The 72,089-nt window shown below is 41.2% G+C and overlaps 2 protein-coding genes across 2 annotated transcripts; one reads left to right on the forward strand and one right to left on the reverse strand.

Moving 5' to 3' along the window:
- Nucleotides 1-9,215: 9,215 nt before the first annotated feature.
- ETFBKMT (electron transfer flavoprotein subunit beta lysine methyltransferase) lies at nucleotides 9,216-17,485 on the forward strand. The gene is made up of 4 exons (XM_082070396.1): nucleotides 9,216-9,360; nucleotides 12,241-12,703; nucleotides 15,724-15,854; nucleotides 16,560-17,485. Exons 2-4 carry the CDS (start codon nucleotides 12,384-12,386, stop codon nucleotides 16,922-16,924), a joined length of 816 nt encoding a protein of 271 aa, XP_081926522.1. The 5' UTR covers nucleotides 9,216-9,360; nucleotides 12,241-12,383; the 3' UTR covers nucleotides 16,925-17,485.
- Nucleotides 17,486-18,332: 847 nt separating this feature from the next.
- Nucleotides 18,333-42,703, reverse strand: AMN1 (antagonist of mitotic exit network 1 homolog). The gene is made up of 7 exons (XM_082070289.1): nucleotides 42,461-42,703; nucleotides 34,195-34,327; nucleotides 30,434-30,578; nucleotides 27,692-27,909; nucleotides 25,309-25,365; nucleotides 21,932-22,043; nucleotides 18,333-21,391 (listed from the first exon to the last, which is right to left on the reverse strand). The coding sequence occupies exons 1-7, from the start codon at nucleotides 42,628-42,630 to the stop codon at nucleotides 21,318-21,320; spliced, it is 909 nt and encodes a 302-aa protein (XP_081926415.1). The 5' UTR covers nucleotides 42,631-42,703; the 3' UTR covers nucleotides 18,333-21,317.
- Between the last annotated feature and the right edge of the window lie 29,386 nt (nucleotides 42,704-72,089).

The following is a 72,089-nucleotide window of genomic DNA, read 5'->3' on the forward strand; positions in this document are numbered from 1 at the left end:
TCCCTTTAAACTCTGATTTCTCTGTTTTCAGTGCTCCAAGATCCCGGTACCTTACAATCTATCTGCTTTGGGAAAGACCTGAGGAGGTAAAGGTCTTGCAACATAATATACCTGTCCATGTAAAGCATGACAAAAGGGCTGTGGCCTTAAAAAAACAAAAACACAAAAAACAAAAAACAAAAAATACCCCCCCCCAAATCAAACCAAACCAATTAAAAAAAAGTAAATTAAAAAAAAAACCACAAAAAACCCACCAACCAACCAACCAAACAAAATCAACAAAAAGCGAATTGACAACAACAACAAAACAAACAAACAAAAAAACAATTAAAAAACCCCAAGAGCTTCACAGATATATATTGTGGCAAGGAGAAAGGCAGGAGGAAATCCTGGTGAGCTGCTTGGACTACATGCCCCCAGCAATATTGTCTGCAGTGGCAGGGGTTCGGGCACAGCTGTGCCAGTGGCCTGTGCTCCCAGTTAGCTGATTTCTGGCACTGGGAAAGCATCCAAAGGAGATGCACTCAGACTGTCACATCTACCCAAGCAAGAGCATTTTGTTCAAAGCCTAGTCACAAATACTGTTTTCCATTATCTTCATTTCCAAAAATCAGGCAGTCCCCTGTCTGCTGATAGCAGTGGGAACATGAACCAACCGTACGCTTTCATGCACTCTGGACAAAACCTGTGCATGAACAGCAGGTAAGCTTTGTGAGAAGGCCTTTGGCCTCTGTACAAATGTAATTAGAGTGTGATTTCGACTTCCCCGATTTCAATTTCCTACTTCCCTTTGAAGCCTTGTTCAGTAAGAAGTGCCAGACGCCCTGCATCTACATTACAATGCATCCTAGCACACTTGAAAGCCCAAGGGCGTGCTAAAGAAATCCAAATCCAACAAATCCATAGCCAATATACAACATGAGATCAAGGACAGATGAAAAGTATTTCCTGCAATGAATATGCATGGTGAATTGTTTTGTCATTTAGCAAAGACTGCTGCTTTCCTGCCTGCTGTTACAGTACATGTCCACACCATTGCAGTGATGTTACGTTATGAATCTAAAAGCAGTTCTTGCTAATCAAAGCACTAAAGGATCTGTTTTGATTTCCCTGTTAGTTTTTTTAGCAGATGTCTAAATGTTTATGTCCATAGGTTCAGCCATATCTCTCTGCCACTTATTATTCATGCCTGAGAACAGCACATGGCCTTGAAGTACCTGCTGAGACTTGCTACTGATGACATCTGGATTGTAGCTTTTCTGCGTTGGCGTAACGCCCTTGTGCTTTAGCTCAGAAATACTGGAAATCAGCTCTGAGCTCACATGGAACAGAAGGACAGAGATCAAAGGAATTCACTTCTCCTTGAGGATCGTGTTTCTTGGTGACTTCCTTGCAAACCAATAGCCACAAATTATTGAAGACCGGATCCATGCTGAGCAATTCCAGCAGTTCACATCAAGCACATCCTTTGGAGGTGGGAACATTTGACACTCTCTGATATGTCAAAGGGCTAGCTCCGCACCTCCTTCGAGGCCAGAATTCTTGGACTATTACTGAGCAATCCCGGTAAACAGTGTTTCCCAGGCTAAATCAGAGACATTGACTTCCTGGCTCTCAAGCAGGGGTAAAGGCAGGAGAGCAGCAGCAGTTTTTTGGTGCCAGGTACTGTCAGTGTGTCTGGCTGCTGTGACTCTGCTGTCAGCCCATGGGTGGAGGCCAAGATCAGGCCCAGCGAGGGGAACCAGCCTGGGAACATGGTGCTAGGATGGCTATGGAATGGGGGGTGGCTTGGTGGGGCCCATGGACAAGCAGGGCTGCAGTGAGCTGGAGACCAGCCTTGCTGTGATGTCCCTAGTGCAGGGACTGGCAGTTCCAGGGGCTGAAATGAGCCATGGGCAGGTTGGGAGGAGCCCTGGAGAGGCAGAGGACAAGGCCATCGGGGCCCATTAGTGCTGAACTGAGAAGTGCTGATTTCAGTCACAGAAGTGCTCACTTTCTTGTTTAGAAGATGACAGAGCCCATGTGCTCTGTTATCCTTGGGCTTTTTATTCAGACAGAGGATTAGCCTGCCTGCAGATGTGCCTGCCCTGGCTGCCCCAGAGCTGGTTCATGCAGCCACAGCTGTGGCAGCTGTGCTGCACGGTCACAGCAATGCTGTTGCTTCCACTCAAGCTGGATGCAGCTGTTTGCATGAAGCCTGATGCCTCATGCAAACCTGAGATGCCAGATCACAGAGTGCAGGGTTGGGGGTCTCTAGCACTGCCTTCACTATTAGGAGCCATGGGCCTGCGACAAGGAGGCATCCAAGCAACCCCACATCCAACCTGCCCAGCCCTGAAGGTAGCAGGTCCAGCTGGAAGCAAGAGCCCTCCCACCGAAGCCATGTGGGTGTCACTGTCCCACGTCCTCTGCCACAGTGAAGGAAATTGCAGTGCACTGCCAATGCACTGAGCTTGGAGAAGCTTGAAACGCACAAAGACATTACATACGGGCTAATGTCAGTTTAAGTTGTTCTGTAGGAAAGCCCCATGGATCTGGTCACATGTGTATTTGGAATTTGTTGATACAAAAGTAACAAAAGTTGCCTGTACCTAAAGAAGAGGTGTGCCAAGTGCTCCTTCAGAGGGTATGCTGCGTAAGTATGGGTGGGAAAGCCAGTGAAACTAACACTTTGTAGGGTACCACTGAAAACTGATAAGAGGTCCAAGGACTGAGTCATTTTTTTCCCAGTCCCTTCCGACCTTCCCATGCCTCCATGTGCATAAACAGTAAGTATTCTGTCCTTGGTCACATTGAACTTAAGCTTCAGCCTGTTCATCACATGAGGGAGCTGGCTGGTGTTTCCATTCCTCTGAGCACCCTTGCAGTGGTATCACTTGTTTTCTATGTCCTCTGGATACTAGTGCAAAATAGTGAAGAGCAGAGGTCTTGACACAGTGTGACCCTGACTCAGAGCTAACTTGCTTGAGGACCTCGGAACCCTTCCAAGATGTAAGAGCGCACATTAGCCAAAAGAAGAGGCTTGTTGTATCAGGTTCTTGGCAAACAGTTTCCTCTAGGAGCTCTAGAGAGTAAGCACCACCTGCCTGTCTTGTCTCTGTCTCAGATCTCCATAGTTTCCTTTGTCCCCAGGTCCCTGGAAGAGTCCAAGTGTTTGGCAAGCTATCATGTGGAAGGTGAAAGGAAGATTAGAGCTGCTGTCAGACTCTGAGCACCAGTAGGAAAATAAGAAATTTGAATTGGAAAGTCAACTGGCTGCTGTGAACTGAATCCTTGTAAACTTGATTTCATTACCTTATCCCCATCATTGATGGCCATTAGTATGATCCTTAAAAATCAGATGACCAGACAAACTACAGCTTCAAGCTTTATTTCCAGAGTAAGCTGGAGCAATTGCACTGCCTGGAGAAAACAAGGAATTAGAGGTTTAAACACGGCAGTGAATCCAGCCTACCTGGCAACAAAGAGAGCTAAGCTTGGGAAGCATCGCTTGCGCTAGGGCCCCAGCCCATGGTCGTATTCTCATGCTCCAAAATAAATGTTGGCATAGCTCTGTTGTTTGAGAGTATTTCTACCTGTCTGGGAAAAGCTAAGGTCTAACAAATATACTGAAGAAATGAGACTTGTGAATGACCCTTGATACAACACATGTGGAGGGGACATGGGACAAAGTCATGTGGGAAAGGCTTCCAGGATGGATTTTCTTGTAATTGCAAGTCAACACAGATGAGGGCATGGAGAACACCTTCATTTAAGTCAGGAAAACTTAGGCAGCTACCGGTTGTATGGAGACCAGACTGGAGAGGCTCCATAGTGCCTAAGCAGCCCCTTTCCTTGGCTGCATATTTTCTCTCAGCTTCCATTGTCTTTCTGTCTCAGGGCTTTTCAGGAAAGCACAGAAAAAAACCCTCAGACAAGAACAAAAATACCCCAAATAAATGCTGTGACACCAGGCACGGCCATTGATCAGCTCTACAGTCCTTTCTTCTTCCTCTTGTGCCTCCATCCCACCTTGGGCTGGCTCCAGAGCTCGCCCAGGCCTTGGGGACACCCAAAAGCTTCCTGCAAACAAGACAGGACAGTGGCAGCCAGAAAGCTATTACAGATGACTGCAGTAGCATCACAACAGTACAAAAAGTATGACAGGGATGGCTCAGTTTGTGGAAGACTGGAGGGAGCTACAAACTGTGTGTCCCTCTCCCCCTTTCTCTTTCAGTGCACTAATGCAGGTAGTTGTATCACAAGTGGCTGGGCCAACATGGTGGCTGGTGCCTGTGCTGCAAAATTCTTGCTGTGCAGCTAACACCAGCAGGGCATCTGATTTTTCAGGGTGTATCTCTAGATGTGTTCATTAGGTACAAATACGTTCATCGGGCTGGACTGCTTTCCATTTAGTTTTCCTTCACAGTGAGGTTTCACTCATGCTAGCTGATCATCACAAAATATTGCTGAGACCCAAAACTCAGGAGCCCAAGTATCATTACTGTGAGAGATATGTGGGAGTTAAAATCCCACTAGTTCAAGTAGAGTTTAGCTGTTCAAATACAAGGCTTGAAAATATGTACCCTCTAATTTTAACATCAAAACAAGCATCCAAACAGTACACCAAAGGGAAGCACAAACCATCTGACTCTGTGTGTCTTTCTAGTCCTCATCTCTGCTACAAAAATGCTCCCATGTCTGACTGTATATGAACACAAGCAGCCAGCTAAGGCCAAATGTGCTTTAATTACACACATGAACAAAAGACAAAAATAAAAAATGAGCACAGAGATTATAGCTTTCATTTGGGGGACTGCAGTGAGTCCATGAATTCCCTGATGGAGGGTATGGGAACAAAGATTAGCCTTGAAGATATTAAGGATTACCCATGAGAAAGATGGGAGTAGAAGAGTATCCGAAGATATTAAGGTGTACCCATGAGAAAGAAGGGACTTAAAGAATAACATTGACCATAGCAAAATTAGCCAATGATATGTTACTATTGCAGTCTGTAACCAATAGCAAAAAGACACATGAACTAGTAAAGACTATATAAAAAAGTGTTTGTGGCAATAAATGGAGACTGCTGTTTGTACCTAAGAACTTGGTCTACGTCATTTGTCCATCTCAACCGCGACACTTTCAACTTCTCAGTCTTACTATGAAGGCTCTTGCAGGGACTCCTCATATCAGGAAGACCAAATGTGCAGTGGCACAAAGGTCAGATTAATACAGCTTCTCCTCATTTTGTCATTCCACCTCCACCCCCTAAAAAGATGCATCTTGCAGATTCCCCTCCTTACATCCACTGCCAGAAGTTACTTGATACCCTCATCTCTGCCAGCTGCCACTTCTAACCTAATGCAGCTGGTAAGGCAGCAGGGAAAGGTAATCCTAGGAAAAACATATCTAATGCTTTTGGGACATATTACAGGTAATGTGTGGTTTGTTTTGTTAGGACTTCTTCAACTGCCAGGGATGTACAGTGATTCTGAAATGAGTAGGTGTGGATTGTAGCTGGGGGCACAGCAGAACAATTGAATTGCCTCTCCCTTACCTGGCCAGAGCTCTCATCTTTAATTTTACCTTAGCTACTAGCTGATGTGCCAGCTACATTTTGGTATTGACTTTCTTCTGCAGCCTCTGGGTGACCACAAATTGATCTTGATGTGCAAAAACCCCTGACTGTTGATATGGAGTTGTCAGGATGCTCTGAAGCCGTCCCTCTTCCCTTCTGTGAATTTTGCTGCAGCAAATTGCAGCAGCTGGCCTTGCAAAAAAAAAAAAAAAAGAGGTCTGGAAATTGGGGCTGGAGCTTCAGCTGTGACAGCTAGAAGAGAAGGCGTGAACTGATGACCTGGCTGCTGAGCCACAGACCTGCTTTCTTTTGAGTTTAAACCTTTCCATTTAGGAAGACTCATGAGTTGTGGGCTTGTTAATGTGAAGGTAGCTCCTCTCTGCCTTCCCCTTCTCTCTGTCCTTGTGCATTTCTGTTTCTTTGTTGTTAATTGGCTCAAACAAGATTTCCCCTGAGACTTGGGCAGTGGTATCATCAGCTAGTAATCCACTAATTCCCTTGGATACATGGAAGTCCCTTGTGTGCTACTCTACAATGGCATTTTGCAAGTGTTGCACTCCTCCGTTATACACCAAATCGATATTATGTTGTGATCAAAGATGTCCTTGTCCTCAGAGCAAATTCCAGCACAGTTATGGTAGCTGGTTGCACGGTATACCATACATTTAAGCAGCAGAAATTCTCAAGATCTCACCATCTAAAGCACAAAGTCTTTGGAAATTAAACATTTTTTTTTTCTCACAGAGAATAGGCTTTGATACTTTGCTGAAGTAATCAGCACAAAGCATGTCCTGGAAGTCTGAGTGGTTTACTCAGGCTTTCACAAGAGGGCTGACAGCTATCATTGGTATCAAAGCTTTCTTATGTCATGCTAGGAATCTATACAATAATAATTGAATCTTGTTAGTCAAATAAGAATGATCAGATTTATGGCTTTAACATCCCAGCCAATGTTACCGGGAAGTGAGGACTTCACCCCTCCTTTTTTAGCTAAGCCATCCCTGGGCTGGAAGCAGCCAGGGAAGGTTGTGGTGGTTTGTGGTTTTTTGTTTTGTTTTGTTTTTGTTTTGTTTTTAACTGCTCCAGTGTGGTGTCAGTCTGTATTAGACAGAAGTGGCTTCACTGACGTTCCCATAGCTACTGGGGAATATCACACATCAGGAGTTCAGAAAAAAAAAAAAAAAACCAACACAAAACAAGACCTGAGAAGTTATGTGTTAAAATACCCAATCAAAGAGGCTGAAGATCCATGTGAAAAAGCTTTCCTGCCAGATTTCTCTGGGAACCTTCTCAGGCATAAAATAAAATGTGCAAAGTAGAGGTGTATCATCACCTGTCAGTGTGCCTAAAGCTGCTACCATGTCCCACATGGCATCCTGAGCTAATGCTGATAAAGATTCTCCTGTTATATATATTACTGAGTTCTTTTTTCCTAGCATAATGATGAGTGCCTAGAGGACACAAGGGCCTCTGTACTGAATTGCACATCTTGTGCACAGTTTTGGGTATTTAAAGTGCTTTCAATGTCTCGCTCCTTGGAGAGGACCAGCAAGAACTGCAGAAAGACTCAAGACCTGAAACTGAATGGTTCCTCTAAGCGCTCCAAGAAATAAAGCCCTTCCTGAGCCTAAACCACAAAGTTCCACACTTCTATAGAAATTTTGAGGATCACGTCTGAGAAGACTGAGCGTGAGTCCTCCTTTACGAGAGTAAAATGCGTATAAGTATCCCTGTAGCTTAACCTGTCTGTGAACTTCAGGCTCCTTCATGTGGCAAGTGGACACCAGCTTCTGTCTGGATCCTGGCCTCCTCCCAGTGCATCGCCTCCATCCCGGCCTCTCTGCAGCCCAGCACGGAGGAATTACCTTCCCTCAGGACACTGGGGATCACCCACGTTTAGAGAAAAAGACCGGTTTTGTAAGCAGCTTTCACACCCCAGAGAGCACATTTTATTTGTACTAAGCCAGCAGATCGCTAGATGGCCTCGTAACCTCAGCGATTTGGGCAGATCCAGGCTTAGGCTGTGTAATCGCCAGATTTATTCTTGAAAACCTCTCACCCCAAGTGCTGTAGGACTTAAATCGTCACCCCAGGCGATGCACAAGAGCCTTTTCAAACCGCAGCGTATGAAATATGGGACACTTAGTCCCAAAGGGAAGCTAGAGAAAACCATGTTTGTCACTCTCGTTGTCAGCAGCTGCTTGTATTCCAGAAATCCCGGCAGGTAGGACTGGAGATAGGGTAGAGACCCGGTGGGACCTACTGGAGAGCCACTAATCAACACAGCAAAACCAGTTCCTGCGGGAAGAGCGGCCATGGGATCGCACCAGCAGACCCACAAGGTGGGAATCCAGGAACCCCCTCGGCCCCCACCTGGGAGGCAGGCGATCCCCCGTTCGGGGGATCCCTCTGCGGAGGACAGAGGCCGGGGGAGGGGGGAGATGTGGGAGGGTTTGGTTCCTTGCCCAGCCACCGCAGTCGCTGCCTGGTGAAAATGCACTTCGTGGCCTCAGTGGAAACACGGCTGTCTGTCGGCAGGTTGTCAGGTGCTCACAGCAGAGCTGTGCCCTCGGGAGTCACAACGAAACAGCACTTTAAGGGGAGACCCCTCCCGCATGTACGTACTGGAGAGGGTTTGGGGAAGAGAGGAGCAACGGCATCTTTAAAGCAGCAGAAATGGAGAGTGTTTCATAGAATCATAGAATCATTTCAGTTGGAAGAGATCCTAAGGATCATTGAATCCAACTCTAGCACTAAACCATGTCCCTAAGAACCTTGTCTAAATGCCTTTTAAACACCTCTAGGGATGGTGACTCCACCACTTCCCTGAGCAGCCTTTTCCAATGCCTGATAACCCTTTCCATGAAGAATATTTCCTAATATTCAATCTAAACCTCCCCGGTGCAATTTGAGGCCATTTCCTCTTGTCCTATCACTTGCCACTTGGGAGAAGAGACCAACCCCCTCCATGCTACAACCTCCTTTCAGGTAGTTGCAGACAGTGATAAGGTCTCCCCTCAGCCTCCTTTTCTCCAGGCTAAACAGCCCCAGTTCCCTCAGCTGCTCCTCATCAGACTTGTTTAGAAAAGATGGACCCAATTCCAAAGCAATGTGATTTCAGATTGGGTCCATCTTTATGAAACACCTTCTGTTAACGGGATAGATGGGGCACAGGGAAGACACACACATGGAGGGAAGACAGAGGTTCAGCTTGGCCAAGGAACAGACCCAGCACTGGCTGGCTGGTCTTTTGTGGCCAGCACCTTCAACAGCTGTTGCTGTAACAAAGAGGTTGGGAAACCTTGGTTAGGCCATAGAACATTTTACGGTGCCCTTGATCTGATGTGCTATAGAAAAAAAAAATAATAAAAAAATCGAATTTTCACTGCTGTCAAATTCGGATGTGTGTTATCACTCCTTTTCCCACGTGGATTTTTATTACAATTTTAAAATACAAAGCTAATTTACATTGTCGCAAGTCTTCTAAAAAGTATTCTAAATGAAGCGGGACCAGAGCCAGCACATGACAGTGATCAGTGACCTGCACTTAGAGAGGGACAGGCCCGGGCCGCTGCGCCCAAGCGCTGCGGTATTGGTAAAAAACAACTCCCAGCACCAGCGAACACTTCAGCGGGAGAGGCTGCCGGGACCGGAGCCGGGACCAGGACCTCATGCTCCGCGGCGCTGCCGCTTTAAGGGCGGGCGGGGATCCCGACCCTGATCGGCCCGGCTCGGCCCGGCCCCCGCGCAGCGCAGCGCAGCGGGGCGGGACGAAGCGGCGGCGGCGGCCGGGAGCAGCGGTAAGTAAGGGCCGGGCGCTTCTCGGCCCCGGTCCCGCCCCGGCGGGGGCGGTGCGGCCTGGCCCCGGCCTTCTCTTCCCCCTGTCCCCCGCCCGGAGGCCCAGCCCGGGGTGACAAACTGGGGACGCCGGGCTGGGGGCGGTGTGACCCGGCGGGCCGCTCCGGGTTGCGGGCGGGTCGCTGGTGATCGCGGGGCTGGGTGACCGGGAGCTGAAGCGGCAGCCTATGGCCTTGGTCGGGTCTGGCTTCCCCCGATAGGAAGCGTGGGGTCTATGTGGTTATGCCTTGAACGGCACCTGCTCCTTTTTTTAATTAAAAAAAAAAAAAAAGCTTAAATCACACTTTTTTTTTCTTGTTTTTTTTTTTGTCCCCTTTTCCAAGTTCTGCTCACCCACTGATTGTATTCCCAATAAGCTGGCAAGGCCAGGAGTGTTAAAACACAAGGGTATCCCTCCTGACGCCTTCCCGCACCGAGCGCTTAAGCTCGGTTTGGCGTTTCGAGCAAAATGCTCTTGGCAGATGTTTCTCTACAGACCATCAATTTTAAAAGAGTAACCACCATGACAGGCCATGCAAAATACACGCTGCCGAATCGCAGCCCTGCTAATTTGCAGCAATTCATGGGGAAAAAACAGCATAAGGTATTAGCTGACAAGATTTATGTCTCTGATTGATTTCAGTTAACTTCATGCTTCCCCTAGGCAGATGGGGATTATATAGCTCTCTGCCTTCAAGAAGGAAGGCAATCGTTAATTATATTCATTAATTGCATGGACTCTGCTGGATGGCATTCTCAAATGTGGAAAAATGCAAAAGGTGACATGTATTTATTTGTAATAGAAATTCAAATTGAAAGCCTTTAGCCAGTGGTTTAAACAAAGACTTAACTGGACTGTTTGCTTAAATAGCAAAACGTTACTGGAGTCACAGCTTAACATTGTAGTAAGTGATGGAGCTAAACCCAGCCCCTAAAGCAGAGCCCAGCACACAACAAAAATGCCACTAAAAGCGTATGAACTTTTACTAAAGATACAGACAGATAAAGGAAAAATGAAGTAATGATAAATGAAGTTTTAAGGCTTTGTTTGGTCCTGTTGTCCCTTTGCCTATTTTTTTAAGGGCAACCTGCACAGGTGAAACTGGGCACAACTCTTCTGTTGTGAAAAGTCAGCAGGGGTGGGCTGAAGCTGACTTTCTTCATGCATCATTCTGCTTTTTCATGAAAACCACTGCAGAGGAGAGAAAACAATTGAAAAATAGAGAGTGCAGTTTCCCTTGTGTCTGTTGGTACTTGGAGTCTTGCTGTAGTGGAAGCACAGGCCTTAAATGCTTCTTTGGTCATCAGTGTGGGGGAGGTTTGAAAGCTGTGCCCTGAAGCAAGTAACTGCAAGTTATTGAAAAGAAATTAGAGAGTAAGATGAGGAAGGAGAAAAGGGAATATTAAAGGATGGATGAAGGAGATCTGAGCAGGAAGGCAGGAAAGCAGCTGCTCTCTCTTCAGGCTACTGCTTGGTAAGGATACTCAGAGGATTAGTGTACGAAAGACCCAGGATCTGCAAGACGTGGTGGGTGAGGGGAAGATGGTGATAGTGATGAAGTGCTTGGTTCACTTTCCTGCTGAGTGCTTTGGCTCTTCACTTTCCATTCTCCTGATTCTTAAATGAGTCTAAACTCTGATGTACCAATCTTCCAGTCTCTTCATGGCTTGTGACCTGAAAGCTGGCCTTGCATGGTGTCAGAAGGCCTTTGAGTGTGAGCTCATCTAGTCTGAATGTGTCACCTTTTACAAATTTGGGGTTTTTTTTAATGTTTTTTTTTAATGTTTCTGTTGCTTTAGACTGCTTGAAGCATGTTTATATAGTTTCTCACAGGCTGCAGTGATGGAGGTCTGCTTTCTTCTACAGCTGAGAGCATCCACATGAGACTATTGCACCATAAGACTGACCCTCTAAAATACAAATTCCTTTCAGTGGTGCTGAATGGTAGGATGAGGGGCAACGGGCACAGACTGAAGCACAGGAGGTTCATTCTGAATATGAGAAGAAGCTTCTTTACTTTGAGGGTGCCAGAGCACTGAACAGGCTGCCCAGAGAGGTTGTGGAGTCTCCTTCTCTGGAGACATTCAAAACCTGCCTGGACACATTCCTGTGTGATCTGCTCTGGGTGAACCTGCTTTAGCAGGTGGGTTGGACTAGATGATCCCCATAGGTCCCTTCCAACCCCAACCATTCTCTGATTCTGTGAAATGCAACAAACTGGGAATATTCTGATTAAGACCAGTTCTTGGGTTTGTTTGTCTGGGTTTTTTTGTTTGTTTGGTTTGGTTTGGTTTTCATTTTAGAGCTGGCAGCCTGACAAATCAGAGAGAGAGAGAGGAAAGTCTTTTGAGGAAGTTCTTCAATTGCTTGCCTTTAAAAAGATGCTTTCATATAAAAGACTCATCACCATTACAAAACTTGTAATTAATAGCGCCTCTCAAACAACCTACAAACAACCTTTGTTGTGTCCACAGGCCCTGCAATGCCAGAGCCCTACTGCAAAAGCTAAACAGTCAATGGAAGAACCTTAAACAGGATTCGTTTCCTGTGTGCGTATCTTCAAGACAGATGGGGGGAAGGTGTTAAAAGCCTGCATGTTTAATTTTTACCTCTATCAGCTGTCCTGCTAACTGGTGTTTTGTCATGGGATATGTTTATAGCACTCTCCTGAATGGGTCTCTTGATAGCTTCTTCCTTAAATACCACTTCTTTCAGGCAGGGGCAAGGAACATATTTATAGTCACACAATAGCACATGGACCTCTTCTTCCTAAAGCCCTGGTGGGGCATAGCCTTGAAGTCACTGAAGAAACATGACTTATGTAGCATTGTTCTCCTTTCAGGAATTGTCTGTCGTGCATCATCCATCGCTATGAAAAACAACATCCTGTGAGTTTGTTTCGAGTCTTCTGCCTCATCCTCTGCTGTGCTCATCAGATAAGCTGTGCTCCGAGCTCTCCTGGGGAGGGTTTGTCCTTGGGAAGACATGGCCTTGCGCAGCTGGAAGCGGCTCCTTCTCTTGGGCAGGCAGAGCACCTTTGCCAAGGCTTGGAGGAGCAGGAGGGGAGGCCCCTCTCTGCGCTGGAAGCGCTGCTGCCATTGGAGCACCAGCAAGTCTCTGGACCCCGAGGTGAGGGCGTTTTTAGAGGAGAACACAGAGGTCACCAGCAGTGGGAACCTCACGCCAGAGATACGACTGCGCCTCCTCACCCCTCGCTGCAGGTTCTGGAAGGAAAAACCTGACCTGTGGCCTTACGGGGACCCGTTCTGGGCAATTTACTGGCCAGGAGGCCAAGCCCTCTCCAGGTACGCACCATTCATCACCAAAAAGTCCAACCTGCTGCAGGCCAGGATGTCAGACTTGGTTCTGCTTATAGTAATTCATAGCGATGTGTATTTGCCCTGTATGAGAGCGCATTATCCATACTCTTCTCTGATTACACAGGAGAGATGCAATCTCTGGTGCTTGGCAGGGAAGTTTCAGCACCTGTGGCATATAGAATAACTTACGGCTCTTTACATTGAAATCTGTTTTCTTCACCGGTGATGCATGAGTTGAAAACGGGGCTGAATTTGGATCTGTGGAAGGGCTGTGCAGTTGCCATCAAAACCTAGCGAGGTGTTTAACTCTATCACTCATTGTCACTCCAAACATGAGGATTGCTTTTTTGTCATACACGTGGTTTGGTGGGTTTTTTTTGTAGGAGACAGACAGGAGTGTGGATGTGTCTGGTCTGTTGAGAAAAGTAGGTTTATGCTGATGCACTTGGAGTGCTGGTTAGCCTGAATCACTTTCCTCATTTAGGATTTCAGCAGCCTCATTGTCGAGCCTTATTGTGGCCGTCTTTTAGTGACGTCAGAACCCAATTTTCATTTTGGCCACTTCCTGTCAAAATGTCTTCAATGTTCCTGATTTCCAGGAACTAGTTAAGAGTTCTTTTATCCTGTAAAATCCAATCTCTCGCTTTGAACAGCAGATAAAGTTTCTAATTGTTACAGCAAAGAACAAGCTGTCAGACATTCCCCACATGGATGAAGGGAAGGATCTGAATTGGGGTTTGATTTCTGCAAGAAAGCATAAAATGGAAGGGCATTTTTGAGCAGGGTAAGATGAATCTTAAAGTGTGAGTTGATTAGCCTGCCATGTAGATGAACTACAGTGCTCCTGAATGTTGCATAATTGAATTAGGTATCTCTACATTTTATTATCATATTATTCATACGCTCAGATATTTGGGTAGCATTAATAATTATATGGCATTTCACCACTCTGTTGACTTATCATTTATGCACTTGCTTTGATGTATTGCGAATCTCAGAAATCAGCTGCATCATCTGGAGAAGTAGAAAGAAAAAGGGAGCATGAGAACACGCTGCTTCCGTAACTGTGCTCGTTTCACAGTTGGCATTTCTACACCGTGAGGAGTCTCCTGTTTCAAGCTGTTCCTCTTGGTGTAATCCAAGACACCCCGTTAACCCAGCACGGCAGACAGCAGGCTCCAGCAGCAGCGTAATGCGCTGTGCCTTGCCAGGGGGGACAGTCGGTTCCAGCTGTCCTAAGTCACCACCGTCATTAGCGGTAACTTGAGAACCGCTCAGCTGGAAACACGGTACTTGCAGCATTGGGCCAGGTCATGCTCTACACAAGTTACTGCTAGAAGGTCATTGCAGATCCAAGCATAGCCCCTAGAAAGGGGAAAGGGAATGCTTTTTTGGAGGTTGCACCCCTGTCCTCTGTGCTGTTGCAAAGCTGGGGGCTGGCCTCAGAGGAGTGGTGGCCTCAGGGGGAGAGTTGCCAAACATCTGAAATGCTGAGCCTCTGAACAGATGTCCTGCCTGGGTGCCCCCAAGAGCATCTGTAGGTCTTCAAAGTAGCAAATAATGCTGCAGACCTCATAGGAGAAGGTGCTTTTTCATTAATGCTGAACCAGTTTTGCTCATTGGATCCAAACCCACATGCTCAAAAGCACCAAGCTGTGCATGTCCAAGCTGTCTGGTAGGGTTCCATGTGATGACATGTAGGACAATAGGCATGGGATGTCAGGCCTTCCTCATGTCTCCTGGGTTTCTGATCTGGGTATTTTGTAGCTTCAGTCCTGGTCTCAACCTTCCTGCTATCATCTCGTAATGGCTCACACTGGTTATTTTGATGGTAGGTTGTCTTTTGTTCTCCCAGCCTGTGCTCCTAGGAATCTGTATAAAAATGTGGTGGGATCTAGGTGCTATTAACACTTGACATTCTTATTAGGCTTCCTTCTGCCATTCCTGATGGTGCTTTCAGGCCCAGACATTTCCACCCATCCATTTGCCATTCACACCAATCTTCACATTTCCATTACAGTTGTCTGCATTGGAACCCACCTGCAAATGCTCTGCTCACCAGTAGCCCAGCATGAGGAGTCAGCCATCACCCTCCACACCAGAAGACAACGCAAACGTAGAATCCTCTCCTGTTTCTACTCTATAGCAATTGGTAGTAAATTTATGGCAATCGCTGTAATTTATGTCACCTCATGCTCTTCCCCGTCACTTTGGGCCTTTTCTTTTGCAGAAGATTGAATTTCAAGACAATTGTTAAAGTCCTGAACCCTCAGTAACAGTTGTATGATTTGTAGCATTTAACAATAACTGCTGCTTGTCTTCTGCCCGTTCCTCTCATTTCCCAGCCTAGAGGTTTTTGCTTGTTGATTCCTCAGGCAGGTGTCAGCAACTAGATGAAGACACTCTTTTTGCTCACTGCTGCTCTATTCTCATTTTCTTCTTGCTACTCAGGAGCAACATTAAACAGACTAGAAGAATTTGAATCTGTGTCTGCACAGCTCAGGAAAAGAAAGAGGAGAAATTCCTCTTCTTCCAAGCAGTTGCACAAGCAGTGTTTTAGATCGATGGGTAGAAGCCTTGTCTTTTGATGGGTGCAACATTCTCTGTGAATACACATTTCTTCAGTCAGATTCCTTTTAATTTCTACAAATCTTTACATCGTTATTTCTGATACCAAGCATTTCAGTCACCTTGCAGTTTGTGTCCATTTATTAGATAAGCTCACCTGTCAGAGAAGGAGCTGATTGAAGTAAAATGTTGCTTACTTGGCTGGATTTCTTCTTGTTTGGGGAATGAGAACTAAGGAAGAAAGATGATGGTTCTTAATTTTTAAATCAGCAGAGGCGAATAAGGAGCTATGTACCAGCTGCACACGTGGAACACTGTTTTTAAGATACTATGCTTCATTACATGTATGATGTGAACTCTTCTGTAGTGTAATGCAAAACTGAGAAATGTGCATCATCTTGTTAATTGCTTTAACAGTTTTTTTTTTTTCTTTTCAGGTACATTTTAGATAATCCACGTGTTGTTAAAGGACGGTCCGTTTTGGATCTTGGAAGTGGATGTGGAGCAACAGCAATAGCTGCTGTGATGAGTGGTGCATCACAAGTCCTTGCTAATGACATCGACCCTAGTAAGGCCTTTTTTTTTCATCTCTGTGTGAAGATATTTATTATTTTTTAAAGGACATTTACAGTGGCTTTTCTTAGCTCCATTTGTGAGAAATTCAGGTTCTAAACAGACTTCTAAGAATGCTAAAAAGGTAAATGGATTTTGCCAGCATCTCTCGCATCGAGTATATTTCCATAGCTCCTTAGAAAGAAGACAAAAGCAAAGGTTCTCTCAAATGCTTCCTCTACACCATCGTGGCTGGTTTGGAAGAGAACTCTAAGCGCAGGCAGCAAGCTGGCTTCTCTGCAGGACCATGGCATTCTCCTGCATGTTATTATGTTAGGGCCTAGATTTTTGCCTTTTTCCCCTCGGATTTTTTTTTCCCATAATTGACTTACAAATTCAGTTTATTCATAATTCAATTTTTCCTTGGCTAAGAAGGAAGTATATCTATAGATTAAGGCAGTTGGATATTTTGGTTCAATGATTCCATTATTGGTTTCCATTGGTATTGATGCCAGGAATAGTTCTTGCCAGTGTGCAATGAGGATAAAATTGCATCACATCATGCCAGATTTTGACCCATAATGAAAACTGTGGGAAGTCCCTAGATAAGATAAACAAAAATATTTAGACGAAACTGAAAGATTTGTCAAGGAAACTTGTAAGAAGGCTGAATGGCAGAATCCTAAAACGTAATTTTAATTCTACTTTGACTCTTCTTCAGTTGCAGGAATGGCAATGATCTTGAACTGTGAACTGAACCACCTGAATCCCTTCCCCATCACTATTAAGAACATCATTAATTCAGAGGCTGGACACTGGGACCTCATTGTTCTAGGAGATATGTTTTATGATGAACAACTTGCTGATGGTCTCCATCACTGGCTGAGGAAATGCATCAGGATACAGCAAACTGAAGTGCTGATTGGTGACCCTGGCAGGCATCAGTTTTTAAGCCACAGTATTCACAGTCAATTGCACAAAGTTATTGAATATTCACTTCCCGAGTATACTAGACAAGAAAACAATGGATTAACATCAAGTATTGTCTGGAGTTATCAGCCCTCAAATAGCTTAGAAAGTTGTTGAAGCTGGCTGTCTTAATGAATTTTGTCTCACTTGGCTTTTTTGTAAGTATGTAAAATAAAAATGGGAATTAAACATGGGACGTACCTGTTGATGCGAAGTAGATTACCTTCACTGTACTGATTTCAGTCATACTCACTGAGGCTTTTGCTCCATTTGAGGTACAACCTACATGCAAACTGTATTCAAAGGGGCTTACACTGAAGTGCAAATCCAAAACCAAGCTACATGTAGGAGTTTGCATGCTTGCTGTTTTTCATGTAAATTCATGTATCAGTCTTGCTCTCTGACGTGATTGTGAAATGTTTTAGACATCCAGCATACCGCTGTGGGGAGAGGAAGATGGTGCCTGAAAGATTACTGCACTGCTTTCACAGACTTTTTTAGCTTATTTACAGAGAAAATTATTGCTGTTCTTCATAGATCTCTCTGCTAGACTATTAGCTCATACTATACTCAACTGAAAGTGCCTTGCTCTTTTTCTGGATATCTTTTCTGAATGTCGAAGTAACTAATGTGAGTCTCCCACCTCCCTTCTATAATAAAAATTTACTCTTTCTTGAAGCTGCCAGAGTGATTACTTAGGAGTTGCACACAAATCTGAAATACTCTTCTTGAACTCCAGCTAAAGTTTTTAGTAAGTGGAAAGTTACTAAATAGCTACAGGGTAACTTTATCCCCTAGAGCAGGAGTGTCAAACCCATTTTCAGCAGCAGCCACATCAGCCTCACGGTGGCCTTCAAAGGGCCAAATGTCATTTTAGGACTGTAGAAATATAACTGACATTTGGCCCCTTGAAGGCCACCGTGAGGCTGATGTGGCCCTCAGTGAAAATTAGTTTGACAGCCCTAGTCAAGAAAGTAGGGTCAAATGGTTTACATTCACTAACTTTGCAGGGCTACAAAAGGCAATCTATCATCATGGGAAGCTGGTGAGGGATGAAGAAATTTTTTCTTCCATTAGTGTTTCTGAACAGAAGGTAACAAAATAAAAAATAGGGGATGGAAGTTGCATAGAATTATTTTTCTATTCTCTTGAGGAGATGCTGGACAACAAGCTACAGAATCATTCTGAGCTACATCTGTCAAGGAAGAATCATCTGCACGGTAAAAAAAAAATGCAGCCATTTGAAGAAGAAACCAATGTTTTCAGAGCAGTCTTGCAGGAACTGTCACCTTTAGCAGTTAACTATTGAACAAGCAGTGATGGGGAACTAACAACTGCAGAATGGAACACACTGCGCCAACAACTATCCAAATACCAGGTGACATGGTGGAAACTTATAAAAGTGAAAAAGATGTGGTATTCACTCAGAAAACCATGGTGTTTGCAAAGTAGGAGGTTTAGGAGCACATTCAGATGTACATGGTCATAAAATGTAATTTAACTAGTTTTAAAAACAATCCAAATGGAAGACTTAAACTTTAATCTTCAGAACAGTAAGTGAATCATATTCTGCAGTGTTCACCCAACAATTTACAACGATAACAATATTCAAACAATACAGAATATGAAGTGGTAAGTGCACACATTATGTTCTTCTCCCACTTCACTCAGCACTTGTAAACATTTGTGGAAAATAACTGATTTAACCTGAATGAAAAAATATTCCTGTAGAGTTATGCTAGCAACAAACCCTTAAGACAGCAGACTTAAGCTCTCGCACTGAAGGATTTATCATGACTTAGATTAAACTTTCAAACATAAAAGTACAATGTTAATTCATTGCAGTGTTGTACAGATTTTTAAGCACAAGATGAGGATATACCTCTAAGTTACACATTTAGAAGAGGTTATAGGAGAACATGGTAAATCTACACACGTTTAAGGACACAGTATAAGCCGCATTTTCCTTCAACATGACAAATCCAAGGTTACATTAGCAAGGGGGAAAAGGACATCTTTCCCAGTGAGGTTAGCAGTAGCACTGTCCCACAGATAGAATTTTTTAAGTGTTCTTTGCTGTTACAGAAGTTAAAGGTCTTCCACCTTTAGCTGCTTAATGTTATTTCCATTTACAATTTTCTTTTTGGATGTAGCAGTTGAGAGTCTGGCAACTATCACCACACTACGTTATAGTCACATGTCTTACAATAACAGACTGAGGGAATGAGGTTTGTTACATTTGGAAAAGAGAAGGCTTCAAGGGAGCAGCCTGCCCACACCTATGAGGAGGGTTGTCAAGATAAGAGGCAGGCTCTTCCAGTGAGAATGGGTGTAAATTGAAACAAAATAGGGTCAAACAGGACAGAAGAAAAACTTTTTTCTGCCATTAATATAGTCAAGCAGTGGAACAAGTTGCCTCGGAAGGTCGTGAAGGCTCTGTCATCTTCAGTTTTTCAAGAATTGGCTGGATAAAGCCCTCAGTCAGCTGCTCTGAGCTGTCCCTGCTTTGAGCAGGAGGTTAGACTAGGAACCTCCCACGGCCCCCTCCCACTTGAGTTAGCTTACAATTCTACTTACTCTTTTTGTAACACCGTTCCTGAAACCAGGGCAGCCTGATCCTTATACTTATTCAACATGATCACTGAGCCTGTCAGTGCTGCTTTCTCATCAGCTAGATGGATTAGCATGAAAAACAGTGCAAAACAGATTTATTGCCAGCTCATGTCCAAGAGTTCAAGGCAATAATTTGCCCCAACTGACACCAGACATCCCACATGGCAAAACAATACACTACTCTTTAGCCAAAAAAATAATAAAATATGGTTGATTAAAACAGGGACCTAGGTATATACTTACATTCTTTAGCCTATATCTCAGGGGTGTCAAACTAATTTTCACTGGGGGCCACATCAGCCTCACAGTAGAAGTAGTTACATTTATACAGCCCCAAAATTACATTTGGCTCTTTGAAGACAACTACACAGCTGATGTGACCCCTGGTGAAAATGAGTTTGACATCCCTGATTTATCTATTCCACAGATTTGCTGCAATTACAGCCTTCAAATGCTAGTTGCTAACACATCAAAACAAACTTCTGTTTGTGGAAATGGCTATACCTATAGGTATCATAGGAACACATACATCACAGACCTGAGCCATGGTACTGCATGCAACAAGAATTACAGATTTAGGCACCAGAATTTGAAAATTACGCTTTCGGTCACACTTGAACAAGTTTTTTAAATGGACTTGTTCTTCCATAAACCATATAATCAACAGAAGAACAGAGATTGTTGCCAGACAACATAATATCCTTTAATATTACCAGATGCAACACATATTATTATCTTTCATGCAATTTGACCTGAACTTTGAATAGATTAGTAGAAGACTAGTTTATTTCTGCAACACGTAAAACGAGGGTGACTATGGCAAGTGTTAATGTAAACATATTCCTTATGGTTGCCTAAACTCATGGGTACTCAAGTGTCATTACATCCATGTAAGACCAGCCTAGCTAAACCCTGCCACTTCCAGATGCAAAGTATCAACATAGTATGCTACCTGCCCTGCATAATGCTGAAATTGCTAGCACTTAAAAACGTTTCATGTAGAAATCATAGAAGTTTCAAGAAAGCAAATGAACATGACTTATAATTGTGGTAGGACCACTGCTCTGCCATGTAATAAAATTCTACACTTCTAATTTTTTTTTTCTTTAATATGACTACAATTGAACAACACATAAATGGTTGTCATTTTCAGCTTCTGGAGGCCACTGGAGAAATAATAAAATGCATACAATAGAACACATACTCAGCTGAACTCTATCATCCTGAGATTCCTGTGCTCAGACACTGAGTTTGGTCCTGCTTCGCTCAAAGCTGTGTTTACGAGGACCAATATTTTGTTCCCTAAAAGGATTTTCATGCAGGAAAACAGACAAAAGCCAGAGCAAATACATATCTGCCATTCCAGACCTAGTAAAAGTACATGGTGAAAGGAGACTGTTTGTTACTACTTAAAATACATTTGCATTGATGTTAATGCCACCTCCATTCACCAGTTCTGTTCGTTGACTTTTGTCAGATTAAAGGCCCAACTTTATTTTTAGTTGTAACTACCCTCCCAGACTACAAACTCAGAACAGAGACTTACTTAAATTGAGTTTGTATATTACTTCAGTTTGTATATGTAGCTAAGGTGCTAAGTAGTAGTGAACTCTGATACTTCAAGGAGGCTGAGCGATGTCAGTGTAATGCTAACTATAGTTTAACTTTCCTCTTAATGAAGTCTGATCAGCGATGCAAAGACAGAGCTCTAAGCAGAGACAACTGGGAAGCCCAGACTCATAGGCAAGGACTGGAATGGCGATGGAGGCCTCTGGTGGGAACAAGGAGGGATGCAATCCAGTGTTACCAAAGTCACCAGCTCTTTCTTGGAGGTGCTTGTTTTCTGAAAGAGCTCTTCCATCTGTAAACTTTACACTCATATGTACATGATAAATAATCAGTAAACAGTCCATGATACTTGCTTGATTTTGTTTGATATGATTAGCTGCTCTAAAACATCTCGGGAACGATCTGCAAAAGAACCAAGGAGCTTCTTGTTATTCATTCAGAATTGTGGTGTTTAGAAACTAGGTAAAAAGTAGAATGATTCCATTATATATCTGCATTTATCCTTATCTTGCTATTACAATATCACACTTCAGACATACCTGTAGTAATTCAAAACCACTCAGTTCTTTCTCCAATTACATAACTGTAAAGCATCACCAACCAACTGAACTTGAATTTAAGATAGATCATAATCTCTCTTAAGTTTTGTTTGGTTTGATTTTGCATTTTTGTTTGCTTGTTTGTTTGGTGCTTGTTGTTTTCCACATCCTACTCCTTCTCCACTGTTTCTTGAATGGACAGTTCCACACTTTGGGAAGGCTGCCATGGTTCAAAGCAAAACTCTCACCTTGCTTGGAAAATCTCAATGTGCGATTATTAGTTTATCTATTAAGCTATTATTTGTTTGGGATTATTTATAAAGTTTAGTGTGCTTTTCCAGAGAGCAAGAAGATATTATCAGGAAGTAATTACTCTTCTTACTCGCTGCATGATTTGACCTACCTGTCACCAATGGGCACCCATGGAATAGAAAAATGTGTATCTTCGGACAACAAGTAAGGACAGCTTCCACAGCAACATCAGTCAGATTCACACAGCGTTCCATGTGGATCTCCTGTTATGAGAATAGTAGTAACACAAGCCCGTCAGAGCACTCATATTTTTGGAGGTAAAGCTTTCCTTTGCCCAGTGATTTTCAGAGATCCCCACCCAGAAGAAATTATGACCTCCTATTCCTTTGCGCATTGACCCCATATGTAGTCCTGTACAGACCAGGAAAATACCCCCAGGAAAAATAAGACAGCTTTTCTATGAAAAGTCAAAACTAAAACCCATAAACCTGAGTTTTCCCAAAATATATATATCTTTCAAGACAACTGTGAAAACTCTTCAATGGGATTCTATGGTGTTTGAGTCCCATCAGTTTTCCTGTGACGTCCACTCTCTTAGCAGTTTGTGATCCAGGAGAACAGAATCCAGTCTGAATTCTGGGGTTTCCCAAAACAGGCAGGATTCATGAGTCTCTGCTGAAGTTCATAATCTCTCTCTCTCCCTCCCTCTCTCTTCCATTCCTAGAAGAAGTCCAAGAACTTCCTCCAAGACTAGACTAAAACCTGCTCTCTTCATCACTTCTGTGTAGTTGTGTAACCCACTAGAGAAAGAATAAATTCAGAATACATTTTTTCCTCTAAACTGTCTTACATATCAATAAATATACCAGAAGAAATACAGAAAAGAGATTATCAAATCTTATGAAAATAGGACTTGGGCATGCTAGGGTAAAAACAAAAAAACCCCATTGTTTTACTGTGAAAGAGTGTCTTTCCAAATTATAAACTCCAAAGACCTTGAAAGAGCACAGAAATTATAGGGACTTTTTGTAATAAGTGCAACTTTGTACATAATGATGACACAGAAAAGAACTGTATTCATAGAAGCAAGATATACAAAAGCTGATATATGTATAGTTTTGAGTTCATTTTAATAAGTGAAATGTGGAATCTGAATGCGCCTGAATGATGTAAAAAGACTTACAAATCTGTCTGCTAGTTACAATTTGAGAATTTTAAGACCCTACTTTTTTCACCATGTACCTGACCCTAGATAACTGTCAACAAATTTGCACTTTGACAACATGAAACAGAGGTATGAAGATTGTGACAGACAAGAAAAGGGGTTACACTGAAGAACAGATTGTAGCAAATAATTCCATATTCTCTACTAATTTTTTTTTTCTTACTGCTTGTAAACCAAGAGACCTAAACCATTCTAGCCTTTTATAGTGACAGAACACAACTTTTGTTTTTAAAATTCCAGTCATTCCATGGAAAATGATTAATTTTTGCCTTATTAAAACTGCACAAACTGCCCTGCCCCACCCCCAAAAAAAACAAATGCAAAAGCACTTAAATCCATCCCTTTTAAGAAAACAAGTATTAAGCACAGGAAAAGGAACAAGCAAAATCCATACTTCAGTCTGACATGACTGAAATTTCCCATTAGTTCTCCTGAAATCAAATCTCACCACCTCAACATCACTTTCCTGAATATTTCTAGATGGAGCAGGTCTTAGGCAAGTGACCTGACTTGTTCTTCCAGATCTAGTATGGCTTCCATAGGCATCCACACACAGCACACACAAAAGAAAACCCATGCACTTTCTAAGAAATAGTAACTACAGTGATGTGATCAGGAAACACTAAAGGTCACAATTTGTAAGCTGGAAATTTTTATTAAAAATAAATGGAACTGTGTTTCTATGATTTGAAGAAAAAGGGCTTACACACAAAAATACAATTCCCTGCAAACTGTGGTCAGTAATAATACAGAAGAGGGAAGATAATACTGACTGAGTAATTATACCAATATTGCTGGAAAATAGTTCAAAACCATCTAGAAAATTTACAGAACCCTGCTCTACTCAGTAGCAAACCCCAAACTTATTACAATATTTGTGTTTTAAGACATATGTATTGAAGACTTGAGAGTGACCTCATCTATAGGACCTAACCCAAATCACCGTGATACACATTGCTTTACAATTGTAGGCTGGATACGAGAGGTGTCTTATGAAGACTGTCTGCATAGTCTCAGGGTTGCTTAGAAAATCTGGAATCACTGTTTTGCTACAGCTAAAGATGTAACCAGCTAAAAGACAAAGATAATTTCAAGTCACTTCTAGTATCTAAAATAAAAAAAGATCTCTCATTGCTATGGTCTGAAAAATAATAATTTCATCTTATACCACAAGACTTCTTAAGACTAAAAAAGCTGTCCAAAATGGACAAAATCAGCTGGTGGAAAAAAAAAAAAAAATCAAAATCGAACTGTTCACCTTCCAAATAAAACAATAACAGTTTTACTTTTTTCAGGTTATTAATATTGTCAGTTGACCCAGATTTGGTTTTTTCCTTAGGGTTGTGGTGTGTGTTTTTGTTTGTTTGTTTGTTTTAAATTAAACACTATAAACTAGAAAAAGTATTACTTGTTTCCCATCTTAGTTCCTATATGAATAGCTTGGATTCATGTGGGGGACTACGGTGGGTCCATGGATTCCCTGACAGAGGGCATGGGAACAGAGATTGGCCTTGAAAATATTAAGGTGTACCCATGAGAAAGAAGGGAGTAAAGGAGTATCGGGAGATACTAAGTTGTACCCGTGAGAAACAAGGGAGTAAAAGAGTAACATTGAGGACAGCAAAATTAGCCAACTATATGTTACTATTGCAGCCTGTAACCAATAGCAAAAAGACACTTGAGCTGTTAAAGGCTATATAAAAAAACATTTGTGGCAATAAATGGGGACTGCTGTTTGTACTTAAGAACTTGGCCTATGTTGTTTGTCCGTCTCAACCGCTACAGATTCAGAACCAGCCTTAATGGAAGTAAAGACAGACAGAGAGATAACAAATGTACTATATAGAAAAGTAGATCATTTATGGTCAGAGATATGGGATGCCTCTTCTCCACCATTTTACCACTGTCTCTTTACACAAAGACAACTTCAATTTCACAAGTGCTTTCATGAGTTAAGAGATTTACCTATGCAGAGGTGCTAACTGATTTCTTAAATCTGTGAAATTATCTACATTACACATTCTGCCTCAGTGTTCAACAGAATCAAGAAATAACTACCAAAAAAATCAAGGGAAAAAGTTAAGCATTCATTTGCATTGATTTTACAGCTCTCTAAAACAACATGAGTTAAATACAGAGAACCAGAAAATATTCAATTCCTAACCAAAATCAGGGCAAGGGTGTACACAAACAAAGGTAAAAGTCAGTCAAAAACAACCTCTCAGAAGTAATACTGATAATAATTGTTTAAAATGTAGGTGTTCGCTTTGTTCATTTCTTTGTTGTTTGGTTAAATAAGTTACCTTTAAAGTCTTTGAACATTGTCCACTCACTAGTGCTGTAACGCCATCATCTGTTACCTAGAGAAAAAAGATTGTTATTAACACAATGGACTAAAGCTCTATTTTTTCAAACACAGCTATTCGAGAGAAAAAAAATATTCACTCCCTGCAGTCATTGAATACACTTAACATTACAATATTTTCTTCCCACTTAAATATGCAGAGAAAATTATCCAAGTATGGGTTTTTTTCAGTCTATTAAACACTGTTGCATTTTACTGCCATGTGATCCAACCTGACTTTCTACCAGGATGTTCCCAACTGTGTAAGTGCTATTTTTGCAGCTTCGTTGTCTCATTTAACAGTGGGTACACTACTACGGTCAGAGCATGAAATCTTTAATTTCTGAAGTTTAAAGCATTTCTGCTCTACCTAGACCAATTTTTCCCTTGTTTTCAGGACTGCTGAATTGGTTCCTGAAGGAAGATTCTTGGGTTGGGGGGAAAAAAAAAAAAAAAAGTAATCACAGCAGTCTTTTATCTGCTGTCTTACTTATCTTGAAGCAAACCAGTTACATAAGATAAATATCCCTCAAACAAGCAGTCTTACAGCAGTTGTCATATACTCGCACTAAAAAGTTTATCAAAGTGACAAGCTACAGACAACCAAGAAACAATGATTACCTGCAAGAGGGAGGAGAAAGACAAATGACACTACTTTCCTTATGAGGGCAAGAAAGGCCAATTTATTTGTTTGCTTCTGGGAAGCAAATTCATTAAACTTCCTCCTGGCTTCAAAAGCTGGGTTGGATATCAGATCTGTTACACAGGTTTGTTCATTGAGCTTTTATTAGAAGGCAGGAATAGCCATCATCAAATATACACAGTAAGGCTCAGACAAATTTGTCAGCTAGACTCCAGAGACCACAAGCTCCATTTCTGTTTCAAGATTTGATTATTTCCATTGCACAAAATGTTTTCTTGCCTTCTGGCCCTCTAGTGCAAGTCTACTGGACAGAACTGTCACAGAAAGGGTCAGATCAGTGTGAAAGCAGAATGGACAGGAACATCCCAGCATGGAGGCACACAAAAGCCTATAAGAATGATAGGTATTGTCAGTACCTAGCTTTGCAGGTCATCAAGATGACAGCACATTTAGCTCCTCAAGACACCCAGACCAGGAGACAAAAGGCAGTAAATGAGTAAGTTCTAACAATTCCCATTGGTGGGAGAGAATGGAGAGATTAATCGCTGACGTTTTGTAAAGGGTATAAAATAGCACATACAAAACCAGCACTTGGTCACCAACCTAAGAGTAACCTAAGTAATGTGATGAAGATTTGACAGCCTGTACCCCTTATCCTCCACGTCATAAAAACAAACCTGGATCAGACTGCCCAGTTAGTCCCTGAACAGTGGAGAGACCATCTGAATACTACTGACTTGATGCTTGTGAGTATATGGTTATGACAGTGTGAGAGCATGAGACCCATTTTGTATTAAAACGAAGTCCCCTCACTTCCCTGTATGAGCTCACAGCAACTACTGTGCTTGACTCACATTCAACATAATTGCTCACCATCACAGTTAACTGAATGCTACACTTACCACAAGAAAATCCTTTCCCCAAATTATCTTGCTGTAATTATGAAGTATGTTACAGTATTGCTGTTGCAGCTGATTTCCCACTTCTCATGCTAAATTCTAACTGTTGTTAAAACCTCTTCCTCGCCTTTTCTGGCATTTTAAATGTCAATTTTTTCCATGTTGACTCCATAACTCTGACAAGCCATTCAGAAAGCATGGTCACTCCTGAACTAGAAATAGTTATGGAGTATTGTGACGGATACACTCAACGCCCCCACAACCAAACCAGCAGCAGTTTGGTCCAGGCTTCAAAGGAGGCACAGGCCTGAGCTGCAGCTGGGCCAAGAACTCCTTTTAGGAAACCCACAAGGAAGCAGAAGGGTGCTGAACACTGATCAGTTGTGGGTGCAGGGAGCCTTGTGCAGACCTTTCTCACTGTATGCAATCTGACTATGAGTCAACCACTTTATTCCATAAATATGACAGTATGGGTGAGCCTACTTTGAGCACTCTCTCTCTGCTAAACATACATGACTGCAAGGCGATGGTAACTTCTATCACTCACAAATCTCCAATAATAGGTAGACTCTAATAAAAGTTTATGTTTGGTCCACAATATACGCTGTAATACAAAAATGTTCATTTTTCTGGTAACCAAGATGCAAAATATATTTCCTTTTCCTTGAGAGGAAGAAATTGGAAGTGAACCGTGGTCTTAAATCTTGTCAAGAGTAGAGCTAAAAGATCCCCTTTAAATTTTATCATGAAAATCCTTAAAAAGAAACAAAAGTCAATTAGCCAATTGCCACCATAGTTACCTGAGTAGATGAGAAGTCCACACTATGGAGAAATTTGCAGTTTTGTCCTAGTGCCTGCAGAGATGCATCCATGATTCCTGAACAGCTGCCCAAGTTCACTATTTGTAGGAACTGGCAGTTGAGCGCAAGAGCAAGAACTCCACTGTCAGTTATATCGCAGCACCTTTTAAAAGACGCTTCACGCAAGTAAGGACAGGACAAGGCCAGCGCTATGACACCTGTCAAAGAAACAGTGAAATTTAAATAGTTATTTGTTTTTTGAAGAATTATTCATTTTTTTTAAATAAGCAACATGTTGAATCCAATATACTGTCCCCTGGTCATTAACTGTTCAACTTTAACATCATGCAATGCTGACAAGATTCTGCACAAGCTAATAATTTTGTGGTTGGTTTCTTTTAATTCAAGAATGAAAAAAAGAAAATGACAATGAACAATGCTAGAGTTGATAAAAATTTCTAAATGCTAAATACTCTTCCATACTGCAGAGGGATACCCGAGGGATACTATACACATGAGGTATCACCTCAGTGAGCGCACGAAGAAAAGCTTGAAAGCATATGGATAGTGCCAGGTCCCACTGATGGTGCAGTGAATATCAGGCAAAAAGCAAAGTAAAATGTCATGCCTGAGGTCAATTCAAGAAATCAAAATGATTATTCAGAAGCAGGACAGGGACCAGTTAAACCTATGACACAGCTCAGGACAGCACTGAAGGTGCATGTGTAGCTGGTGGAGGTGGGCACAGCAGGTGAGACCAGCCACAGCCATTAGGGTCTGTTGGTGTCCTCAGAGCCCGGACAGTTAGTAATAACCAAAATATTTGCACAGAAGTGTCAGGAGCTAGTCAATAAAATAGAAGTACATGAACTACAGATGCAATTCGTGAAAGGAATTTATTTCAAAGATGATGGAAACATGATTGCAGAGGTACAGAAAATTACATCACTTCTGGATAGACAGAAATATTGATAAAAAGTTGGATGTCATTAAGAGATGTTACTACGTATGAACTTCAAATAAACGTGGATAAGATAGTACTTGCTTGGTTCAGAACCACTTTGCAAAGAATGATAGAAGAGGCAGTAGTGGCAGTTGAATTTGACAGAGAAGTAAGTACTACTGGATATTGTATTAAATTACACTAAACATTCCACATGCAACCTAGAGAGCAAATGTTTCCTAGTAATGATAGGGCTCAGGTATTTCTGGATGTAGTAGCCAGCAGGTTTCTTAGAAAAACAAAAAAACCCAAAAAACTAACCAAACAAAACGAACCAACTGACCAAAACAAACAACAACAACAAACCCAACCAACCAAAAACTCCAACACTCAAACCAATCAACCAGAAAACCATTTCCTGTTACTGAACAAGAAAAAGGCAACACTGGTTTAAAATGGCATGGGTTTGGGTCTTTTTTTCTGTGTGTAATTTAGATGAGTGATAAAGAACTGTTCCAGCTTAAATTAAAGGCTTCATAACTTATTCTCAGTTTACAAGTAGGAAAGTTAGTAAAGTCGGATAAACTAGGAACTTGCCAATAAAGAACTAAACTTCCCAGTTTTAATGGCAAAGTAATCAGGAATCTCTATCCAAATAGATGAAAAGAATACATAAAGAGGTCTAGGCTTAGCTGGTACCTTAAGAACCATACTAGAAATCAGTGGCCAGATGAAGGCACGGAGGGAAGACCATCACAAACCATAACAAAGGGGTCAAAAAGTATAGCAAAGAGGTGACACTGAAAATAAATAAAATCGATTTTTAAAAGTTTAACCAATTACTTAAGTAGAAAGATAAGTACATCACTATGCGGTGGTAAGAAAATACAAACCAAGACTGATCTAAAGTATGGTATACTTTAACTTAGTACTAAATTAATATTTTGCCTCAATTTTCAATAAGGATGAGTTAATGATGGAACAAAGGAGTAAGTGTAATCAAAAGACAAATCAAAACTTGTGGGAAATAAAACTCAGCAAGTTTAATTCTTTTATGCTAATAGCTCCTGATACAATTTGAAACTGGAGGTTAAAATGAATCCTAAAGAATCCTAAAGTCCTAAAGCAAGTGAAGTCTTTTAAGTTAGAGAAGACGCTATAAGCTTATTAAATAAAAAATACATTTCACAGAATCACAGAATCACAGAATCGACTGGGTTGGAAAAGACCTCAGAGATCATCGAGTCCAACCCTTAGTCCAACTCTAGTCCGTTTATTAGATCATGGCACTAAGTGCCATGTCCAATCTCAGTTTAAAAACCTCCAGGGACGGCGAGTCCACCACCTCCCTGGGCAGGCCATTCCAATGCCTGACCACTCTCTCTGTAAAGAATTTCTTTCTAATAAGCACTCTCATTTCTTTCTAATTTAATTTAAAAGGAGCAAAAAAGTAATGTAGGAAATCACAAGACTGACACTTCAACCACGGTAGTACTGGTAAGACTCTGGAACAACTTTTGACGAAGGAATAATTAAGATGAAGTGGAAAACATGATCAAATGTAGCACAGTTTTAACAGAAACCTAGCATGAGAGTAACCTGATAGCTCTCTTTCATAAGATAATCAGTGCTCCAGGCCTACAATTTACACCACTGAAGTGACTTTTAATTAGTATTTGTGTGGCATTGGGGATTTTTTAAGCAATATTTACCCTAGATATTTTCCACAATTTACTCTAATCTAACAAAAAATATAAAACAGAAATAAGATCGCAGTTATCTGCGCACAGATAACATACCTTCCGAAGTGATTCCCAATCTGTTTTCTTTACAAGAATTCAAGTTGATTTTTTTCAGCTGCTTGCAGTTATAAAGCTGCAATAATGCATTATCTGAAATATCACAGTCTCTGAGGTCTAGAGACTCTACAGCAGGGTGCAATACCTGTAACGAAAACCTACAATTTCAGTCAAATTCTGCTATGTCATCGAACACACATATTTTTAATCCAAAATAATGGCAATGTTACACTCACGTAGAACTTCTACAAAATATTCCCTAGAGGATGGGATTACCAGCCCTAGGAATTAAAAACTCCCAAGGAAATATGGTATATTTGCTGCAGCAGATCATCTCCTACAGCATAAACATTCAGTTTCTGTGGTCAGATCTAAAGTAGAAGCACATTAACACTACTATTTAAAGAGTGGAAGTACTATTTTGACAGTACAGCTGCTAACACTAGTGCTTCTGCCCAAACAAGTATGTTTACCAAGGATAATACCCTCAAACTTATTAGGACAATTTTGACGGCAGAAACCTGAAGTGTAAAAAAATACTGACTGTGATCAAAACTTAAATCTGCTGAACAGATAAGGGTAAGATTTGAAAGATATTTGGGCCCACAGTATTTTTCTCACTTACACACATGCTCTTTTTCTCATAAACAAGCACTCTCATTATCACACCTTGAGGAGGTATCAAATCCTCATTAAATAGGCTCTTTCACTCTCATAAGACCATACGTTGGAGTTTTTGTGAAATATTCTCCAAGAGGACATTTATGAAACTTAGACAAGAAATAGAAGGCCTCAGATTTTAGCAGCAACAGCCATGTATCTTACCTCTAGTTAAATTTTCAAGGATTCTCACTGCTTTTTAATAAATATTGTTTATAGCTCCCTCTTGTGCAAACAATCTACACCTATGCTGAGCTGTACTTCAGACCAACAGGGAAGTGTTTGATCAGGTTTTCACATTATCTTATATTATTCCCTTCATTTTGTCATTCCCTCCTTTAATTCATAAGGATTAAAACATATGGTGAATTTCCACACACAAGCAAAGATACCAGCATAGCTGACAGGCTGGTTAAAGGCCTATTCCTTTCTCAGGTTCACCTTTCTAACAGGTACAATTACATTACAAGGAAATCTTTTTTTCTGTTTTGCAAATATATAAGATGCTAAAATCTTTAATGACAAAGTCAAACAAGACTTTGCAAAAAAAGCAAAAACTTCTTGTAGATTATAATTGCAATCTTTCTCCAAAATGAATGGCAGACCTTGGACAGCTTTGACAGCTGTTTCTCCCCAAATGCTAAAAGCCTCAGATATGTCTCTTTATGCCATAAAACCACCAATATATCTCACAACACACTTGTGTAACAGTTTTTACAATGTAACATTCAGTTTTTATCTCTATCATATTTCTGAATTCATATCTAAGGAAATAAAGCAGCCAAACACAGAGATGACATGCTTAAAGCCAAAGTGACCATCGACCTTTGTTCAAGATGTTTTCCCTGACTGTTGGCTTTCTTTCACCATTCCAAATTGCCTAGGACACAACAAGTGAGCAAATTGCTGGTTTTGAAGCCACATGAGAAATCATATGAGAAAAAGAACTATTAGATGCAAGCAAGTCTAAATGACAAGCAACAATACTATCAGAATGCTGTTTATTTAAAGTAGCTGGAATATTAAGCTTACCTATGTCATGATTCTTCACATGTTAAAGTATTACTTAAGAGGTTTGGTTTCTATTATTATTCACAGATTCATACTCACTGAATGCATATACTAAAATCTAATCAATCTCAAAGAAGATGGAATTTTAGATAGAGTAAGGATTGTTTGGATGCAGAATACAGGAGATTAAACTACAAACATATCCTGTGGACACATGCTGAATGGCTTTATAGATCTTTATGGTAAAAGTGAGTTGGAATAAGGAGCTTAGGATGTGTGTCATGGAAGGCTGCTCCAAGCAAAAAGCAGAGTTAGGAAAAAAAAATGCATGATAACATAAATCTGGACAAGAACGGGGGGGTAAAATCTGAAAAAGAAGTTTATAGATAAATACAGGTTAACAGAATTTCAACTGGAAGAAACTTAACTTTAAGCAAAATGCTTAAACACCACCAAAGAAAGGACATGCATAAAAGCAAATGAGATAGCATAGCCAGGAAATTCCAAGAGAATTGATCTAGCTGCAATACTGTGGACACTGTGAAAGAAAAGGGCAGGACAGAAGCAACAGCAAAGAAAAATTCCTTGTCCATATGGAAAACTAACTGAGATGCTGCAAATGTGTCACATGTAGAATGGTTATACATGATGTGAGGAAGGAATAGTAAGAACAGATTAACAACATAAGCCATTTTTGCTATGCCAAGCTACAAAAATATCTGCAAGATGAAAAAACAAGAAAACTGAATAGCGAAATGGTATGGAGAAACAGTCCCAATTCAGAACCCAAGAGGTGGCTAGCATTTTTTTTCAAATGCAAGTGATATAAACCTGGAAGCTGTTAGCAAAAAAAGCTAAAGTTTAACATGCCCAGGAAAAGTGATGACAGCTAAGGATAGAATTGCAGGAAATTGCAGGAACAGAAAAAGGAAAAACATATGAGAAAAAGAACCTAAACAGAATATCCCAGTTTCAGATGGAAAACAGGCTCCAAGAGAAGGCACTGATCAACTGCTGAATGAAGACGAAGACAGATGACATGTTACAAAGAGACAGAGGAAAAGACTGTAACTTACACTGTAGTTTGTGTACAGACTTAAGATATCCTAATAGGTTTTGTGCATTTATATGGACACAATCATATGGTTTTAATCAAGTAAATCTCTTAGGATGCTTAGAAAGGGTTACTTACTGAAAAGATAGCCTAAATCAAATTTTGTCAGCTCAAATTTTCCAAAATAATATAAATTAATAAGACTGATTTTTACACAAAGCCTTACTTTGTACAATCAAAAAAATGGTGCATATTAAAGATATTTTTTTCTTGGTCATAAGTTTTCCACAGTACTCCTGATTCTGCTTCTAATGTTGGCTTCACTATTCTGACTCTGAGAAACTGATACTATTTGCCTCATCTGAGTTACCGGTCAAAGCAGGAATGAACAGGGAGTCTTTCATTTTCTGTTTCACCAAGGCCAACCTTGAGCTTTCTTCAGTTCTCATGCCTCCCTTTGAGGCTAAATGAGACAACAGTAGGCAGATAACAGAATACATGTATCCCTGAATTTACAGCTAAAGAAAAGTCATTAACTGATTTCATTTTGTCAGTGAGCAAAAGGGATGAGATAATTAGAACTACCAATTTCTAGCCCTAGCATCATCATATTTCAAAGAATCAAGATTTAAATAGTGCATCGTGTCAATAGAATATAACAGAAATCTAACAAGTTCCTGAAATATTGTCATTACTAAATTATGCACTAGCTTCTTGAAACATACTACATTCAGGAATAGAAGCTGGTTTGCAATAGATCCTAGTTTCCCATACTGAAAATGAATAATATAAGTCAGCCAATTACACAGAAGTCAATTATCACTGAAGGGAGAACATTTTAATTTGTCACTACAAATATAATCTTATTACTACTAATACAGGACTATTAACATTATGAAGAAAAAAGACAAACCTTAAAGATATGGACAGAGTAAGCAGGCCTGAATTTATCTGTTGTCTCATGTAAATAGTTTTAGTTTAGTACATCCTTGTGTATTAACTATCACAGACAGAATAGTTTTGAATGGGTTCTTACCTCACTGATATTTGAATCTGTTATTTGCCCTTGACTACTCATTAATTTAATAAGTTTATCCTTTATGTTGGGTGGCAATGACTTAATATCTGCAGCATATCTGGAAAGGTTCTTTGTCAAACTTTGAAGGCATCTGAAATAAAGGAAAGTTACAGTGCAGTCAAAAATAGGCATTATGCATTAGAACTAGAACAATCAAGCCACTAGGTGTCATCTTCTGCGTCCACCTGTGTTGCCTTCAGACTTTATCGGTTCCAGCTGTTCCATGCTACCACCAACTCAGTTATCGTCCTTTGGAGTCAATTAGCTGTTCTCCTTCTGTGCAAACATTCCCCAACCAACTGTGGGCAAAAATTGTGGCCTCATTCACTGTGATCACTAACACAGCTCACAAAATGAGTTTGCTGGTAGTATATTCCCAAGCTCTAAGAAAAGCCTTCTCACTAGCTAAGTCTCCACCCAATAGCCATCTTTAGTTGTGACAGCTGCTTCCAGAGAAGGGACACTTCTCTTTCACCTCAGTTAAAAACACTAAGGAGAGATTTTCAGATGTAGTATTTTGTTCACTTTCTCTAGTTTGTAGTACTCTTTCAATATGAGTTGTGCTGTGTAACCCTGTGCTCAGCCTTTTAAAACTTTTGCTTAAAACTAGATCTGATCACAGAGGATTGTCACCTGAGGAATAGATTTTGCTGTTTTAGTGGGGTCCAAGAAATCACAGATCAACAAGTTCATGGTCCTACAAAGTAAATTAGACAACATAACTAGTAGACACATGGAAAATATAATACATAGGGAACAGTAAACTCATTTGGATATTTACAAGGTATTCAAAAAGCCTCCTTGACAATGGTTCTTCACTAAATTAAGCTGCCCTGGGAAGAGAAGAAAGGTTGACACACAACTGGTTGAAATCCTGTCACAATCAGAAACAATCATTGGCTTGATTCAGTATAGCCATTGTTGTTTTGTTTTGTTTTAATAGCAGTATGTTAGACTGCCCCTCCCCATGCTGATTCATCAGAATAATTTATCAACCTGATGGAAACAGCCTGATTATCATACACACTGGGCTAGAGATTTTGAACTAACAATAATGCTAACACACACTGCTTTTTCTGTACACCATAAATGTCCTGCTCTCTAGACACCTTTTGTATTCAGGGTCGAAATTGTTTATCCGTTCCAAGAAATCTGTTGCCTTTGCCAGATACTGAAACTTGACTTAAAAGTTTTCATGGTGAGTTACTGCTGCATGAGAAATTGCAAACAAATCTTAAAGGCACAGAGGCCTTAAGGTTTTATCTGAAAAGGCAGAAATAAATATTAGACCTACTAGTATCACACAATTCTGGGTGATGCTTTAAGACAGGATTTGAAATCCTAGAATTTTATCTGTGTGAATGCAACAAAAAGGGATCATTTCAGTAAGAATATGCTGTAAGAGACTCCAGATGGAACAGAGCTTTCTGGGAGAAAACATGAAGAACTTTACTTAAGCAAAATAAAACACAGATCAGTATTATCCAGATACATGTGGAACAATACCCAAGTGGAACACTTGAAATAATGGTTTTAAAGGTCAAATACGTAGAAGAGTGTTTACTTATCCAATATTGAGTACTATACAGGGGCACTAACAATCCTATTTTTTTAAGATTCCCAAGGCATTTCAGTGTATCATAGGATACAAAAATGTTCATGTCCCAACCTCTGCAACTTTAAATCACAATCGGAGGCTTACTGAACCACCAGCGGCAAGTCCAAGAAGAGCTTATGAATAGCTTCTAAGCATCTTGAGCATGCTAACATTTAAGGCAGGGGCGTCAAACTCATTTTCACTGGGGGCAAAATCAGCCTTGCAGTTGCCTTCAAAGGGCCAAATGTAATTTTCAGACTGCACAAATGTAACTACTCCTACTGCTTTAGAGCAATCACCAACTGCTAATATGCTAAAAGACAACTGCTGGTCCTTTAGGAAGGAACTGAAACTCTCTGAAGGCAGATTTTCTTATCACAAAACAAAGTCCCTAGGCAAATAAGGAACATAAACTAGAATGAAGCTAATCAACATCCAGAGGAAACTGAAAACTAATACTCTGTCATCTAGGAAATGCCAAGATTACAAAAAGGGTTACACTACAGCAAAACTAAAATGCAGGGAGTTGAAATGGGGGAAGAAAGATAACTCCTGACTGTACCTCTCTTCCTTAGAAACATGAGTCCATATGTTGCCAGATAGGCCAAAAACACCTGACCATGAGGCCTACTAGAAAGTTAATATTAGACGAATAACAGATGAGATGTCTAGCATAGGTTAACTTTAATACGAATAATAAATGAGATGTCTAGCAGTAATTAACTTTTCATTGTAAAACAAAGCCTATCCCAGAATTGAGAAGTCAACCATGAACAGCTGATTATCTAGTGATTATTGCCAAATTTTGTGGACATGCTGAACCTAAGGTAAACTTTGCTCACTATAATATCATAATGCTAAAAAACACACCCCTGAAGGAAAGACCCCTAGCCCATTCAGGACCCTTCCTCAGGGAGCATGAGTAGTAAGAACAGTGTTATGTAACTTGTATGCAAATGTTGTAAACAATCAGCCCTACAGGACTGCCCTGAGGGGGTATAAATGGTGATAAGATTTTCTATAAATGAGCCAAGACTTTTGTATTGCTGGTATGCTAGTTTGATTTTGTACACCTCTGTAATAAAATCAATATCTTGTCTCTGGATGTGAGATTGGCTTCACACTCCGGAAGCAAAACCACAATTTGTGACAACACATGTAAGTGATGGAGTTCTTAAAATTGGAGGTTCTATTATCTATTGATCATAGCTATCTGAATTAGATTCCCTAGGCCAACCTTTCTTTTTAAATCCTATCCAAAATTTTGAAAGAAAATATTACTGTCCTACAAAATATTTTGCTTTTGTAGAATCAACATTTTTCCATTAACTCGACCTACTTGTAAACTCAGATCAGCTACTCTAAGTGCACAGTAACTCTACTGTAGTTGGCTTGTCTACTTTTATGTGAACTGTATACACACAGCAATAACTAAGATTGGTAGGTAATAAGTATTTTGCATCCACCTGGCAAACAGATTTCGTCCCAGTCTAACTTAATGAAAGAAGCCATGAATCCTGTGTTTCATGGACAGGGAAAAAAAGAGCAGTGCTTTATTCCTGTATAACCTGACAAAAGAGCATTCCTCCTTGCAAACCTCCCAACTGCATTTTCCCTGGCTCCACATTATCAGGCTTGTTACACAAGCGGTTCATAATTCAGAGCTGTCTACAAAGTGTCAAATGGCTTACTGATTTGTTCCAAATGTGTAAAGAGGTGCAGAGCAAAAAAGGCCCCTGATCTTTAACCTTAAGCTTCATGACAGAGTTAAGGCCTCATGACAGGACAAATGTGTACATTTCCAACAGAAATTAGATCTTTATGACTAATTATTCTACAAAAAGTTTAACTTACATCAAGGTACAGTATATACTAAAGTTATGTCACATGAAATAGACTAGCAGGGCAAATGTTAGAAGTGGGACACATCAGAACAAGAAATGAACTAGAAGAACAGATAAGAGAATAAATTTAATGGCAAATAACAGTATACATATATCTTCCTGCATTCTTTAGGGCTGCATCATTTATATACATAGTAAGACCATAAAAGGAAGCTCTGTTTTGAAACTGATGCTCCACTTCCATCCTCAGTTTTTGTTCATGCTGATGTAACCATCTACAGATGTTCTGATGCTATTGTAAGACCTTAGTTTTCCAAGACACTGGCAGGTAAGGTAATGCATTAGTCTGCAGTAGGCTGGCCACCTGTTAATGACACCTGTTACACAGGAGCTACCTAACAACGAAACATGGAACAATCAAACCTAAGCAATACGCAACTATATAATCTTGTGACAACTTACATGTGCAGCACACTTCTTTATTGTGTAATGACAATCTTAATTAAAACACCTTTACATTTGATGTTTCATTCGTGTTGCTCTAAGAGTCTCATTTTTGACGGCAGAAACTCCCTTGTCTCTGAACTTATGTCTGAGCATTAACAGGTCAGCTTAAAACACCTGCCTGGGCTCTGAGAGATTTGTAGCAGCAGCCTCCTCCAAGTATGACACCTAAAGCTGCTCTCGGCCCTGGCTGCCTCCTCCACCTCTCCAGCAAGTGCTGGTGCTGCCAGGCATCATCTCTATTTGGCAGGCCCTGCAACTCCTACACTGTCAATTTTCAACTAAGTATAATTATGTAAATGAACTATTATACCAGTTTGGTGTACCTCAATATGCTGGCCTTAAAACTGCAGAAGCTAGGAGTGTGTGTGTAAGTTGGTCATTTCACATCTTGGGAACAATAACTTCAGGAAACAGAAGCTAATATAGGATATAACTTGAGCTAAAAAAAAAAAAAAAAGAAAAAAAAGAAAAAAAAAGAAAAAAGAATGTTTCTAAATATTTCCAATATGATGCTCTTGTGCATGTGACCTTTGGACTGCCACTTTGTCTTTTGGGGCACAGGGCAAAGGCTAATAATAAGCAGCAAACAAGCAGCAGATACACCTTAATCAACACACTTTCTGTTAGGTTTGGAAATCTTAAAAATAATGACCTTAGTAAAAGGACTACTGCACACCCGAAGAGATTTGTTTCAGTTTTTAGTTTCTGTTGTAAGTCCTGCTAGTTAAACAGTAAGCCTAAGCATTAGCAGAAATCAGAGGCTTAAAGTGCGGGCGGGCATAGATGGCCATCACTTGATTGCTGTGAGACAAGAAACAATACATGAAAATGACACACATCTGTTGAAAAGTTGTGTAATTATTAATTTCAAGTATTAGTCTTACTGGTAGAATAACTATATCATTATATTATATAGAAAAATCACTGCAGCAGTATGAATACAGTAGTATAAAAAAATATTAGTAACCAAACAAAAGCAGCAATTGTTTATGCTATCAAGTGCTACAGCACACGTAAAGAAAAATTACTAGGTTTAAGATCTAAGGTTAATAATGAGAACATAAGCATGTAGTGTAATGCATGTCTTAATTATCATTTTAACAGATTAATTATGCACAAAGTATAGGTACTGTTTTAGCTTTGCAAAAAGAGAAAAATTATTAGCAGATAGAGCCCTTGTAATTAATTTCTATTAGCAGTCCAGCTGTCATTACACACCACTCTAACCAAATGTAAAGGTCGAACAGAGGCTGAAAAGGCTCGTTCCGGCCCACCTTGTCTCCCCAATCACTTTTTAGCGCACCCTGCTCATGCTGGCTCTGAAACTCACAGCTGTGCAGTGAGCTGTTCGGCATCTGATCTGAATGAGAATTCCAGTGACTAAAACTGTGAGGTCACAGAAACAATACTGCCAAAACAAGTGGCTGAGGGCAGGGGGCAGCAACAGCCTAGAGTTAAGCCAAACTAGATTTAGCATATAGCCCCAAGTCCCTATAGACAATGTTTTTGCAACAGAACATTGTCTGGCACCAGAATGCCACCAAATCACAGCAAATTAAACTCATACATACCAATTAAAAACTCTAGAGAAGTCAAAATATTAAGGCTCTATAATCTGAAGTGAAGCAGATCTAAGTGAGGAAAGCAGCAAGACTTCCAGTGTGGAAGCACATTAAAAAAACCTCTGAAGTCAGCACAGTGTAATAGGAGCACCTGTAGCATGTCACTGCAGAAGATGCTGCAACGAGGAGACAGTGATTTCAAGCAGAATCTGGACAGAATTTAACCACAGGCCTTGCTTGCAGAGACCCATATGTCAGCAGGAGTGCCCATTACATAAGCTGAGCACACACCATGGTTGTCTTTAACTCATTCCTCTAGAGGTGTGCAAAAATGAAATACCTCCACTGAGCCTTGGTTACTGCTGGATGAACTCAGCTGACTGCCTGTAGCAGAGAAGCCTGTACAAGGCTCCAACTCAATACACGCACAAGTAGATTATACCATCCACATTCTTTGTTTAGTCCTGAGATTAAACAGCATATCTACACGTAATGTTCCTTAACTGCAGATATGAAGACTAGTTGTTTACTTCTAAACAAATCTTCTCAAAGCTCTAAAGGCCACAGAAGGGGCTTGTCTGACGCTGCGATAGCCAGGGTCCTCAGCATCAGACGTAAGATTGCTGACACATTTTCCACTGCTACTACTCTTTGTGCAACTAACCAGTTAACTAGCCTTGAGAGCCCACGTCTTTCCTACTGAGATCCCAAATGAACCAGCATCTCCTCAGTGCAAAACAGCACCCCACCTTTGTCTAGGGTGAGATCAATAGACTGTCTGAGCCTTTTGGGGGATGATGTGTGTGCCCACCATGTGACTTGGTTCTGCAATGGATGCCTCTTGAGTCACGTGAATGGGTGGGCAGTCCTTTTTTATACAAGGGCACACACTTCAGTTATGTGCTGAACACATATTTATCATACGACACCTACATTTTGGACGCTGGGTAAATGAACTTCTCTGGCAATTCATCCTGAAGGAGGCAGATATGCCATCTACTGTATTACACAGGGATAGTTGTATCGAAAAACTTACAGCCGTGCTTGAACAGCGACCTGCAAATCTAGACTGACTACTTAGTTCAAATTTGCAGAAAATACTCCAAAACCAATGCAGATACATGGAAATCAATGTGAGCTATATCAAATCTAGTTACATTTAAATCTCCCTTGCCACAGAATTTTAGATTTAATTTTAGAGAAAAGGTTATTAAGATTAATCATATTATTTTCTCAGAATACATTACTGATCTGCAGTTTAAACAATCATCTAAAATAGAAATGTTTTCACTGTTATTATACTTTATAAGAAACAATAAAACACTTAGTGCTACACCAGGGTAACCATAATCTTATCTCTAGTGCTTTAAAAGAAGAATAAAACGTGTAAGAGTAACTGCATTGCTTGCTAGCTATTTTTCTCCTAGCTGTCACATCAAATATTTTAACCCTGTGCTGTCTCTTAACTCCCTCCTAAACACTAAGAAATTTAACACAATTAAAAACTCAAAGCAAAACACCATTCAGCAGATTCACTGTGGCTGCTGTCCAAAAAGCAAGGTTATTTATCCAGTGTGCAAGCAGCTGAATATACACACAAGAATCAAGATATAATTTTATTGCAGACTGCACAATGTCAGGTGCTGGGTGCTAACACCACAAAGCCACCACACCTTTTTCACAGTACTTATATCATTTACACTTTCGATTTTGGTAAGTACCTCCCCACGTTTCCACCCCCCTTTCCAGGATTGGTTGGTCATTTACATATGGTTACACAATCATTTTCTTGTATTCTGCATGCTCCTGGGTTAGGGTCCTCACTTCGCGGGTTTTCCCACCTGCGGGTGTGATTTTTAGTATTATAATGGGCAAAGTTCACCTAAAGTTCACTGTCTGACAGCCTCAAGATACACATTAAACGATCTTAGCTAATTATGAATGTTCCAGGATGTTCAAACTGCAAGGACAGCAGCTCCTGATAGGAAGTTCCTCAAATCACTCTTTTTTTAAGGAGCCGACTGACGTGGTACTGTGCCATTGCCTGCATATCCCTAGGTTAGTAATTGCTGACAGGATTCATATTGCCTACACATCCTTAGGTTAGTAATTGCTAACATGATTCGTTCTATTAATCGCTGAAGAGAAGCCAGGGATCCTCAACCATCCTTCCATATCCAGATCTGTCAGGATCATCCTGTTGTGTGCCTGCTGAAGCCTGTCACTCCCAAGCAAGCACCATCACTTTTGTGAAACCCTGCCACCTGTCTTGTAACTCCTCCCAAACTGTCACCTCTGTCAAACCCTGTCACCTCTGCCAAACCCTGTCACCTACCCTGCCATCCCATCAAACCCTGTCACCTCTGCCAAACCCTGTCACCCCATCAAACCCTGTCACCTACCCTGCCACCCCATCAAACCCTGTCACCCCAGCCAAACCCTGTCACCTACCCTGCCACCCTTGTCACCTCTCCTGTAGCTCCTGCTGAACTCTGCCAAACCCTGTCACCACTACGAATGCTGCCACCTCTGCCAAATCCTGTCCCCTGCCCTGTCACCCTGGCCAAGCCCTTTCTCCGGGCTCCTCACAGGGCGCCCCGCGGGGCTCCGTTTACTCGAGGTCTGACCCGACCGGCCGGCCCAGAATCCACCGGGCTTCCCGGAGGGAAAAGGGGCCCGGCGGGCCCTGGGGAGGGTGTCGGGGCGGCACTCACAGGTCCAGAAGGAGCTGGACTTCCTCGCCGGTACCGTCCCAAGCGCCGCTGAGGCGGCTCATGGCGACGGCGGGGAGCGGGGAACGCGGCGCCGCCCCGACCCAATCCAACCCAACGGCGCCCGAGCAGCGGTGCCGAAATGGCGGCGGCTCGCTGCCTCTGGCGGGCATGATGGGAGATGTAGTCCGGCTGCCCGCCCGCCCGCCCTGCGGTCGCCTCAGGGCTTGTGGCGTGAAGCGGCAGCAGTGCCTCACGGAACATTGTGAAATATTGTGAGAACACCCGAATCTCGCACAAAGGGCCGCCTTCCCCACTTCCAGCGCTTAATATTTAGGACAAAGTACCTTCCTAAGACTGGAAGCACAGAGGACCTTGGGTAGGTTGGGTGTCTTCAGGCAAGCGGCGAACTGCTGGTTCCCTCATGGCTGACATTGAAGAGAAGCTGCTAAATTAACGTATACGGTGATTAAGTTACAAAAGGCGTTCCCATCATTAACCAATTGACGTGAGATAAATGCTTTCTGACCACCTGCAAAACGAGGGCATATTTTTCAAGTTTTAGATCCTTCTGCATGACAAGAGGGAGACAGAATATTAAGTAATACGTTGTCTAGAAGCAGAGTGCTTAGTTTATATTTAACTACTAATAGATGTATGTAAGAAACTAAACAATTATAACTAACATCATCAATTATTTCTTAGTATAGATGTATGTCAAAATTTTCAAAAATTGTAATGCATATATAATAATTATGTGAATATGCATCCAGTCTTTGGAGCACTTATGGAGGATGATCCCCAGTGTTCCCCAGCGCTGATAAAAGAAATGTGAGAAATGCAGTTGTGATTCGTGCTGAGATGATGTTTAATGTTTACAGATATAACCAAATGAGGCATGGGCTCTGAACCCGAAAAAAGGAAAAGGTGATTAAGTTCTATGTAAAAAGTTGTGAAACTTGTTTATGAAGTTATATTGATAGAGGGAACTAAAATTTTGAGGGTTAACCAACTACATAATGAGTGCCTACTAATGAACTAACACTTTAAGCCACATAATGAATGCCTAGTTTGGAGTTTTGTGTAACCAATTGTGTTAAGAAAAAACAGAACCTCATCGAATGCCAAGATAAGAAGTTTTACAGCATCAGCTGTAACCTTGAGGAGACAAGATAACCAAGATTTACGGCAAAAGGGGGCGCCAGTCTGGCTTCAATCGACTTGGCAGCTTGGGTTCCAGTCAATTCAACATAATGAGCCAAAAAGGTAAAATGTTCACTGTGACGAAGCTGAAGGAGCCTTCATCCAAAGACCCCTCCTCAAGACCACCAAGTGACACTGCGCAGGTGCAACAGGGAGGGGTCAAGGAGGAGACTATGGAAATGATTATCTGAGACTCATTTTAATAAGAAGCGGGGAAAGGTTATGAATATGTATAGGCGTTCCTGGGGTTATTATGAATATGTAATACCTTACTGTATTTAGGCACACCTCTTATTGTTAGAAGCTGTGCGTGTTGGGCGGAGCGAATCCCCTGTGTACCCAGCACTGATTTGCTTATGCTTTAATCAACACGTGTTTAAGGAATATAATTAAGGAATTGGATTAAACACTGTTTATTCATTGAAAAAGCGTGATTTATTTATTTCATAAAGAATGCCTGCTTAACAGTATAATTGACTCTGCTGTTAAGTTTATTTCTTCGTTTCAGCATCAGTGGAGTCATTCAACAGCACCAGTTCTCTTAATTTCCATTAATCTGCAGAGACGAGTGACTGCTATCTGCCACATCTTTCTACCTGCAGTTCATTTTCTCTCACTGTCCGCCGCCCCCCCCCTTTTTTTTTTTTCTCTATTTTTATATTTCTGCCTAGTTAGTGTGATATAAATCAAGACCACACAGTCCTTGGGAACTAACAACATTATTAGTGTATAATTGCTGCATCATTATCTTCAGACGTAAGACCAATCACCTACCGGTACCAAAAAGAAGAAGTGATCAACTAAGATAAGGAAACCTCTGTTCTCACAACATTAACTGAAGGATCTGTATCTAAGAGAAACATGGGTTGCTCACAGTGCCTGATAACTTCACTGAAGTCAACGACTGAAACATCTGGATTAACAGATAAACCACAAGAATGCTGATAAATGGTGATGCTGCAACACCTAAAAAATATACTTTTTAATGATTGGGTAATTAGAAATATGCATTAGCATTAGTAGTAGATGATCGGATGATTCATACATACCCTTATAGTGTTAGCTATAAAACCCCTAAAGAAAAATCGCTCAGATCTGCCCAGTTTGGCTGGAACACCTCTGCACATTAGTAAGTGCTTACCTTTGTAATTCTATTCAGTCAGCACACTTGTGGATTTTATAACAAAAGCAGGAGGCACATGAAGCCAGCAGAATGAGCTTTGTTTTAGCTCATTGTGCCCTTGACGGCACAAACGAGATAGATGTCCCTTGAGGAGCCCAAGCAGCAGGGAGGCTGCAGGAGCAGGCTGGCCTCAGCCACCGTGGAAGGGTGTTTGTCCCTAAGGAAACGCAGGATAGAGACAATTTACCCAAGTGGCTGGTGGCTTGGAGGGCTAATTCCTTGGAAGGACATGACATGGCCATGCACAAGGGGAAATATGGTACTTGTGAAGAAGGTGACAGGAAGAAGAAGTTTCATAGAGCACGTGTGGAGGATGTGGCTTTTTACTGTATTACATCAAAATAATTCGTGGGATTCTTGGTAATTTAGGAAAACATTTTTTTTCAACAAAACATGTTTGCTAATAAACATATTAAAAATATATCTATTTTAGCATTGAGAAGGCAGAAACCCCCATGCTGTTGGGAGGTGCTGGGTTGAGCAGGGAGTGCTAGCAGGCCTCCCTTGAGATCCCTTTGCTGGTGTTCAGAGACATGACAAAGCTGCAGCAGGCTGTGTAGTGCAGGCAAATTCTGTGTGCCTGCAGGATGATCCTAACCAGCAGACAGCCCTGGCTGACAAGCAACAAATTCTCTTGCTGTTTTTCACAAGGTTCAGTTTACCACATCTGCTTTTCCTGAAAAAAAGAAAGAAACTTAACAGCAGAGTCAATTATACTGTTAAGCAGGCATTCTTTATTTTATCAGTGCTGGGGAATGAGCTCTGGGGAACAGAGGTTCATCCTCCATAAATGCTCCGACAACTGGATGCTCTTGCATTGCTTATATCCACATAATTATTGCATATGCATTACATTTTTTTGAAATTTTTAACTCACAATATATCTATACTAAGAAATAATTGATTACATTAGTTGTAATTAGTTTCTTTCTTACAGTACATCTGTTAATTGTTAGTTAAATATAAACTAAACACTCTGCTTCTAAACAATGTGTTACTTAATGTTCTGTCTCCCCTTGTCATGCAGAACAATCTAAAACTTGAAAAATATCCCCTCATTTTGCAGGTGGTTAGAAAGCATTTATCATGTTGATTAGTTAATGGTGGATATGTCTTTTGTAACTTAATCATTGTACCCAATAATTTGGCAGCTTTTCTTCACTCCTATCAGCTAGGTGGCAACAGCTAGTGGGCAGCAGTGAGGCTAGGGCTGTATGTTTGCTGTTCCTCAGCTTGTGGGATGGAAATAATTGCTAGCCTACTGACAGCCTTTAACTGTTTAACCTAAGGAGTTGCTTCTGAAACAGCTTCACACACCCATGGTGAATCTCAAACTGAACCCAAGCTATCTCAGGGAGCAGTTATGTGCTGCTCTTACACCAATGTGACTGCAGGCAGCTGCAGAAAGGACTTCAGTAACACCAGCCTAAACATGGTGAAAAACTGCACTGATAAAACACTAGGCTGTAAGTGGTGGTTTGGGAAGTGCTTGAACTTAGACTCACTGCAAAGCTGCTTTTAGTAAATCTGACCTCAGCTTTTACTGGTACATGAGGGTATTCTTCCCCTAGTGCAGGAGAGCACTTCTCTTTACAGAACTTCATGAGGTTCTTCTCTGCTCATTTCTCCAACCTGTCAGTTGTCTCTTTTCAGACAGACATCACCAGGTACATCAACCACTATTCCCCGTTTTGGATCATCTGCAAACTTGTAAGCATGCACTTTGCCCCATCATCAAGGTCATTAATGAAGATGTTAGGTGTTATGATTGTAGTATTGACAAGGGACTGGTATCCAGCTTGTCTTTGTGCTGCTGATCTCAACCCTTTCAATTCAGAAGTTCGGACTGTTTCCAGTCTACCTCACTATTCAACACTCCAGCTCAAACTGGGCTGGATAGCAATCCGATCCAGCTGAAGATGTCCCTGCTCATTGCAGGGGTATTGGACTAGATGACCTTTAAAAGTCCCTTCTAACCTAAATTATTCTATGATTCTATGAAGACTAAGGCAAAGAAGGCATCGAGGATCTCAATCTTTTCTATGTCTGCTTTGCAGTGTGAGGTTCTGGTTCTGCTTGATCTCAAGAAAAAGGCACAAGATGCTTAAGAGAAAACGATATTGACACACGGAAAAAGTACTTTATAAAGAAGGTACATTTATTCAGTGCTGGGCACATGAGGGATCACTCCACCACAGACACGCATACCGCCAGCAGCAGCAAGCTTGGTTAAATGTAGTAAAGTGTTACATATTCATGGTAATCCCAGGAATGCCTATTCATATTCATAACCTTTCCCCAAACAGGCCATTCCTATTAAAATAAGTTCCGAGAAATAATTTACATAGTCTTCACCTTCGTCTCCTCCCTGTTGCGCCTGCGCAATGCCTCCTGGTGGTCGTGGGCTGGGGTCTTTTGGATGAAGGCTGCAGTCTACCTTGTGCACTTTTTACCTTTGGCCTAGCATGCTGAGTTGGCTGAGGCTCAAACTGCTGAGCTGCTTATAACTGGATTGTCCTCCCGCTCTGTGCTGAAGACTCCCTTATCTCATCCACCCAAGGATGCAGCTGAGCCCTTATCTTTGCGGAGTCTGCAAAGTCGTCCTGTTCCGTTCAGCTTTGAGTTAGACAATTGTTGTTTTGTTAACCCTTCAAACGTTAGTCCCCTGTATCAATGTTTTTAAAAGTCACAGTGAGAAGTCTTACATGTCTCTTTCAATGCTGAGAAACATACAATGATATGGCATTGGACAGTCCTTTCTGGTAGAGAATTCTGTACAGAATTCCTCTGTGGTGAGGTACAATGGACTCACTGTTTATCACATCTTCCAAGTGAAACGAAGCTGTCAGTCTCTTATTTGTACAATACTGAATGTTCTGGAGGGTACACTGAAGTTTGCTGAAAACATCATGCTTTTACACATATCTGTGGAACAAGCTTTTACAGAGATTACATACAGGTTGCATTGTTAATGGCAGCATGTACTAATATGTTATATGCTCAGGTTTAGCAGCCACTGATAACATATCCATTTCTACAATAAAAATCTACAGTTAAGCTCTGCCTAAGTTCTCCTTGAAATCAATATCTCTTCTTTATAATGCCTTCTGTGGTGACACAGTATTCTTCTTCACCAAGTCCCAGCCCCATTCAGGAGTGGATTCACATTTTCTCTTATAGAAGCACTTCTTGTTGCCCTTCCCATCCGTCACTGGATTCAGCTCCAGATGGATTTGTCTTTCCTAACCCCCATCCTTGCACACTAGGACAGTGGCTCTATTCTTTCTGGGACACTTGTTCTTGCTTCCCTCTCCTGTCTGCTTCCTTTTCATGCTTGAGTTCAGTCAGGATCCCCTTGTTCATCCATGCAGGCCCTCCTGCCACCTCTGCAGGTTTTCCTGCACACAGGGATAGACCATTCTTGAGATTGTGGGAAAAAACAAACAAACAAAACCCAGAACACACCAGCTCTCCTGCTCTCTTCAGGATCATATTAACAGGGTAAAGGGTAAAGTCTGGCATCTTGCAATCCAGGACCATGATCCCAGTTTTTGCCTTCTTTCCTCCATTCATGATCCTGAGCTCCATCTCAAGGCTGCCACAACCTTCATGTCCCTGACTGGAACTCCAAGTTGTAAGAATCACTGTAAGCAGTGTGGACTGCCGTGGAATGAGCATTGGAGTCTTGTCACAGGTTTAGCAGGGACACCGAGATCATTATTAGTTACTGGTCTTAGATCTTTTGATGGTGAAGTTGTTGTATTACAGAGTAAAATAAGAGAGCTGGAAAGAGAAGTCAGGACTTCACAAGATGCAAAGGCAATTGTGCAAGAAGTGATTACTACTCAAGTAGAGTGCTGTGGGGGCTGCAAGGCACCATATGGTGGTAGTTAGTGCATATTGCTAATAAACAAAGGGACAGATCTGGAAAGAGTAATGCTTTGATTTCCCAAGTTTGTGCTCTCACCACAAAATGTCTGTGGGATCCCAAGGAATGGGACGGAAATATCTAGAGTGAATCTTGGGACTCTGAGCTTGAGTTTGAGTCAGATTTAGAAGGTAGGGAGGTGGTAGAAGCATGACCCCTCTTACAAATGAAAGGGCAGCAAGAACAAGTGGATGGGGGAGTACAGGCCATGCGCACTTGCACCCTGAAAGAGTTAAGGGAATTTTTAGAGCTCTGTTCGCAAAAGAGTGGGGAAGGCATACTGGCATGGATTTTGCAAGCTTGGTATGGTGGAGCTACATCTGTCTGTTTATGAATGGGTGAAAAAGATTTATTAAGCCCTATAGCCAGTGATGATCAGATACAATGAGGATACACTCAGTTGCAAAATAGAGATGCTGATGGGCAAGATGTTATTGCACCTACACTTCACCAATGGTTGTGTGCAGCAGTTTTAACAGCATATGCTGAACCTGTCAAATTAGTGTTCTCCCTCAGAAATGGGTATAAAACGGTAGAGGGATTTAGTGCAACAGATGGGGATGGTTCATGCATTGATTACAGGATCCAGTCCAGACAGGGTAGCAGTAAAAAGAAGTATCAAAACACAGTTTTTGAGAGGAGTACCTGCTTCACTAAAATCCTTCATTTGATTATACCAGTAGTCACAAATGCTACTGGTGATGTATATGACCTAGAAAATACCTTGAGGGAAATTTGGGCTGGAACTTCAGGACCATCTGTGCTGGTGGTAGATAAAGGAAAGCCAGCAAAACCGAAAGGAGTTACATTACAGGCGATGAGGAAACAAATTTGGAATGATTTTCTATGAGCCAGGATCCCACAGGCAGAAATAAATGGGATCCAAACATGAGAAATGTTTTATCGGTTGCAAAAGTTAGCTCCTATGCAAAGGAACCGTTAAATACCCTCAGCCCCACCTGCCACCTCAAGGCAAGGCACTAACTAGAAAATACCAAGACTGCAGGAATGAAGGTTTGGCAGGTCCCACCAAAATTGCTGCCACTGTAGCCTCTTACTGTGAGGGGGACCAACACCACTGTGTTCCTTTAACTATAAAGTGGTGTTCTGGGGGGATTTTACATGTGTTAGCTCTGGTGGATACCGGAGGTCATGTTACTGTATTGCAGAGTAATATTAATAATAAAGAAGCTACATCACAGATCTGCAGATTAGGGGGAAATCCAACACCTGCCCTCCAAGCTAAGATTACCTTAACAATGGGAAATGCTACTGCATTTACCATGATGGTGTTAATTGCCCCAATTAAAGAATATATCTTGTGTATTGATGTGTTGGTAGGACAAAGAGTTGAAATACGAAATGGTTACTTCTGCTTCAGGACTTCACAAGTGGGATTCGCTATTCAATCTGTCACTGTCTTGTGTTGATTCCTGAAGCGGGACCCCGTTGTGCTGCCCATGTCTGCCAAGGTGGTAACTGCAAAACAATATCATATTCCAGAGTGGAGGAGAAAACTACTCAAACCATTCAGGCACTTCAACAAAGTTACAATTGTTAAGGAAACCTTGATGGTTTTTAATAGTCCTGTTCGGCTGTTCAACAACCAGACACTTGGAGAATGACTTTAGATTATAGAGAATTGAGTAAAATCACCCCCGACACTTGCATTTATGTACCAGACATGGTTACTCTTGTAGACAAAAATCAGCAGAAATGTATAAACTTGGAAGGTAGTGATAGATCTTGCTAATGTTTTCTTTTTGATAGGCTTTCTGAAGCAATGGCAAGACCAGTTTGACTTTGCCTGGCAACAAAAGCAACATACTTTCCAGGTGTTGCATCAGGGATACAAACACAGTCCCTCCCTTTTCCATCAAATGACAGCAGCTGATACAGCACTGTGGTCCGCTACTGTCTCCTTCTCTGGAGACATTCAAAATCCACCTGGACACATTCCTGTGTGATCTGCTCTGGGTGAACCTGCTTTAGCAGGCAGGTTGGACTAGATGATCTCCAGAGGTGCCTTCCAATCCCAGCCATTCTATGATTCTGTGATGATCTATCAATTATGGCAGAGTCACAAAAAACTGAAGTAGGTACAAAATCTCTGAAAGCACATTTGCAGGACCAAGGCTGGGCAATTAATGCAAAGAAAGTGCAGGGCCCTAGTGCTACTGCACGACTTTCGGGAATTATTTAGCATGGACAAATTAGAGGAATACCAAATAAGAGACAGCAAACAGTCCAGCAGTTTTCTGTACCAACCACGGTAAACCAGCTACAGACCTTCTTGGGACTTTTAGGGTATTGGAGAGCTTTGATGCCACACTGGTGGTATTAATGGTGGTGGTCTTGGCAGTATTAGGCTTATGGCTGGACTTGATGATCTTAAGGGTCTTTTCCAACCTAAATTACTCTATAACCGGCTTACTGATGATTCCATTAGGTCCCACGCAGGGGCAGCTCAGGCAGCCACAGGTAGGAGATGGAAACATTATTTACAGGAATGTTTTCTACCAGGAAGACCACATGTAACCACTCCACACTCTTCTAGGAATTGAGTCATTTAAATCATATGCTCACACTAGGAGGAACTCTTCCTTGTGGAGATAACCCTACATCTGCTGTGGAGGAAGCTCCCCCTTATGATGAGTTAACAGAAGAGCACAAAAATTGCCTGGTTTATGGATGTAACATCCACAGCAGCTGGACAAAGACTCTGAAGAGGAGTTACATATGCTCCAGTTCCAGGAATTACATTATGGCAAACAGGTGTACAGGCATCTAGTCAGTAGGATGAATTGATTATAGCATCTCTTGCCACGCTGGAAGGGAAGGCATATTACTTACACATCGACCGTTGGGTTGTATATGAAAGCCCCCAAATGCATTTGCCTTACTGGGCCAAATAGAACTGGCATGTACAAAAATAGCCTATATGGGGGACAGATATATAGCAGCAAATTGGGCAATATGTACAAAGGTATCCTTTGAAAGTAAAGCTCATGAAAAATATTATTTGCTTGATTCACACACACAAAAAAGGAGTAGACGGTATGACCTCCACCAAAGTACGTGCTCAAGGTATAAATGAACATATAGCTTGTGAACATTGATCAGCTCATACTGTGCATGCACGGCATATGGATCACAATCAGGCCCCTCTGCTTTTATGTATTTATAAATATGTGCACATAATAGTACTATTTGTACACAGCTACATTCAAGGGCATTATATAGGCCATGGAGAAAGATAAAGTGGTGTCAGTGGGCCTTGAGTACCTGGAAAGTTGATTACATGGGCCCCCTGTCCCCAACAAGGAGGTAGTGATATGTATTCACTGCTGCAGATGCAGCATCAGGACTGTTTTTTGCTAGACCCACCAAATATGCGAATCAGCATAGCAAAATCAAAGCATTTTAACAACTCATTCATCAATACAGACCTCATCACCAAATACAAAGTGACCAAGGAACACACTTTAGTGGACATAATGTCCAAGATTGAGCTCAAAGGCTAGGGATAGTTTGGATATTTTACATTGCCTACCATCCCCAAGCTAATGGCTTGAGTGAAAATATGAATGGGGTGTAGAAAGAAATAAAAAAAAAAAAAAGTTAACTAAAACTTTACAGCACTTAAAAAAACAGCACTAAAACTTTACAACAATGGAGTCCACACCTTACTAAAGCAGTTTTTTGTTAAACTCCCAGAATATTTGTAATCAAACACCCTATGATCATATTACAACACCTCCATTACAAAACACGGTGAAGATTTAAATTCTTCCAGATGGTGTCTCTCCCAAAATATTAACTACAGGGAAAACTGATTTGTTTACACCAACAGATTGTGTGGTAGAACTGAGACCTATTAGCCTAGACACAAAGATTCATATAATAATCCCTGAGAATGCTGTTTGTTTCTGTACCCCAACTTCTCTTATTTTACATCCTCTGGTGATATCAGATTTGAGTTCTTGCATTTCAGGTATCTTTGATGAATACTTGCACCATATCTAGAGGAGATAGCACTGAAACAGCATTACTGGTGTTGAATTTCAATCAGATGTTGAGTTTGCAATTTGAAAAAGTGCAAGCCATAGCTCTTCAATCTGTGTAGACAGACAATTGCCCTACATCAGGTTATCAAACACAAAGTAATATTAGCTAAAAGACCTGGAGCGACAGCATGTGTATTACTGGAAGGAGATGACACTTCTGTTTTCCTCCCTTATCACAGGTTGGCTCATGCTTTGCAGTCTTGCACAACAAGCACATGTCTTGGTAACGTATTTGATAGCAAATATAGAGCACTTGACATGTGCCCTAGCACAAGGTTTAAATCAGACAAAGGCAATTGCTGCCTTGAATTTGGAGTTAACATCTGTACCCAAAGAACACTACAAAAACAATTGGTGGTGGAATATCTCCCTCTTCAACACCATAAATGCTGCTCCAATTTTGAAAGTGTTACTTCAACATAACTGATGAATCAGCAAGCATAGAGAACAACATTCAACATCTCCAGGACTTAAAGCATCAAATAAAATAATGTATTGGTAATGCCTGTCTAGTAGAGTGGTTTAATTCCCTGCCAGGGTGGATGGGACACTTGCTCCAAGGCATTATTGCAGGGATACAAAAAAAAAAAAAAAAAAAAAAAGTATGTGTTTATTACCTCTGTAAACTAACCTACCCCATGTCCCTCAAGCCCAAGCATACATTTCCAGCTTTGCCAGCCACAGTGGAAGTAGTCCCTTGAACAAGGGGGCAGAATGCAGGGAAATAAACTGGTGAGGAGGATTATAAACACGCTCAAATTACCTGCAGCTGGGTTGTAGAAGAACACATGTATCATACTAGTTTTTGTTTATCCTTGTGTGTTTGACAAGTAGAACATCTGTGTTTAGATAACATTGGCCTATGATAGACTTGGAAGTGCCCCATCAGACATGCTTGAAATTCCTGCTCTGCTACAGGGAAGATAAAAGCACAGTGATAAACTGTGCCTGCGTGAATCCTTGATGAACAGTTAAAAACAGGAGGCTCAGCAATCCTCCCTCCTGGACTAAGCTCAGCTTTTGTGCCTCTGCCTGGGTGCTGCTTCAGAGATCCCCTGTTTTCAAGGTAATTAAAATAAATATACTCTGCATTTCACGTGTGATTTTGTAGTTGTTCCTGCATAAGCCCACACCCTTTGCTCAATAACCTGACCTATCACTTCCTCACTTGATTTTCATCCTCCCTTTCCCTGTCATTCCTAGTTTAAAGCTCTTCTTACCAGGTTCACCATACTCTTAGTCCAAGGGGTCTCAGATCTTCCAAGGAGCATTCAGTCCTCAGAGCATGCAATACACACAGAAACTGAGCTGCATTATCATTGACAAGAAGAGCTGAGGAGACACCACATGGGGCCTTATGTCCTTGGTCATCACCCCAGAGATATGTGTGTGAAATTTGATACTTGCTAAGTCTCCCTTAGCAATATCATTGATACCCATGTGGAAAAGCAGCAGGGAACAATAACCAGGGAAGCCTCTGCAGGTTCTCCATAAATCAGAGGTGCTGGAAAGCAGCAAAGCCCCCCAGACAACAGGGCAGCAGACAGGCCTGTTCCCTACAGCTGAGGGCTCACCATCTACTCTCCCTCAGTGCTTTCTTCTGTGTGGCTCAGGCTCAGCCAGCTCAGATATTTCATTTGACAGAGCTCCCAGCCCCTTTTCTCCAGCAGTAGCACTTAATATATTTTGCAGTCATAAATCTTCAGGCAGAGCAAGAGCATTCCTCCTAGTACCAAGAGTCACCAGCTTCCACCATCCAGAGAGTCTCTGCTTCCCTGACAGAAACACTCATCCTGCCTCTCCTTCAGTACATACCTCTGTGGTTTCTTGAAGCTGTAAGATCTCAGAGAAGATCAAGTCAGTCTCTTTCATAATCTCTAATGATTCAGTGTGCTGCCTTCCTTCTACAGCTCTTTTACTTAATAAAACACCTCAAAAATTATATACCTCCCATCAGGCTAAAAGGGAATGTCCCCCTGCTCCAGACCAGCACCCTTCTCCCGAAGCTCTGTCTGGGTTGAGACCTCTAACATTACAAGGGAAGCTTTGTCCAAGAACACTTGAGCACAGTACCTTGTAGTACATCCCCACTGCTGAGAAAATGTGTAGTGTTATGAGATAGACACTAACCTACCCTACACCAACTACACTCAAGACCTATGCTTTAAGCCCAGCTCTTATATAGGCCTCTCCTGAGCACAGGCTGAAAGGGTGCCAGACCCTCCCAAATCAGTGTCAGCTGGAAAAAATCTCCAAGGGCCCTTTGGTCAAGGACAGCTGACAGAGATCTTTAGATGTGCTAGACTTAGGTAGAAGTCAAGGCCTCCTGTAGCTATCTACTCCCAACAGCAACAGGCAACCTCAAGCATGTCAAAGGCTTCCCAAAAAGGTTCCCAGTGTCCTGTCTCACACATTGAAGTGCTCTAGAGGACAACATTTTCTTCCATAGCAGTTGGTCCCAAGATACTGGGGTCTTCCATACCGATCTGCTGCTGCTGCTCTGACTCCATAGCTGGCGAAGTGACCTTTTATCCCCTTTAGTTTCTGTGACCTGCGATCTTTATTTTCTTATTTTACTTAGACTGATGTTTTCTGGTGGATCACCATCTATGAGACCGATCCAGAGATGGCCAGTCTCTTTGTATCCAGCACTGCCTTTCCTATGCAGCTAAATTAACTGTTACATTATTTACCATATAGCTTGGCAAATGCTGAATACATTTTTGCTAAATCAGTAATTAATTTATGCTAAATCAGTGACTCAGTTATTGTCTCAATACAAAGATTCTCTGTATAATTGTGCTGGGTTGACAATTTGCTTTATGTACCATCTGAGTGCAAAGTTTCCCATAACCATGAGCCTGTGACCTCCTGCTGCCTTTACATTTCCTCCTACTGAACAATGCTTGAAACTTCCAGAAAGGTATATTGCAATAGCATCATGAACTGGTTTGACTGGCAGCCTGTGCTGACATCTGGGTACAAAAGAGCCTTAGCAGAGGTCCTTGGGTGGATGACTGACACTGAATACAGGCAGAGGGTGAGAGGTGGAACTGTGACATGCTGGAGCCACGTTGCTGCCCAAGAGCCTGACACTGAGCCACGTCAGACAGAGCGAGTGGCAGATTCCCCTGGGCTTAACTGCACCATCCCATTGGAGTGGTGGGTGGGACTGATCTCAGGTGATGGGATGTGTGTTTGTGGTTCTGCACATGACAGTGAGAATGAGAAATTTTCCTTAGCACAGCTTGTCCATCTCTTTGTCTGCTGAATTAATTGAACTTGCCAGTCATGTTGTTTGGTGTTCCTTTCCTTCTCCTGAGAAATAGGAACTTGATATTTTGTTTGACAGACTTATAAACAATTACCTGGCTTCCCCGCTCCACTAATCACAGAGATTTTTCTCTAGCTTTTGTAAGATCAAAGATTTGATTAAAACCTTTTTTCCAAAATCATTGCTAGATTTCATTTTTTGAGATAGAGGTAACAACTCCAGAAGACTTTCTTAGATAAAACTGAAGACATCAGAACTCTATCTGTAAGAGAACATTTTAATCCATTGTGAAGCTATACCACAGTCCTGATGTATCACAATCCAGTGTTGTACCCACATTGCAACAGGGCTTCAAGAGCTACACAAACATTTGTAATTTGTTTTCTTTAATTATAGCAAGATAATTCTCGGAAGCGAAGTATTAAAGAGTGACAGTGATTGGTTCTGCATAGCTGGCTCTGAAACAATGGCACTCACATAACTAGCTCATTTTTTTGTAGCCTTGTGCACAATATGAAGATCATGCTGTTTCCATCAGTTGTTACACAATTCTTGTTCAAAATTCATGTAACTCTTGTATGGTGGTTGGCTGATTTTCCAACAAGCAGTTCCTTTTTTTCTTAGATGTCCTTCAGGATATCATTTTCTGATAACATAAACAGTGTTTTCCAGATGTGGCATATTGACAATCATTGTGTGTGCTACTTACGCATAGCATACATTCTCGTTTTAGGGTCAGTTAATAGGTTGTGTACACATTCTTGTCCAAGATTCATTGATTTTTTTTCCTACAAATCAATGGTTTGTTAAGGTTATATATACAGGGTGTTTCAAAAAGATGGACCCAATTTGAGATTGTTACTGCTTTGAAATTGGGTCCATCCTTTTGAAACACTCTGTATATATATACAATGCTTTTGCATTATACTTGTTATTACTATTTGTCTAATTATAGCAGTATAACCATCACGCTGATCTATTTGGTTTAATTACTGTTTTTGATTCCCTTCGGGTTATGACACCAGATGGACCTACGTTGAAGTGAGTAATCATAAATCTTACTTCACTAGCACTTCAGAGCTCTGTTTAGTTCTTAAGGAGCTGGGAGGTCACTGAAATGTAAAAAAGAGGATATAAACAATTGAAAATTCCCTTTGTTGTTCTTTTCTCAAAACAAATGGTGGTGTGCACAAAGCTACTACATCTCTCTTGTCTAAGACATAAGAAGAAGCAGAAAAGGAAGAGAGACTGCTTTAACCATAAAAAAGGCCATTTTGAGTTTAGAAATGTTAAGCAATTTTAACTTGATAAACAAAATTTTGAAAGGCTCCCAAAACCGACCATATCTATCCTCACCCACAACTCACTGTTTCATATGAGGATAGGATTTACCGCAGCACTTATGGTGTTGTGCATGTATCCATGAACACGAGTGCTGCTGTTCTTTAGGCACTGAGGGGTTCTCTAGCAAGAACTGAACATGCTGTCTGTGAGTTGCCTGGCAGCCTTCCCATTCTACATGCAGGAGTTCCTTACTAAAAATCCCATGACTCATTTCTCCCTGTCTTATGACCATATTTTTAAGAGGCAACGCTGCTTTTAACCCTATGGAAGCACCAGCTGAGTCTCTGTTTCCCAATAGCTATTAGGAACACACAACGTTTTCCTTAGTTTTCTCATCCCGTCTTCAAGTGCCTGGTTTCTGTTGATCCTTCCATGGAAAGGAGGAGCAGGAAGGAAACAGCTATGGTTTCTAATGCAGATCTTTTACCTTATGTTGCAGATCTTTAGCCAGGGGATCCAGCAAGTAGAATAGGACTGTGAGGGTGAGAAAGACAGCAAGATTGCAGTTGTGAACTAGATGCTTGAAAACAGCTACAATCTTAGTTCCCCCTTCTGAGTCTGATAAGCAAGTGAGGGGTCTTAGGAGGTGAGCTGTAGCCACTCCAGCACAGCTGCAGAGCTTCAGAATGACAGACATAATGACAGACCCATATAGATACCTCTGTGCGGGAAACTGCTGTTTTCGGACATTGTTAATGTATTTCGTATACAGGGTGCCTTGAATACCTCATTGTAAAGGATGAAATATTTTTGTGTCTTGGAAGAAGATACACAGATAAGGTTGTCTGGCTAAATAGCGTTGTAGCAAAGAAGATGCTTTTAGATATCCCAAAGTAATTTTCAAATGATTATTTATTTACAACTGGCAGACTTTTATTACACTGCAGATTACATTTTATTCATCTGTCATACTCAGCTTGAAACCTTCAGAATGGCTTCCATTCATACTGCATATCTTGTGACTGTTTGCTATCTACATATTACAGTATTTTTCTTACATAGTGCCTTTTAGCCCATAGCATGTACTAAGGGATTTCTAATTTCCCATGGAAGTTCAATTTTTTCTCCAACTATCCCATATAAAACCACCCTTAGTTCTTCAACCCGAGCTCTTCAGTGCAGTGATGGAGAGTGACATGCACAGATTCACACACACACACAGAGTTCTTGTCAGCCAAAACCAGAGAGACCAGAGCTCCCTTTAATCAACTCTTTCTTAATTTATATCTTACAGATATGGGTCTGGACCAAGAGGTCAAACAGGATGTTTTTGTCAAAGGTGTTATTTTTGGCACAACGTGCTCCTCTTCTGACTGTTTTTAGTCAAATTCTTTCTCACGCATGCCTTGGGTGGTTTTCCAGTCCAACCTCTGCAACCCCCCATGCACACATTGCAGGCATCCTGTGTAACCTATCCAAGACCGTTTTGTACTTAACTGATTGCCGTGATTTAATCATGTAAGTATTAGTCTTCCTTGATCATCCTGTTATAGTTGTAACTAAGTTTTGTAAACTATATCCAAGATTCTTATCTTATCTTGAGGCTTTGCAGGTTGTATACAAAAAGAGAACTGAAAGTTAGTCCTCAGTTAGTCCTTATCTTATCTTGAAAGGATAGGATGTGCTGAGAATGCACATCTAAGAAATCCAAGAATTTTACATGATTTCACAATGAACATAGGAATAGCGCGCATGTGCAGTGACAAAAGGTGAAAAGTACACGGGTGAAGAAGGCTCCTTACTTCATCCTGAAGACCCCCTGAACGACCACCAGAGGACACTGTGCATGCTTAGAGTCGTTCCAAGGTGTTGCAACTGATATTGTGAAATAGTTGTGTAATCTGATGAATATGCAATACATACGATGTAACCCTAATGAATATGTATGTAACCAAATTGTATAAATGTAGTGGAGTTCGAATCAGTGGTCGAAGCCAGCTTTGGGTGCGAACCCCTGGTTTCCCAGCGCTGAAATAAAAGCACCGCATATAACTACATCCGTGGTTATGTGTTTCGTTTGCTAACAATCCAGGTGGCTGGAGCCGTGTGTCCTGCTGCTCCCACACTTCAGAGTGATACAGCCAGTTTAACATGTTCAATTATGTTCTTTGAGGTCAAGCAGAGTGGTCTCACTGCATAATTCCACACTGAAAATAACATTTATGATGCTTCCATAGATAGTTCATCACAGTTCTTGTCAATGCAAATCATATGGCTGCAGCTGTGTTGGCCTGATGAATCAATAAGGCAATCCTCACCATCCTTAGAAACATCATTGTAAGACATAAGACAGTGCTTGAAGAGCTAGTGGGAGTAGGCAGCTTAGTTTTACTTTTGCAATAAAAACTACAAACAGGTCATCCTAGGCCTTATTACTTCCCATGAGCCTACAATTGATTTCTTAGTATCAGTGTCCTAATTTAATCCATTATCACTTCTAATATCTTCCTAGCTCCACATTCTTTCTGGTCCGGCAAAGCTACCTTGATTCTGATTACGTTATATTACATACACTGAATCCACACTAATGACTTGGGCTTTGAGAAGGGTGTCACTCAACTAGGAAGTGATTTCGAAAAGCAAGAACTATAATAAAGCCTTTTCCCTTTAGAGAAAGAAAAATGTTGATTACAGTTCCCTGTATTCTCCAGGAAAGTTCACGTGATACGAAGAGTGAAAGAGGGCAAACTAACCATGTCAAGTCCTTTCCAAAAGTACCTGCTTCTTTATTATTGCACTACACAATGATACAGACATAGCATTAGTCCACTAGAATAATAGATATTACCACTGTGACAGTGACAGTTCATAGGGATTTTGGAAAATGCTCCATTTTTGCATTTACTTAGAGAAGCTAAACACACATACAGGTTTATTGCTTTGACTTCTTAACAGAGGTTTGTAGTATAAGAATTAAGATTTATGTGAATATTAATAGATTATGAATGGAAACATTTGCATGTGAAAGCAGCAGGAAAAGCAAGAAAGGAAGAGTTAAAAGAATACCTTGTGTTGGTCCCTAACTGACAAGCACTGAGGAGCATGGTCTTGTATCACATCCAAAGATCCACACTCCAATGAGGCTGTGGCTGATACACAAAGGCCTAAACTATAGGCCTCAAACTAAAGTTGTCTTCTGAGTGAACCTCCCGACCAACATCATTTTAGCAAACCAAAGTTGACTTCTGAGCAGATTTCTGTGCATTTTGAAATATGGATTTGTTTGTTAAGCTGTGTATAAGCAGGGCCCCCTCGCAGCAACAACAGAGACCTCATGTACAAGTGGATGCACTGCGCAGGATTTCCCAATTGCCAGGTTCTCTGATCCTTCACTGTGACAGGGGCTCCCCAGCTGAAGCACAGATCTGGATGATGGTGAAGTGTTAGTTTTGTGTAGTAATGATTAGGTGAATTGCCTTGCTGCTTCTTTTTCTGCTTTAAGCTAAAGTAAAACTAAGCTTCTCTTTCGATCTTGTTTTCTGCATCCTTTGGGCTGACCCTGTCCACTGGCAAAACAGTGACACATATGACTTACTAGCAGAAGACCTGCGGTGTCAGGGCCCTGAGGGAGCTAATAAGCCTTAATAGATTTGACCAGCCTCACCTGAGACCTCCTCCCCACAGCAGTCTCAGGAACTCTATTTAAGCTGAGCCCTAGGCCTTTGCTCCTTTCCTGAGGTGTGTTGGAGGGGTGCTGGTCTTTAGCTCAGCTCTAGTGGTTCCTGTGCTCATCTGTGGAGTCCTTTGATCCAGCCTTCAACCTATGGAGTGGCTTAACCCTGAACCTATATCATTACTATGATGTTGTCTTATTCTCTGGACTCTTGGTTGGACTTCGCTGCCATCTCCAGACATGGTCTGCTTCCCTTGCTCAGGTACTGTGGGCCTGGGCCCTGGCTGGTGAAAGCTGTAGACTCCTGGTTGTAGGATCCCTCTTGGGTGCCTGTTCCTGGGGGGGGTGTCACTTTGTTCTTGCTCCTTCCTGGTGTGCAGTCTGGCAGCAGGAGGATAGCAACAACTTCACAGCATGCTGTATTGTTCTACTTTTTTTCCTTGTAGACCAATATGAAGATAACCTATAGCCCTGATGATGTTCCTGGTTTTGTCAGGATAGGTCTGACAAAAGAGGAAAAAAAACATGATGGGCAGTCACTTTACTAAAAGCCTAAGGATACTAAAGGGAGCAAGGTTCCAAAGCAATTAATTGCTCCTGCTAGAGTTACTGCTGACTCCTACAGGATCTGCCCCAAAAGTAACAAAATCTCCTGTCATAATCAATCAAGAAGAGCCTAAGAGATGCAGAGGAGATTCAGTAGCTGTTTTGTGTCCTCCAGGTGACATGCAGGTGATCTTGGTGAGTCCAGTCTGATACATATATCTTTGGTGCTTGAAATATGAGAGAATGAGTGGAAGTGAAATAACTTCTAAAGTAAAAGCCTCTTCCCTTTCCATCATGTGTCACAGTGAGTTCAGTTGCATTTATTTCTTGTATTAATAGCTTACAAGAGTTAGAGAATGTATTTGATAATCATCTCAGGTCCTGGACACTTCCATAAGTTAAGAATAGGGCAGCAATGTGTACCATATTTGATCAAGCAATTAATTCTTGAAGATGTACTGCTTTGGAGCTCTGTTAGACTGGCTTGCACTGACTCCCAATTACTGATAGTTAAAGCGTATGGCATGTGGTTTATCTCTGATGCTAGAAGTCACTAACTGTTCCTGCTTTCTAGTTCATTAGCCTGCAGGAATTATGAGATCCTCTTTCCATGCCAACAAGCATAATATTTATCTTAGGACACAGTATCTCATGTTCTTAGCCAATATAGTTTGTGTCTGATCAGTGGCCTCTGTTGTTACTTGAAACTGGACTTGATGGATGTCAGTAAGAAAGCAGACCTGCTTTTGTCCCTTCAAAGGATGACTGTAAGATATTAATACTACTCTAGGTGAATCTGCTTTAGCAGGTGGGTTGGACTTGATGATCTCCAGAGGTCCCTTCCAGCCCTAACCATTCCATGATTAATACACTAATCTCCTGATTTGAGTGTTGATGGACCCAAATCACAGATATTGGGCTAGTAAAGAGAAGATAGTTTGTACAGCCCTCCTTCGAGAGCTGGAGCTGAGGTGGTATTTATGTAGGAGACCATGAGCACTGCTGGGGTATAATGAACTCTGTAGTGGGTGAAGTAAAAACAATGTTTCTGTTCTTTAGCAGTTTAAGAAATAGTCCTACAAAAAGTAGGCAGAACTATGTCAGTGAGTGTGTGAGGATCCCATTAGTTTTTACAGAGAGGAAATGTGGAGAAGGGAAGTGTGCTGATATGGATTTTGAGGTGAAAGATAAGTGTTGAAGGCAGGCTGTGTTGTGTGTGTTGTCTTTGATTAGTGTGGAAGCTGGTTTGAATGGCTAGTCACTGTTACTGAGGAATCTCTCTGCTCTTGAGTAGCACAGTTATAGGCTATCTGCATCCCAAGAAAATGCTCACTTGCAAACTGTAAATGGAATAAGCCTTTAAGAGGTTGATAGGTGTTCATAAATGGCAGAAGGCTCCTAGAAGATGAAAGATGGTGAAGCAAGATGTGTTAGCTAAAAAGGTGGTTCTGCACAAGACTGCCAAGATCTATGTTGGAGGCAGCTTTGGACACCTGAAGGCAGGAGCTCAGAATCAGGAAGAATAAGTATAAGCAATTTGCTGATTAGCAAGTATCTGAGATGCTCTACCAGAGGACTACAGCTGTAAGGGAAGGGCTTGCATTTTGACAAGTTGCTGCATAGGGCTGGCTAGAAGATTTCACTGCAGAGACTCACTCAATATGCTGGCAAGAATTTGCAATTGGATTGAGTAAATAACATTTGGTTTGCAACCCCCGTATAAAGCCACTGGGACTCAAGTTCGAGTTTCTGCAAGTTTTAAACTTTTGTAGAAGCCTGCAGTTTGAAAGTTCTCTTTGTTTAGTGTTGTGAATTTTAAGCAATAAGTGCCTGTAAGCTTTCCTTACCCTAAGGGCACAGTCCATGCTTGCTTTGCAAGTTTACTTAAAGCAGCTTTATGAGAATGGATTTATGCCAACATCACTGACTAGTAAATAGCAAACAATAAGAAAGGAAATATTAATGAGTTGCTTAACCCTGGATTGCTTACAGTACTAAGAGTTCAGGTATGAAGTTGGGGCAACAACAGCTCAGGGAGCCAAAGAGCTGAAGCTGGCCTGGAGAAGGTGCTGGGATGAGACCAGCAGCACAGTAAAGAAGTGTGAGACTGAGCGGGATCTTGGCCAGGGCTCAAGCAGGGTAAGTGAAGGCTTTGCTGGGGCTGAAGCTGATGAACCATCCTGAGGCAGCAAGATGCGTCACTGTGGCAAAGTGTTTCAGAGGTAGAGCTGAGGCTCCTGGAGTAACTTTTCTCTCTTGTTTCCTTTTCACTCAGTTTTCCCTGTGCTACTTGGGAGATGTGATGCACTTGGACTCCTTTCTGCAGTGTTGTGCTCATCCCAATAGTCCTGCATGCATGCTGTGTTTTGCATAATTTCATTATAATGTCCAATCAACATTTATCACCCTTGTGCATCTTTAACAGACATTTTCCAGCTGTTCTTGCTTCCTGTTATTTTACAGGTGTCTGACCTCTCATGCTGTAGCCCTCACTTCAAATGCGCTGCCTCCCTTGAACACCTGTGTTGGGTTCATTCACAAAAAATAGCTAGAAGTGCTCAATTGCTTTGTCTAGGTAGGAATAATTAATTACCATAATTTCAATGAGCACCCACTAATTCACAATCTCATTGATTGTTTTGTCTAACAATGGGCAGTATCTTGGAAAACATGGTGAGAAGACAACTGTCATCTCGGGGTGCTCTGCATTGTAGATATTTAGATTTTATTTGAACCTGTATGTTTGGGGTTGATCTGTACAACCACTGGTGAATTATAACAAGAGGGTAGGAAATGAGGCTTTACCACTGAGCTTAAAGTGATTACCTGTAATGTGAAAGGAGAACAAATTTGAAGCAAAATGGCGTAAGTGGGATGAAGGGGAGAGGACTGACATGGAAAGATGAATATCTATGAACATTAGAAATTTCATTATGTCAGATGAGGGTTTGGAGCTGGCTGACCTGTATCTTCTTCCCTCTGTGTGGTGATGGAAGTGCTGGGGCTGCAGTGTTTGTCACCATGAGAGCACAAGAGGGGCTGCTCCACAGGACACTCTTCTCCCTGGCTGTAGGAAGTGGCTTGGGTTGTGGGCCCAGCTGGTGGACACCAGCTCTTGGTGCTGAGCCATAAACCAAGTTTTGTTTGCTGAACTGTGGTCTAGGCATGCATAGATGCTTCCTGATCTTTCCAGTGGAATCACAACATGTGTCTTATGGTTTTCTGAAGCAGGCTGGCTTAAGCTGAACAAGAATGTGCCTGCTGCTTGGATGTTTGTGAATGACAAGAGGTAGCAGTTAAGAAACTATTCATGACATGAATGCAGATCATCTGGCTGCAAGCACGCCTCAAACACAAGCAATGGAATGTTGTTTACATTGTATGGAAAATAAACATCCCCTGGGAAAGGACATAGGCTATTGCTAGGACCTATGTAAGTGAAAGTTAGATGATTGAATAGTTCGCACTCTCAAATTAGTGTTTATTTTCAAATGAGCTAAAACTTGAAGGGCACACCTTCATGTGAAGGAAGTGGAGAGTAATTGGAGCAATCCAGGTCTTTTTAAGACCTGTAATTGTAGAGCAAGATGGAAAAGCATGTCTAAGAACAACCTGAGGACCTGATATTGATTGAAATAAATCACCTGCAACCAAAATACTTGCAACAAAACATTTATTCTGTACTTTGTAGTTCATTTGTAGACTGTCAAAGATGACAAAACTTGAAGATTCCTGCAAATAAAGTTCTGTTATTTAAACTTAAAATTAAAATAAGCTGAACTTTCACCAAACACCCTGGAGTTTATAAGTGATCGCAGGGTAATCACTGGCAAATTCTGTTGGCTCACCAAGCCATGGATCCTGGATGTGCATGTGAAGGAGAGAAATAAGCTTTTTAACTTCGGTGCTTGCTCTTTAATTTCAGTGCTAGTCTGAGGATGACATCCAGGCATCCATGAGGAGTTGCTGCACTTGTCTCTATTCCCCTGTCTTCTGCTTTGCCACAAGAGCATTTCCTTAGCTTAAGCTTAACTCCTTGAGACTGCTAGCCTGGCTATCTTGTCCTCCCCTTCAAAATCCAGTTAGCCCTCATGTTATGTAATTGAGAGGAATTGTGTAAGTATCAATCCTGCTTCTGAAAGGGAGGAAAACTTAACAGCAGAGTCAATTATACTGTTAAGTGGCATTCTTTATTTTATCAGTGCTGGGGAACACTGGAGATCATCCTTCATAAGTGCTCCAAAGACTGGATGCTCTTGGGTTGCTTATATTCACATAATTATTACATATGCATTACAATTTTGAAAATTTTGACATACATCTATACTAAGAAATAATTTGTTAGTTATAATTGATTTGTTTATTAATTACAATACATCTATTGATTATTAGTTAAATATAAACTAAGCACTCTGCTTCTAAACAATGTGTTACTTAATCTTCTGTCTCCCTCTTGTCATGCAGAAGGATCTAAAACTTGAAAGGTATCCCCTCATTTTGCAGGTGGTCAGAAAGCATTTATCTCATGTTAACTGGTTAATGATAGGTGTGTCTTTTGTAACCTGATCACAGTATACATAAATTTAGCAGCTTTTCTTGACTTCCAGATAAATTTATTTCTATTAAGTTGGCACCAAACTTGTAGTGCTGCTGAGCAAATAACATACCAGCTAAGACAGGAAGAGGTGGATGATCCTGCCTATTTATGCTATATGGAAGTATGTATTCTGTGCCAGATGTGAATATGAACATTTTAAAGCATTGTCTAGTTTCTGGGATGTTCTCTTTAAAGCAAAATAAAAGCTGGTGGAAACAGCTTCCATGAGATGTTTAATTCGTAGTTGCTGTAGGAAAAGTAATTGGGATGTGTTTGCCAACACTCATGTGTGTCCTATACCAGGCAGGAAACAAGAGAAGAATATGTCAAGGGAAGAAAGCTGGATATTTGAGGATGAAGGTCAGAAAATATGCTCTTGGCTGCTTAGTCATCTATGAGATCTGCAAGAGCTAGTCTAATCTATTTGAGCTTAAATCAGGAGAAACTTCCTGACAACTACATAGTTATGCAATAGCCAAACTGTTGAGAAGAATTTGTTTCAAGTATCTTCCCTTTTGGTGTGTGAAAAAATAAAAAGTAAATATAGCTTACCAAAAACTAACCACACACACAAAAAAAACAACCAACCAACAAAAACAGAATGGAAAAAGGCTACTCCTGTAATACTTTAGTGTGGATTCAGCCAACCTCATTTTAGAAAAGTCTTATGACTTGGGACCACCCACAGACTTCCACATGTTAAAGAAATATTTCTGACCCTAGGTTTCCTGTGGCATAGTCTCAGACATCTGTGCTTGAAGCAATTTAAAGAAAAGATAAAATTAAAAAAAAAAAAAGGGAAAACACAACACAGAAACAGTCCATATTGGTTGCCTCTCAAGATGAGGGACCCTGAGGCAAAAGGGGCTTGGGCTTTTAAACCCTCACAATCTGTGCACCTGTTCTTCACATGTCCTTCACACACTATATATGCACCTTTTGGTCCAATGGTAATTCTGGGTCTGGGTGTTGTGTGTTTTTTTTTATGGGATTGTCTTTGTCTTCCAGTTTTGGTGTGGTCTGTTTTTTTCTCTTATGTTCTTATCTAGAGGAGTTGCAGCCTCTGCTGACAGCCATCCCCTTATCTCTTGGTACTGGTCTTCAAGGACCACAGTAACCAAGCAACCAGGTCAAGTTCAGTTCACAATATGCCACCTGGAATTCCAGTGAGCCTGGCCACTCATGCTGAGAAAGGTTATTAAAACAAAACAATATATTCAAAAGAATAGAATATGGCCAAAAAGTGTATTTGATCAAACTTACTTTGCAGAACTCACACTTTGCTTTATCTGCTGTCTAGTTTTGTCTTGTGCAAAGGCACGTTACCTGTGTTAAGAGTATGAGTCTGACACATGGCTGGGGAGGCCCTTCCATTGAGTGATGAGGTTCAGAATGGATCACCTTGCTTTCTAAACTTCTTCTCAGAAAGGAGTCTAGGTGTAGCTAGATCCAGTCTTATTCCTGAACTTAGTCAATGGTTCATGCCTAAAGGATTGTGTGTAGCCAATTATCAGAGCCAATGTCTGACTGTCAGAGTCCTCTCAAGAACTTCCACTGAAACAGATTTGCAAAGTTGGAAAAATAGATAATTTATTGAAGTGACTGGTACAACAAATTCAGAATTGCTGTTAATATATGCACTAACTGCAATAATATAATTAGGCTATTAACTATAATGTGGATGTAACCTAAATAAAATTCCCTGGGGTTACTTGACACAGTTGAGAGCGCAATCCTTACCAAGGAGGCACCACTGCTTGGGGAAGAGAGAAGAGAGCAAACCTGTCAATTTGTCCCATATGCTGGAGTCAAATTCTCATCCTCAAAATGGAGGATTCTAAATGCTTGATTTATACTTGTGTTGAGGTGGGACTAAGTCCACTATTGTGTGTTGATTGGTCCTTAGCAAGTGTTGTTAATTCTGGAGGGCTGGTGAGGCCAAATGAGTCAGCATGGGTGGGGAATTTGGTACAGATGCATGGGAATCTTGCTTGCTTTACTGAAGAAACATCAGGCTATGAGGCCTTTGACACATGCCAGGTGTGACTCAGTTGATTTGACTGTTATACCTCATCCGTTACATTTGTTTTGCGAAATAAGGGTGTTGTTCCTACTTCCTGCTGTTTTGCGTGATAAGACTTCCTACTGGTTTGCACAATATAATTTGGGTATTTGGCACCAATGATTCTGGATAAGTTCAGTGTCCCATACCCTGTTACAATGCTTTGTATAAAAATTGGTAGAAATATTGATTTTACTTGTATTCTTATGTTACAAGAGCATAAATATAGTATACTTGGATATTAGGTTTATTCTGCAGCAATGGAAGAATGTGATGGATACACTTGACTCCTAGACATATTTTGGTTCAAGGTGACCAAGAAGCAACAGGCCTCACGTCCTTGGGGTGCACTTGTGAGCTGGAAAGTCCTTGGCTCACATACAAGGAAGTGAAGGTGTTTTGAAAAATGGTCTCAAAGCCCTAAGTTACAATACAACCAAAGGTACAAAACAAAGTATCAGCACTAAAACAAGACATCTGCCCTGTCTATACTATTGACTATCAGCCAACTAGTTCACTCAATAAACATGGACAGCCTGTGGAAAGCTTTGAGCTTCTCCCTGCTGAAGCAGCTGGTTGCATGGCAGTCATCTCCTCTTGAGCAGGGACACCTCTCAAGGATACTCCTTGAGACTGAGATATCTTATCCACAACAGATCCTTGTAAAGTGACTGATAGCACAAAGCATTACTAATCTATGTAGCTGCTCAGGTGATAAAAAAATTGTGGTGGGATTGAGTTAGTTTTCTTCATAGTAGTTAGAATATTTTGTTTTTAGTAACTAGCACGGTCTTTGGTTTGGATTTAGTATGAGAATAATGTGATACCACACAGAACTTCCTGTGGGAAAGAGTTAATCTTCCCTGGGACAGGGTTAATTTTTTTCTTTCCAGTAGTGAGGCTATATTGCGGAGTTGGTAAGAAAAGAATGTGAGAACTCACTGAGGTTTTGGCTGTTGCCAAGGAGACCAAAGACTTTTTCAACTTCAGCTGCAGGTGCGCATAGAAGCTGGAAGGGGGAATAATAGGACAGCACTTAGAGCGACATCCAGCCTGCCAATGAGGTATTCACTACCATCAGTATCATGCTCTGTATATAGCTGGAGACAGCTTTTCCAGCTCTGACCTTTTGCCTTCTTGCTCTCTTTTCTGGGACTGACTGTTTGGTGTCACGATTTTCAAGCATAAACTGCTGTCCAGGTCTCTAGTCTTCCAGGACTGGATGTACAGGACTGATGTTCATGAGAAATAGTATTGTACATCACTTATATATATGTAATATTTTATCTTATTTTGCTGTCTTATTAAACTGTTCTTATCTCAACCCATGAGTTTCTCCCTTCCCTTTCAAGTCTCTACTTTGTCCCATTGGGCAGGGGGGGGAGGGGTAGTGAATGGTTGTGTGGTCCTAGTTGTTGGGTGGGGTTAAACTGTGATAATATTGTATGGATAATTCCATTACACATGAAACATTGACCAACTCTCAGACTAAGAGTGGATCCAAACTGCACCTAGGCTCAAAAAAGGAGTTTAGAAAGCAAGAGGATTGACTCTGAAGCTTGTGAATCAACCTTTCACCCCTCCAGTCCCTGTATGAGCTGTTCTAACTCAATTTTGCTTTGTATGTTTCCTTCATGCAGTAATTAATAAGGTGAACCTGGCCATCAGACCTTGTTGAATTCTATCAAACTTTGTCTAATTGTTGTTTTATCTCCATAAAACACACCATTGCTTCTCTTTTGAGTGAGGTGCATCCCTCTTCCATGATAGAATCTTCAAATGTTTAACTTAACCTTGGAAAATGGACCTGATTTGCTAGCCAGTCTGCTTCTAAATGGATGTACATGACACTTATTGTAATCACAATAAAATTTATTGGTGAAGTGAGACATTTTATTCACCCATTAAAATAAAATTATTCTCCTTTACTGAAAAACATTTTTCGAGATTAAACAATAGAACTGTAATCACTGAGTTGCAGAGCAGAGTTTATTGGGTGTTTTAATTAGTCCTTTTCTTTTAAGTATCTTAATTGCTTTTTAACAGTTATCCCATATAGTAACAATGGCTAAAAATTTGGATTGCTTTTCAGTCATGTTTTGTAGGGCCTGGGTCACCTTGAATCAAACAACTGACACCTGGTAATGTGGAGAAGAACTATCAGTTTTATTGATTGTGTCTGAACTTTCTCATATGAGCACACTGAGGTGATTTATTGTCAAGAATTCATGTTCTGATATATTGACTACACTGTAAGATCAGGGATGGATCCTTCTGGGCTCAGCCTCTCTCTCTGGCTGAGAAAGACTTTATTTGATCACACTGTTATGTGCTACAAAGCATCTCTCTTAATTGTTTTTCACTGTAGCTTGAAGCAGGTATTAATAAAGCTATGCAGTTAGCTTAAATGAGCTTCCTTCACTGACCCACCCCCCATTTCTAGAAGCAGTACCCAGAAAAATGTCTGCTGCTTTTGGTTTCTCATTCAGTGTTGCTGGCCAGCATCACATGTGCCCCAAGAACTTTGTACTTTTGCTTGACCATAGAAATATTGCAGAATACACAGATAGACAAGGTCTATATACTTTTCAGTGTCTGTTCTCCCTGTCTCGCTGCTTGTTTGCTAACATCTAAAATCAGGTTTTAGGAAAGGAGCAAAATATCCTCTCATTTTGCAGGTGGTTAGAAAACATTTATCATGTCAATTGGTTAATGATGGGTATGTCTTTTGTAACTCAATCACAGCATACTTGAATTTAGCAGCTTCTCTTCAATACCTTCTTGAGAGAAACGTGTTGATGCCTTGAAGTTGGCCAAGTGTTTGCCAGCAGAAAAAAAACTCCTTTTGGAAGACCAGCTTTGGAGTTTCCTGGCAGTGATCCAATGGTTCTGAGATCTCTGAGAGGAGTATGCTACTCTTTGAATCCTGGTGCAGGACACCGGTCATTGTTATAGAGAAGCAAAAAAGGACGACTGTTGATTTTTCTCACGTTTGCTTTTAATTTTAATATTTGAGAGTCCTTTGCAATACACTTCATGCAATGCAGCTGTTGTTTACAAGCTTCCAGTTTCTCCATTTGTTTCTGTAGGGATTTCTCAGAAGTGTGTGTAGGGAAATATTTTTTGTAACTAAAGTGGCTTTCTTTAGCTACAGTACTTTTAATGCTCTAGGTTGTTTATGACACAAAGATCAAAAAGGGCCTTTAGAGCTAGTGATGTGCAGAATAAATTCTACAATCGGAGATGAGTTATAAAGCAGGTATGTTTATTCTGGTGCCAGGGTGCACAGGGATTGCTCCCAAAGCTTGCACTCCTTTTGCCTCAAAAGTAGCTATTTTATGTTAACACATCATACATATTCATAATAGGGGTTGGATTCATACAATTAGTTCTAGGAATAGGCGTGGTTATTATAATAATTTATTGGAACTCATTATCATAGGACTCCTCATGGCACACACACAGGTTGGGTTCTTTTGGATTGGTTGGTCACAGGTTGGGTTATTTTGGATGAAGGCTCATAGTTTCCCTCACTGTGCACTTTTCATCTTTAGATCTGCATGCTGATTTGGCTGAAGTCCAAACTGCGGAACTGGATTGTCGACTTCTTGCGTGCTGGTGGCTCCTGTTATCCACCCAGGATGCAGTTTAGGCTCCTATCTCTGTTAGTTAAGCTGATCACATTGCATACATTCTTAACTCTTAGACAGCAACGTACTGTGTAACTCTCTAAACAGTAAATTTCTACTAAGCCGTCTATCACTAGCAACAGTGGTCACTGGAATAGGATGAAGTCTGCGTGTCAAATAGAAGTA

The sequence above is a fragment of the Streptopelia decaocto genome (genome assembly GCF_964273445.1).
Source record: "Streptopelia decaocto genome assembly, chromosome: 1".
Lineage (NCBI taxonomy): Eukaryota > Metazoa > Chordata > Aves > Columbiformes > Columbidae > Streptopelia > Streptopelia decaocto.

What these genes read in the sequence shown, in the direction of transcription:
- ETFBKMT (XM_082070396.1), top strand. Translation starts at nt 12,384, where the DNA reads ATGGCCTTGCGCAGCTGGAAGCGGCTCCTTCTCTTGGGCAGGCAGAGC. An exon ending in GGAGGCCAAGCCCTCTCCAG is followed by an intron (nt 12,704 to 15,723) that starts GTACGCACCATT and finishes TTTTCTTTTCAG; the next exon opens with GTACATTTTAGATAATCCAC. An exon ending in TGCTAATGACATCGACCCTA is followed by an intron (nt 15,855 to 16,559) that starts GTAAGGCCTTTT and finishes ACTCTTCTTCAG; the next exon opens with TTGCAGGAATGGCAATGATC.
- AMN1 (XM_082070289.1), bottom strand. Translation starts at nt 42,630, where the DNA reads ATGCCCGCCAGAGGCAGCGAGCCGCCGCCATTTCGGCACCGCTGCTCG. An exon ending in CAGATTCAAATATCAGTGAG is followed by an intron (nt 30,579 to 34,194) that starts GTAAGAACCCAT and finishes TTTTCGTTACAG; the next exon opens with GTATTGCACCCTGCTGTAGA. An exon ending in TGGACTTCTCATCTACTCAG is followed by an intron (nt 25,366 to 27,691) that starts GTAACTATGGTG and finishes TTTTTTCTCTAG; the next exon opens with GTAACAGATGATGGCGTTAC.